General features: G+C 36.5%; 1 protein-coding gene and 1 long non-coding RNA gene across 6 annotated transcripts; both read right to left on the reverse strand.

The window, feature by feature from the left end:
* Window positions 1-10,699: 10,699 nt before the first annotated feature.
* Window positions 10,700-48,242, reverse strand: LOC149134382 (uncharacterized). Of its 5 annotated transcripts, XM_089356420.1 has the most exons (4): window positions 45,452-48,242; window positions 40,454-41,450; window positions 31,021-31,176; window positions 10,700-23,418 (listed from the first exon to the last, which is right to left on the reverse strand). In XM_089356420.1, exon 4 carries the CDS (start codon window positions 23,283-23,285, stop codon window positions 13,824-13,826), a length of 9,462 nt encoding a protein of 3,153 aa, XP_089212546.1. In that variant the 5' UTR covers window positions 23,286-23,418; window positions 31,021-31,176; window positions 40,454-41,450; window positions 45,452-48,242; the 3' UTR covers window positions 10,700-13,823. The 5 variants fall into 5 exon arrangements, with proteins under 5 accessions (XP_089212546.1, XP_089212547.1, XP_089212545.1 ...); XM_089356421.1 differs by lacking the exon at window positions 31,021-31,176 and having other exon boundaries at window positions 45,556-48,242; XM_089356419.1 differs by lacking the exon at window positions 31,021-31,176.
* Window positions 48,243-51,441: 3,199 nt separating this feature from the next.
* On the reverse strand, window positions 51,442-59,949 carry LOC128248569 (uncharacterized). Its single transcript, XR_016242864.1, has 3 exons — window positions 58,687-59,949; window positions 57,884-58,031; window positions 51,442-57,769 (listed from the first exon to the last, which is right to left on the reverse strand). It is a non-coding gene; the product is annotated as an uncharacterized LOC128248569 (long non-coding RNA).
* Window positions 59,950-65,000: the final 5,051 nt, after the last annotated feature.

Raw genomic sequence — 65,000 nt, forward strand, 5'->3', positions numbered from 1 at the left:
ATATATATATGTATATATATATACATATATATATATATATATATATATATATATATATATATATATGTATATATATATATATATATATATATACTATATATATATGTATATATATATACATATATATATATAACATCATATATATATATATATGATTATATATGTATATATATAACATATGTCATATATATATACAACTATATATATATATATATATATATATATATATATATACACATACATTTATCACATACATCATATAAATATACCGTATATATATACGTGTATGTGTGTGTGTATTTCATTTAACCAGAAGGAGAGTACGCAACATCATAAGATAAATTGGTAATGTTTTGAAGGAATTTCTCCTTCACTACTGTTGTTGTTGGTGGTGGTGCTTTCGTCGTTACGATGGTCGTAATGTCTTCTACTTTCAAATCCTTGACCGATATATTAAGCTGGACATGTCTTTAATCGATGACACCGCCCTTAGTAATCCTCTCCATTTCTGTGCCACCTTATCGATTGCTATTGAGTCATCGCCTTGTACCATCACTTTGATGCTCTCAGTCACTCTCTCACTCTTTCTTTCACTCCCCCTTTCTTTCTCTCTTTCCCACACATAAATACGTTCACACGAACACACACATACACAGAGTCACAAATATACATGCACTGAGGATGTAGTGGAGCGGCGGTGTTGGACAGTTTCCATCGATGTGACGTCAGGTGACAGTCATTTACGCACAAGATGCCCCCTTGTAAGAAGATATATCAACATATGACTTCATATAGCATTGATTTACTTACAAAAGACAAACGACACACAGACAGCCACACCATTGTGTATGTGTTTAAAGAGATGTTTACATGTCGCAGTGGTCTGATCAGCTAATTTATCCAGCTGTCTGTTTTTTTTTATTATTCAATAAGAAAGACAGTTTATCGATCTATTCAACAAACCTTATACATATCTATACACATATTTACATATTCATAAATGCATGCATGCATTCATCTTTCTACCCATCCAACTACGTATATCCTCATCATGCTCATATGTCCATCCACCATTCAATCTGTCCATCCACCTATTCATCAACCAGTTGTTCATCTATTCAGCCAGGCACCCGTCTCTGCCTCCCTTCCTCCCCTTCTCCCTCCCTAAATCCATTCTTCTAACCACCCCTTCTTTTGTCCATCTATCAATAATGTTATATCTGTCTCCCTATCTCAACCCTTCAATAATATAAGCTCTCTCATTCTAGCACCACAAGAAGATGTTTGTCGCTGTCATTGATTTCTTGGGTATATTCAGACGAAACACCAACATCCCTCACAAACACATCACCTGCACGCCTCCCCCGCACGCATGCGCGCGATTATCATGAATCATCATCATGAAATTCTAGATGTGATGTGAAGTGTCAGTTGTTATAATCAGTTGTTATAATACTTTTATGGTTTTGAGTACTCTGTTTTAACCACCTGGTCTGTCCTTACCTACTCACTATCGTTCTGTCTCAATCTGTATATACAGTATGTGTGTGTGTGTGTGTGTGTGTGTGTGTGTGTGTGTGTGTGTGTGTGTGTATTGCTGAAGAAGGACACCAGGTACATTTTCTTTGAGGAGAAGTCAACAAATTTTAAAAAGGTCCTATAGGCAACAAACCCACACTCTTTTTTCTCTGGATATCAGAAGCATGACTTCTCATATATTATGAGCTGTCATGTTGTTGTTGTTGTGGTTGTTGTTGGTACTCCGCCGCTTACGACGTCGAGGGTTCCAGTTGATCCGATCAACGGAACAGCTTACTCGTGAAATTAACGTGCAAGTGGCTGAGCACTCCACAGACATGTGTACCCTTAATGTAGTTTTTGGGGATATTCAGCGTGACAGTGTGAGAAGGCTGGCCCTTTGAATTACAGGCACAACAGAAACAGGAAGTAAGAATGAGAGAAAGTTGTGGTGGAAGAGTACATCAGGGTTCGCCACCATCCCCTGCCGGAGCCTCGTGGAGCTTTAGGTGTTTTCGCTCAATACACACTCACAACACCCGGTCTGGGAATCGAAACCGCGATCCTATGACCGCGAGTCCGCTGCCCTAACCACTGGGCCATTGCGCCTCCACATGAGCTGTTATATATGTGATATATCGTATATCACATCTTCGTTTTAACAACTATAGTATTTTCATGTACAGATATAATGTAATATAATCTATATATATAAAAATGAGAATGTGTGTCTGTCTGTCTGTCTGTCTGTCTGTCTGTCTGTCTGTCTGTCTGCCTGTCTGTCTGTGTGAATCCCTAAAACTCGAGAACTACGCAACCAATTTCATTCAAATTTTACACATGCCTTACTTAGGGTTCCAGTTGTGTTTTAGTCAAAAAAAATTATTAACTTCTTGCAGAGTTCGAGCACACGGCAACATAATATCTCCTCCACTATTTAAGTATTACGTGTCAAAAGTGAAACAAAAACACTCATGTCAAATACTTTCACTTTAAAAATGAAACTATTCCACTAACTGAAACAATCACATTTCGATACTGTAGTGACAGATACTTTCACAGAGAGAGAAAGAGAGAAAGAGAGAGACAGAAAGAGAGAGAGAGAGAGATGTATATGTATACATATACATGTACACCATTTCGATACTGTAATGACAGATACTTTCAGAGAGAGAGAGAGAGAGAAAGAGAGAAAGAGAGAGAGAGAAAGAGAGAGAGAGAAAGAGAGAGAGAGAGAGAGAGAGATGTATATGTATACATATAGATGTACACGTATATGTATATAAATATAGATCTATACATACATGTATATGTATACATATGTGTAGATGTATATATATATATAGATGTACATGTAATATGTACACATATATACATATATACATGCATACAGATATCTATACACATATACACCCATCACACACACATACACATGCACACAAACACACACATTAGTCATTTGTTTTCTTATCCAAAACCACGTCAAAAGTACTGAATGGATCTTTATGAAATTTGGAAATTATATTCTTTGCATAACGGCCATAACTCACATGAAAATTCATATATTTTTGATGTTGATGAAATTTTAACCCGAACATAACAGATGAGCATTATTTAGAAAATGATGTCACACGTTATCGAGGCTACCATTCTTTCTGGATGTGCAAAAGGGGATGACATTCCTTTTACATTCAGAAGACTACAATTCCCCCTTCGTGTGACTTTTGCCATGTCCATAAACAAATATCAGGGTCAAACACTGTCTGTAGCTGGTCTTCTCTTGGAAGAGCCCTGCTTCTCACATGGACAACTGTATGTTGGCTGCTCAAGAGTGGGCAGCAACAAAAAACCTATTTGTATATGCTCCACAAGGGAAAACAAGGAACATAGTTTACAATGAGGTGTTATAATCACAACAGCAAGAAAGTATGTACATGATCACCTTCTTTTACGAAACTTCATTGACTTTCATATATTTATATTGATATACATATATATACGTGTGTTTGGGTGCGTGTGTGTATATACATCTCTATATATAAAGATGATGCGTAGTCTAGACGGCGTTTTTAGATTTCATTATTCTCTTTAACCCGGGCAACGCCGGGTATTTCTGCTAGTATAATATAATATAATATAATATAATATAATATAATGTAATATAATGTAATATAATATATATATATATATATATATATATATATATATATATATTTATATATAAACATATATATATATATATGTATATATATATATATATATATATATATATATATATATATATATATATATATGCATATGTATGTATATGAGTGTGTGAATGTGACCGTGCGCATGTGCATGTGTGTGTAAGTATAGTTATCTATCTATACACACATCCACTCACACGCGCGCGCATATATATATATATATATATATATATATATATATATATATATATATATATATATATATATATATATATATATATATATATATATATATATATATATATATATATATATATATATGTTGGCGCGAGGCATCGTGTGTTGCATTCACGAATGCGAGATCGTGGTTTCAACTCCTAGACCGGCCGTGCGTTTTGTTCTTGAGCAAAACACTCCATTTTACGTTCCTCCAGTCCACTCAGCTGTAGAACAGTAACCCTACAACTAACTGACGTTCCGTTTCCGGAAGATGTTACCTGCCTTGCCAAGTCAGTGAGGTGGCATCATTTGAAAACTAAAACAATTCGAAGCGATATATAACAACATTCATTAATCTGGTTGATTATAAATGCTAACTGCGAACTCTACAGAAATAATGTTTGCCAATGTATCTGTGGTCTGATGAGTAGATAGTGGAGTACCCCTCGTTAAGTAATTACTGTTTCCGAGGTTCCGCTAGTTAAACAACATATGTAGCCTGGATTCTACCTGCTTTATTCCAATAATTTGGATTTTTATTCGCATACATAGCAACCCCAGTTGCTAACTGAGAACTATAAAATAACTATTTTTCAGCTTATTGTACTTGAATGAGGGAAAAAAATTACAATCTTCTACGTCAACGAAACACTATTGTTCCTAAAAGTTGCTTTTTTATACTTTCTACGGATTGCTCGAAGATTACTAGCTTGCTACACCTGGATCCTTGGATCTTACCCATCAGGATATTTTTTTTATTTCCAATTATAACTAATCAATTACATGACTAGTCAGAGGGATTTGTTAGTAGTCAAGGATGGGTGAGACAATCGATTATATTGACCAGATTACTCGACTGGTACTCATACTCTCACAAGAAGGTAGGAATTGAAGTCGGAACACTCCTTTGCAAATACGGACCACCACCACCACCACCACCACCGCCACCACCACCACAATAACAACAACAACAACAACAACAACAACAACAACAGCAGCAGCAGCAACAACAACAACAACAGCATCAGCAGCAGCATCAGCAGCAGCAACTACAACCACTATCTCTCGACCTTTTTTTGCGCAGTTTTTAGAAATTCTGGTCTTTGAGTACTCTTAAATAAAAAGTTCAGATGTTGGAGAATGCAGTGATTCATTTAGCTTCTATGTGTGTTGACTGTGTGTTGCTGATTTTGTCAGGCTCTGGGATCTCGAATTAGTGAATTCCTTTTTTGTGTTTCTTTCTTTGTACGGTTTTATTGACATATGTTTGCAGAGAGAGAAAAAATAATTGATAAGGGCGTTTTCTTGCTGTTGGATTGCGGATACATCATCTGAAGTAAAACGTGATGTGGTGTGGCCATTGCTGGAGTGCCTGATGCTGCTAATTACTTTGTATAATTTGTAGTGATTTTTACTTGATTTGTTTATGTTAGAAATAAATATTTACTACCCTTTCCGTTTTCCTTTGGTTTAATATTTCTTTTCGTTGTATTCTTGTTGCAGAGTTTTCTTTCAGCATCAAGAAACTAAACATATTAGATGTTGGTATAATGTGTTTGAAGTTATCTCTTAGTTTTTATCTCGATAGCTGTCTCAGTTGTGTAATTTGAGTTGCACTATGTATGTTGCTTTATGGGATATGTTTATTTTGCAAGCATTTATAATTATTTTGTTGAATGTATGTTCTGCAATGTTTATGTTGGCGACTGCGGTGTTTAGTTCTGTGAAATTTATTTTAGTTTCTTGATGGAATTGTCCCATATCTACATTTTTCTGTTTTTATTGTAGTTTATGAAAGTGTTTTGCTTCATTGGTTGATGCATCTCTTGTGATGATGATTGCTACGAGAGTAAGCGTAGAATTGGGAATTCCTTGTTACATGTTTGCGTAGAGCAGAAGGCAATGTCTCTGAAGGCTTTATGTAGTTAGCTTGGTGAATTGTGTGATTATCTTGGTGTAGTTTGTTCAATGGCATTCTATAATCACTTATGATATCAACTTTTCTCTTTGACTTGTTCGTGTGATTGGATTGCGGCCACGCTGGGGCATTGCTTTGAAGCGGGGTTTAGCCGAACCCACTTCGAGGACTTATTTCTAAGTCTAGTATTTATTTTATCGTATTTTTTTGTCGAACTGCTCAGTTAAGATGTAAACAAACTAACACCGGTTGTCAAACGATTGGGGGAAACACATACATATACACATTTACATGCACATACGACGGGCTTCACCACACTTTCCGCCTACCAAATTTAGTCACATGACATTGGTTAGTAGACAACACAGCCATGCTTACACCTATATTCGTATTGTTCTTTTTTATAGCAGAACGTGTTATATCCATTGACGACCCTCCAATTATATTTAAGAAGGAATTAATTTGTTGCGATTGGAATGTGTAACCTGGTGAGACAGTTGGTGAGGTTAACGGTTGTATATATATATATATATATATATATATATATATATATATATATATATATATATATATATATATATATGTGTGTGTGTGTGTGTGTGTGTGTGTGTGTGTGTGTGTGTGTGTGTGTGTGTGTGCGTGTGTACGTATGCATGTATATGCTTATTATGCTAACCCCTTTTGTGTTCCTAGCTTTTATTTTCGTCTGCTAAGATTTCTAACAAGCTGTGCACTATTATTCATTGAGAACCATTTATAGAACCTATTCCCTGGAAGCATTTTATATATATATATATATATATATATATATATATATATATATATATATATATATATATTATATATTGGTTTCGGCTGTTATGCCTATCCTGCTATATTGAGATATAATATAATTCAAGATTCGAAAAGGTTTGTGTTAAGCTTACAACTTCGTTTCTTGAACAATAGCGACGTGAATGCCATGCATATTCAGGAGTTATTCGTTTCATTTTGTGTTTTTATGACCGCTAATATTCCATTGTAGTAGGTTTTGTTATTTTTCTGATTTTGTTTACGCGGTTTTACTGTCATTTTAGTTTTTACTTTGTAATATGCATACATACATACATACGTACGTATGTGTGCACATCTAGTTATCTATCTATCTACACAGATGCACACACTCTCTCACACACACAAACACACACACACACAAACACACACACACACGGTGTGTTAAAAACATCGACAAATCGTTTAGTTGTTGGTTCTTATCTCTAACGAACTTATATAACAATAGTATTATGGAAAAAGATTTCCATTTCGTGTGACGATATAGACAAATCGCTTTGAGGAACACTGAAAAGAAGATACTTCTAAAATATTTCTTTCTCTAAGCTTTTATATTCATCTGTCAATGTATCGAATTTACCGAATATTAATAATAATAAAATTACGAATATAGAATTAAATTAAAAAAAACTTAAGAAATAAATCTGCGTATTCTATATTCCATAATATTTCTATTAGGCTGTAATTAATTATGGTACCTTTACAGCTAAACAGATCTTGAATCTGTACGTGAACTCTACTCAATGTCTAGTGGTATGTTATCTCTTTCAAAGCAAAGAAAAGAAAATACTACACCAGTGGTTTTCAATCATCTTTCCCTATGGTCAACTTTTGATTTTTATTTCATTCGAGTGGACCTCATAGTCATTCGATATTAGAAGAAATTCTATTGTATTATAATTAAACATTACTAGGGATTACAGGTAAGTTCACCGCCATCAATTCACTGCCATCAGTTCACCGTCATCAATTCATCGTGAAGAAAGTTCACCTTGAGGAAAGTTTACCGAGTGGTTAGGGCAGCGGACTCGCGGTCATAGGATCACGGTTTCGATTCCCAGACAGGGCGTTGTGAGTGCTTATTGAGCGAAAACACCTAAAGCTCCACGAGCCTCCAGCAGGGGATGGTGGCGAACCCTGCTGTACTCTTTCACCACAACTTTCTCTCACTCTTACTTCCTGTTTCTGTTGTGCCTGTAATTCAAAGGGTCAGCCTTGTCACACTGTGTCACGCTGAATATCCCCGAGAACTACGTTAAGAGTACACGTGTCTGTGGAGTGCTCAGCCACTTGCACGTTAATTTCACGAGCAGGCTGTTCCGTTGATCGGATCAACTGGAACCCTCGACGTCGTAAGCGACGGAGTGCCAACAGCAACACCATTAACAGTTAAAAACTATTTTATTGAACCCCCCCCCCGAAAAAACAAACAAACAAAAATCGCAGAATTAATGACGGTGAACCTACCGGAGATGATTACAAAGAATTGTATGAAAACAAAAAAATTAAAATCTTTTGTGTATTGTTGAAGTATAAAAAGCACTTTATTGCACATAAATTTTAGTGACTAAAGATCTAATATGTACCTCCAAGGGTCATATGGTGCATCAAAGGTAATATGGATCCCGGCTGAGAACCACTGCACTATACCGTTTCTGTTCACAACTAAGAGGCCCGTATCTCTGCACATTGTACCGAATTTTCAGTCAAACCGATTGATTCAATGTTGGTCATGGAACATCTAGTGTCTGCACAGTAGTGTAGCAAGAAGTAGAGGTAGAGGTGACGGCGACACCAGCGGGTAGGGAGGTGGTCTGTCTCAGCGAGTGTGCTTTTATGGGGGCAAACTCTTGGGCTGCCCCTGGAGGCATACACTCTCGCTACGCTACCCGTCTGAAGCACCAACCTTTGTTAGTCTGAAAAAAAATCGATATAGCCGTATGAGACGCTGTTATTATATCATTTGTAACATTACCAGAGAGCATCCGGGAACCTTATCTATTCTCGAATGATCATTGTACGTCCTCCCTTCATTTTCACCTTTTGATCTCGGAACTGTAGCTGTTCTTCTCTAAAAATCTCTCTTCAGCTAATGCTTTTGTCTGTCTCCCTCCCCACCTTTCAATTTGCGACCTTGAAACGTTCAAACTGAACATTAACCGCATTAACCCCATTTAAAAATCTCGTTTCCAGTCGACTCCTCCTCCACCACAAACCTATTCGCTTGGTTAAGAAGTTAGAAGACAAGGAACAAGCATCGCTTCTCCCTCCCCATGCTAACTAATAAAAAGCAAAACAATAAAAAAATAACTCACTGAACCAACGCCCACTTTGAGAAACCGTTTATAATTTTATGTAAATATGTAAACATATGCTAATATATACACTATATGCAAATTAATGAATAACTATTTCGTTTCGTGTTAATAACCGACCGAAATATTTAAATATCGTTGGTATTGTTAATGCTGTTGTTGATGTAGATGTTTTATTTTGATTACATCTAAATTTGCGTCTTATATAATACTGTTCGCTGTTAAGTGAAGGCACGTCGTTTGGTGGTTCAGATATTCAGCTCATGATCGCAAGGTCGTGAGTTCGATTCTCGTCGGCGCGTTGTGTCCTTGAGCCAGATGCTTTATTTCACGTTGCTCCAGTCTACTCAGCTGGCAAAAATAAGTTGTTATTTCAAAGGGTCAGACTTGTCACATCCTGTGTCACGCCGAATCTCCTTGAGAACCACGTGAAGGGTACGCGTGTCCGTGGACGGTAATTTCACGAGCTGGTGGCTCCGTTGATTGGATCAATTGGAATTCCTCAACGTCGTAACGGACGGAATGGCAGTTTGCTACTGTTTATTGCCTTCATCGTTATTATTGATTTTGTAGGTGATATTTTCTTGTTACAGTTATTATGTGTGTTGTTATTTAGGGTCAAATCAGTCCTGATTAAGCAAAGTTGTGGGTTAAAGGTATTCTAGCCGCGACCATCTGGTACTTTTGTATATCAGGGACTACATCAGCGAGTGTATCTTTTTTTCATTATTTAAGACATTTTGGTGTTATTTGAGGGAGATTTGGCAGATATTCCTAACAAATTGACTATGACAAGCTCAGTACTGCTTGTCCTAGTATTTTTTAACCCCAGGAAAGGTTAAAAAATGATGTTCAAACTACGACCATTTTATTTTTCTTTCAGACGCAATGCTTATAAAATCACACAATCCTTTGCGTTCTTAAGATAGTAGGGCATAAGTTAAACGAGATTATGCTGCTATTTCTAGTACCTCTCGATACCTTCTTGATTGTGTTGATGTTATGGTAAGTAGTCTTATAATTTTGTTGCTGTTGTTTCGTACTCGGTCAAGCTTGCTCCAGCAACACCATGATCAAAGACATTTTCTTTTTCGTTTCAGGCATAATGTATCTAGGACTACACTATCAAATGTATTCTTCCCATTGTTGTTTTGAAGACGGTTGGGTGTGATCTGAGGGAACTTTAGTTACTACTTTTAGAATACTGAGAGACAGCATTGAGGCTTCCTCAAAAGTTCTTGTTAACATTTTTTAACCCTGGGTCCCTCCTAATTGAACAAACTTATGATCAAAAATATTCTTGCAATGCCCACTCCAATTTCTATTTTCCAGATAACACGTACTTGATACTACATTATCCAAGACTACCTAAGATATGGTTTCTAAGACTAGAATATAATTTAAGAGAATTTGGTTGCTGTTTCTTGCAAGTCAAGCGACCATGTGGAGTTTCCCTACGTTATTGTTGTTGGTATTATTGCAGTCATTGTTTTATTAGTTTGTTTTTGGTATTATTGTTGTTGTTTAACTATGATAGGCAGAGCAATAATCAAAGGAGTTCAATCTCTAATCATATCCGTATCTATGACTATATTTTTCCACCGTGTCCTACATTTTTTAAAGGACAGCGAGTGATTGGCGGAAGATTTGGGTACTATTTCCAGGAAGTCAAGGAACCACGTAAAACCATCTTCACTTGGTCGTTACTGTCGCTGAGAACATTTAGTACGAAACAATCTACTTGGGTTATATAAATTAAAGCCAACGAGAGAGCCTCTTTGTGGCACACTTGACCTACCAGAAATAACAAAATCCAAGACGTTAAATTATGCAATCACTGGCATCCCTACAAACATGGCAGAGACAGGATAGTCACGGCTGGAGTGCTTTTAATCAGTCTTCAAAATCTTCAGTGCGGTTCCATTAATGCTGATCTGGTGCTAAGCAGCAAATTGATACTATTGGTTCTTATGAGTTATTTCCCTTAGATCACTTTTTGTAATTATGAAAATTACTTTGGTTAAAAATATTCGTACCTTTTTTCTACTTTAGTAGAATCTATATTCACTGATGTAAGTAGATCTAGGAGGACTGTTTCGCAGAGAAAGTCTGTAAGACAGAAGCTACCATCTTTCATTCTAACAAAGATCTTAGGTATAAAAAGTAACTTTTCTATAAAATTCTAAATTCGAAATCCATTTTCTTTGAGAGCAGCTGACAGGTGATTTAGGTCTTAGTTGCTCTTGATGTCCAATTCCATTTCATAAAAAATTATTTTGCGTACGTCGTTTGGTGCCTACCTGATAAATAATGTCTCCAATTTGGCCGCCACTCAACACGCTATTCATATTGAAAGTGCTGGTGCTGGTGCTGGCTGCGTGACCTGGAAGACTCCGCCCGGTGACCGAAATTGATAAACAACAATAATACACACAACAACACGTCAGTCACTTAATAGTCTTTAATTGCTCTTCAGAACCATTGAAAAACATTTTTATAGTGTGTGTGTGTGTGTGTGTGTGTCCCTAGAGAGTAATATATATGTCTGTAGATGTAGTAGATGTGTGTTTTTGTAGTTGTCTGTAAGCAGTGTATATGTATTTTGGGGTAAATATGTTTATATGCATATCTCATTGTCTGCTTGTTGATGTGTATGTAAAGATATCTTGTGTATGCAGGTGTACATATGTGTATGTGCATGCGTGTATATTCTTTGTGTGATTGTGTTGTATGGTTTGGTATTGTGCAGTGATGTGATTTGATGTGGTGTGGTTGTATATGTGTATGTTAGTGTTTGAAAAATTATAGGATTTTGTTATAAACTGAAAATTCAGAGATTAAAGTGTCTAGTGAAACCAGACAAAAGACATAATTGCCATTATTGATATAAATGTACAATTGTTGTATGAAAATGTCTATATAGATCTGACAAAGGAGACACTGTCTCTTTTAGTACAGATGTAAACTTTGGCATATTAAAGAGTAGACAAGAGGGGCAGTTCCTCTCTTGGTACACATATGCAAATTTGCCATATATTCAAGACGTGCTGCTGAAGGGAAAAAAACTGAACAGAACTGTTTTATACATAGTTAAAATGAAATAACAAAGCAAAGGAACTCAAGTAAAACAATGCGTGACATCTCAGATGCAACCGACACCAGAGATACACATGACAGAAAATGGCATACACTTTTTTTTCCATTTATATATCATACTCATAGTGAAATTTATTAAATGAAAAATGAAATAAAACAGATAGAATTATAAACAAATAAAACTTATATCAAAATAACATAATTGACTTTGTCTCTTTCGGAAAAGATTATAGGATATAATATTGATATGATGCATTTTGGGTAATTATTTTATCAAACCTGGTGAAATAGTGAGAAAAGCCGACCCCAACAGAATTATTATAGCAAAGCTTTTAGTTCGATACTTCTGTTGATTCCAGTACTTTACAACTCTAATAATTATAATAGCTTATTATAGACATCAAATCAGATATCTGCAGAAAGAGTTAGTCGATTATATGAACCCCAGAACTTGTACATTGTTTTATCGACTATGGTGGGAGATAAAAAGCAGTTTACTTGTGTGCAATTTGAGTTCAGGACGTACTGAGACATAACTAAATACTGCAGAGGTATTTTTTCTCGCTAATAATTATAATTATTTCTAACATGGATACTAGGCCTGAAATTTAGCGGGAGTGCTCAGTCGATTAAATCGACTCCAATACTTGACGGGCATTTTATTTTATCGATCACTGAAGAATGAAAAGCAAAGTTGACATTGGCATAATTTGAACTCATTACATAAAGAACTAAAACTAAATATTGCTCCAAACATTTTACCAATGCACATCCCTTAATTTATTTCTGAAGCTCAAAACAACACATCATAGGGAAATGATTGCAATCAATTAAATGGATCGCAATATATCACTGGAACTATTTTAACAAACCTAGCAGGATTTTACTCATTGCAATGAATAAGCGAGGCGTATTGATATGAAGCACTTCACAGATCCTACTACTCCACAGCCTTACTGAATAAAAATATATAAGAACTAAAAGTAATACATTAAAATGAAACAGTCAAAAGAAACAATTTGAAGTGTCTGGGGTAAGTGTCCAAGACTGTGTATTCATAAAAAAAAAAACTTTAAGGATAACAAAGCCAGTCTGTTTTTTTCCTCTCAATAACAAATAAAAAAAAAGTGGTACTTCATTTTATTGATTTCTGAAGGATGAAGAATAAAATCGACTGCAGTGGTATTTGAACTCATACAGTACATAACTAAATACTGCAAAACATTCCCACACACTTCGACTCTACAAATAAACCGCACTTGATAGTTTGGTAAAATCAAAAAGCTCATACTTTGAACTATAAATCCTATTTTGCTCAGAAACATATTAGAAATGCATTTAAATCAGAGGTTGCGAAGTAACCACTCCAATAGCTGATGATTCAATAAGTAGTGGTTAGAAAAACAAACAAGCAAAAACAAGAAGTTTATTCATTAACATTAATACAGTTAGTTTTAATCCTGTAACGTAACTTTTTTTACTGTATATATATATATATATATATATATATACATACATACACACTGAATTTTTACCGACTTAGCAGAAAGCCTTATATTCTTTTTTAAAGGATAAAAATAGTTAGAGGAATTACGTTAACTCGCATCTATATTATTTAGTATTTTTCTTTTTTATCTATCTTGCAAAAATGAGCAGTAAATTTGACTTCGATGGAAGTTGACGTCAAAACTTAGTGACAAGAGACTCAGTATTACAAAGCAAATAGTCCAGCGCTCCTTAATGTTTTCTCTCATGTTTAACAAGGCTTTCATGAGTTCGAAACGTTACCGAACACTTCTGACATTTGAAGCTTTTGATGCCCGAGTGTATATTTTCATGCGTCATCAAACTATAACGTTGAGAAAAACCTCGCCCACATGTATCACAAATATGTGACTTTACCGACGAATGTGTACGAGAGTGTCGCAACAGATGAGAATTGGATACAAACGCTTTGTCACACACATCACATTTAAATGGTCGTTCGCCTGTGTGACTACGGGTGTGATATAATAACTGAGAAGGTTTCGTAAACTGTTTAGAACAGTATTCACATATAAGTGGGGGTCGCTTTTTCTGTCTACGTGAGGTTCTTTCCGTATTACTGTGATTAACTTTACTAGTTGATTTATTATCATTACTACTTGCATCTGATACGACATCTACGTGCATTATACCTTCATGAAAGTCAAGATTTTTAGAAGTTGAAGTCCGTGTAGAAGAGTCCGACTTCTTAATTCGAGAATCTTTGTGTGTGAACTCTTCGTTAATGTTAAAAAGTTTCTTTGAAATTCTTCCAGATTTTGTGGTCTTCACAGCAGAAATTGTTTTAGAATCTCTGTATTTATAATTTGATTCATTTACACGAATTTTCAGTTTACGGCTTTTTCTTGAACTTGCTTCCTCCTCGTCATTGTCTAGTGAGAAGCAAACTTTTTTATTTATACGCCGATCTTTCGGAGAGACATAATTATCTTTCAGTTTTCCTTTGCAGGCGAAGTTTGGTTTCATTTTCGTGTCAGAGTTGGTAATGCTACCTGTACATTCGGAAGACTGTAACGAGTAAGAATTGCTTAAATTATTCTCCAGTCTACAGCAGTTCACTACTAAAGTTTTCCGATCATTACCAGCGTTTAATCTAGCAGTTTTCAAACGATTTGGTAGTACTGGAAGTTTGGAAGATTTAGAGTCCCATACCTTTAATAAATTAACATCAGATTTCGAATATTGACCATTTCTGCAGTTACTGCTAGAACTTTCTAAACTGTCCATGGATTCAATTTGATTTGTTAAAGAAGTCTCATTGCCAGCTGTTGCAGCCGTCTGATACAACATATCAAATATGTTTTTCGTTTCATGAATTGTTTTAAAGCCTTCTTCTTCCTTTAAAAGTGTTGCAGTCTTAATAAGAAGAGGCTCTTTTTCAAAATTAATTGATTGAATTTTCAAAACTTCTCCTTTTCTCAAATTCGTTTTTTTGCTTTCTGGTGTCAATTTAGATGACAAACGACTATATTTTGCTCCGTTATCATTGGTCGATTGGCTTTGGCAAACAATGTTTGTTTTATCATATTTTATCTTATCATCAACTGTATTTTCAATAACTGATGCCACATTTTCAATAACTGATGCCACATTTTCCATCTCGGAAATATTCAGTACTCCTGTTGAGTTAGTTACTTTTGTGACGCTAACGTCTTTAATATTTTCTCTCTGAAGTGTCCGGTTGTAATTCCTTTTGGCATGTGGCCCAGATTTGGAAGATTTCTGGACAAATTTTAGATTCATTGAGTTTTTTCTTTCATTGGATTTATTCGACGATTCCCCGAAATTACTGATGCAATTCTTCGAATGTTCACTGCTTTCTGCAGTAACCTTCAGGTCTGGAACTGAGAGGTCGATGTTTCTTGACCCTTCAATATTTGTTCGCTTATTTCTCTCGTACTTTGCTCTTGGTGTGTTTTCATCAGCATCCGTAGAAATTTCTTTTGAATCTGATCTCAAAACTTCTTCCACCATCCATTCATCATCATCACTTGTTAGGTTGTTTCCTACTTTTGGAATATAATCTTTAAATGACATATTTCTTTTCTGAGCATTTTGTTTTTGGAAATAGCTTCCGAAGGAGTTATCTGATACCAATGAGCGAGTGCTTAAAGAATTAAAATATTTTATAGAGATTATAGAATTATCTATCTGAGAGTGTTTTCGTTTTAGCTTTCTGTTTTCTTTCTTTACTTTCCAGCTTTTAACGGAATTAATATTAAATGTATCGAACATTTCAGTATCACTATCGACATACGTGAGATTTATATCTTCATCCGCGCAAGATTCTATTGGATTGACATTTTTCAATGCCTTAAGTTCATTCTTAGTATCTCTGATAATTGTAGGTTTCGTATTGTTTTCACATATGTTTGTATTATCTTTCATGCGATGGCTGTCTTTTACTGGCTTATCATCTATTTTCGTTGCATTTCTTTGCAACTTTGATTGCTTAACTTTCTGTGAATGCATAACGAGTTTTCTCTGACGAATTTCTTTCGGAATAACGGCTGTTTTGGGTTTTATAATCTTCGATTGGTTGCGTATTTTAAAAGAAACATGTTCTTTAGCAGAGGGATCCGTCTGGATGTCAGTTTTACTACTCTTCCCGTCTACAGAAGACAAATCATAACACACTTTCCTTCTATTTCTGTTTGTCAATGACTGTCGGCTAGAAACTCTGGTATTTAACTTCCTAGGTGAAAGTTTCGAATTACTACATCCAATCTCATCTGTTCCGTCTGTTAATGCATGTTCTAGTGAGTCAGGGATTATTCCCTTTAATTCATGTTGTTTGCAAATTTCAGTAGTAGAGGTCACAACATTTGAAAAGTTTTCCGTAACAGAATTTTCTTTTAAATCACTTTTCTCTTCTTCCACAGGACCTTTTGAGTCGTTCTCTGAAAAGTATGTTTGAAATTTTACAGAATTGAATAAAATATCGTCATCACTTTCTGTCCCCAAACCTAAGATATAATCCCCTGTGCTTTCTTCTACGAAACCACCATCACTAGAAGAGGATAATTCCACCACATACTCGTCTTTCTCAGAGTATTTCTCTTCCTCTTTCTTACTACATTGTTTGTTTAAAACACCAGGACTTTCGCTGGTGGTATTTTTCCTTGGTCTACCAACTCTATTTTTCTTCAGTTTACCTGCTGATAAAGTATACTTCCTGTCACAGACCTTCGTATCAAATACATGATCAGCATAGGCTTTTTCTTCCAAATCAGATTTTCTCCGATTCGAAGCAATGTCTCGGCGATCTGTCTGTCCTTCGATCTCGTCGGAATTCAAACTCGCTAGAAATTTTGATGTTTTCTCTTTTTGACTACCCAGGGATTTCTTGATAGACCTTTTCCTTCTTTTTCTTCCTGCACCACGGGATTTGGTCAGTTTATTTCTAAATTTTTCTTCCATCATTACCATCTTACCCACATTTTCAAAATATGCTGCTAGCTTTGCTTTCTTTGCTTCTAGTTCCGCTTGGTTTGTGTTTTTGTTCACTATTTGTTTCATATCAGTACCACCGCAAATATTACGACTGATCACAAGTTTTATGTTCCTGTATTCATCAGCACGACTAGTGAGAATGATTTTGACCAATTCAGTATAATCGTCAGTGAATTCATTCCTGTCTAGGGGCTTATCGTTAACGGACGAATCTCCTTGTGTGCTTAGCGCATCTATATCCGACAAAACCTTATTTTTACTTCTTTCACGAGTCATACCTTTTGTTTCTCCCCCATTTTCTGAAATTTCTGCTGTTACTAATGACTGCTCAGCTCCTTTATTTTCAGACGATGTGTTATCGCCAATTGTTACTTTCATTTCAGATGTCTTCAGTAAAATTTCTTTAATACTACGATATCTTCCTGCCCCACAATGCTGCAAACCTTGAACAATGTTTGCGTAACTGATGAGAAAACTGTCAAAATCTGATTCAGCTTTTGATAATTGATGTTTAATGGCTTCATAACAAAGTCTCGCGTTTTCGACTATTGTTGGGTTGACATTTCGAGGTGTAACTTTTTTCTCTCGAAGCGGTGGTGGAGGAGGGAGTTTGAACAAAGGTGGAGGTGGAGGAGGATAAATAGGTAAAGGGATGCATGGGTGGATCATAGCAATCGGAGACGAACTTTTATTTTTGCAATTATGACTTAAATTTCGACTCCTATTTTGTTTCTCAGACAATGGTGGTTTTTGTCTAACAGAAGACCGGGAGCTTAGCTGGCGCTTCTTCGCCAAATCACTTAAGGTTTTAGATATTTTCTGTTGTTTTGTCTGTTCTGAAGCACTTATTCCATGCAATTCGATAGAGGACAATTCATTTCTGTTAGAAGTACTCATTATTTCGTTAGAGTTAAGATTGTTACTCGTTGGAGACATTTTGTCTTCAGCTGGCAGAGCCAGTTTCAAAGGTTCTTGCATTTCAGCTGTGCTACAAGAACTATTAAGGCCGTGCATGCTGTCTTCGTTTGTATCGATTGGTTCTTTCGAATTAGTGGAATTTCTCTCGGAATACCACCCCTTCGTTGATCCATAGTAATTTAACACAGACTTTCTCTTGGAAAACTTTCGCCGAGATTCCTCATTTTTCGTTTTAGACTGGAGATATGGACATTTCCATGGTGCTTTATTTGTCTTTTGTCGCTTGTCTAACTTCTTTTTCAATTCAAGATAAGATTTCATCTGCCGTTCCTCCTGGCTTAGATTTGAACCTTCATCAAACCATCCGTCTTCTTCCAATTCCATTTTGCTTACTTTCTCCCCATTTTCTTTTAAATGTTTTTCATTCGTCAATTGCAACGGTGTCTCCGAAAGATCTATATTTAAATTTGGTGTCAGTAGTGCCGCTTCACTTTCATTATTTTTCTCTTTTGCTTGTTCGTTAAATACTGAACTACCCGGATTTTCGATGTTTTCAGAATGTCCACTATCGTGTGTAACAATTATGGTGTCAGAATGTACTTGCGAAGCTTTATTATTGGCTGCCTCATTTCTGTGCTGCTGGGAATCCTTTGAAAGATTCAAATCAGTTTCTGAACTGCGATTTTTATTTGTCGGGTTACAAATTTGCTGAACTGTTTGCTCCTTTCCATTCATTTTTGCGCTATTTTTAATTCTAGTTCTTGGTGCAAATTTTGTTTGCAATGCTCTTTTCATTGCCCGTTCTCTTTTAACTTCCTCGCTTAATCGCGGTCTTCCGCGTGGTCTTCGAGGAACTTCTTTTACATTTTTGGTCTTATATTGTACTTTTTCAACGTTTGATGTTACAGATTTAGAAGGTATACCAGTATTCGAGGATTGTATTTCCGTAGAACGCTCATTAACATAATCGGTGTATCTGTTGCTAAATCCGCCATTATCAACTGATAAAGACATCGACGACGTGTCATCAATCTTGGTTTCTGAGCCATTGTCATTTTTAAAACTGTTTTCTTTGGAGATTCGAGATTTCTTTACACATCTGCCTCTGTTGATTTCACATTCACTGATCGACTCAGCAAGTTGATAAGCTGTTTTCGAGGCGCATCGATCCGAGAACCTTTTTGTAACTTCTGGGTCATATGAAACATTTTTCTTTTCCTCCAAAACCACGGCTGACGAGCCCCTTACAGACCCAGTAGATCGGTTCCTTCTTTTTGAAGCATGCGGGTCGATATCGATTCGTGGAACCATATCTGCAGCGTATATAGTTTGTCCTGGAGTGCACTGGTAAGTTGCTGTTTTGCTTGGATATCGTTGTCTAATAATTCCACCTTGAGTTGTTGCACACTGACTAGTGTAAACTGGTTTTCTTGTAAACGAACCCAAGCTGTTATTGGGATACGTAGAATATTTCATTTGGTTATCATAGTGAAAATTTGATTTCTGATCATCGTTTGTAGATGACGACGTAACAGATATAGACGTATCGGAGGCTGCTTGAATATTGGACAAATTAATATGCTGGTTATTGTCGGAATTTTGAAGAACCATAATGTTATCGGGATTACGTGTGTCACTTTCAAAGCTGGAAACAATATTTTCTATAAAATCATTCTCAGTTTGAACTGAATTCGTCATAGTTACAGAAGCAGCATCTTCGAACCCTTCGTCAAAAGCAGAGTTGTAATCATTGAAGGAGTCAAAATCATTGGTCAGTAAATTAGCCAGGAAGACTGGGTCGTAATCCGAGAACAAAAAGGATTCATCACTCATCATGTCAGAAGACTGACCGTTCTTAGATCCATCATATTTTCCATTAAATGCTGAAAGTGATTTACCTTCGTCATTTGGACTCTCTTTTAGATAGCCGTTATCTAAAAAGCAAAAATTGGATTCAGTTAGTTCTTGTAAAACATTTTCTGCTCTACACTGCTTCGAGTCTTGTATCGGCTGAGCATTTGAAGGCTCATTTACATTTACGGCTTGAAAATTATTATCAGCTAGTCCATTAAGGCCAGATGAATATTCTGACCCAAAGTAATTAATTCGAGATCCTGAAGAATCGACTGGAGTTCGGATACTCGTATGAAAACACTGAGTAATCTCATTTTGCATTGTCTCTGTAGACGTTTCTGTAGCATTACGCTCACTTGATACTGATGGCTGGGTATACCTTACAGGATGTTGCAGCTTAAATATTGAAGAGCTAACACCAGAGGCAAGATTTTGGTAGTGCCCCATGTTTTGGCTGAGCAGAGGCTGACTGATGTTGTACATTTGATTTTGCAAATACTGACCATTTTCAGAAATGTAGTCATTCTTTTTTATTTCAGACATCGATAAATTAGAACACTTTTGTGGTTGGACTTGGTAAGGTATTTTTGCTGTGTTTCCCATTTCTTTATTGATAACTTTAGTTGGATCACAAGGGACATTTCTGGGAGGTTTTGGAATCCATGCCATTATGTCTCTAAAATTGTCCGGATGAATAACTTCCGAGTTATAATGGCGCTGATGGAATTGTGGGAGCGAGTTGCCTGCGTTAATGCCGGTATTGAAAGGGTTTCTAAACGTGTTGTTTGCCGTAGAGTGAAATTGTATGTAATTGTTTGGTTTCAGATACCCGCTATTGTTTCTGTTGATTTCACTGTCTTTTAAAGGATTTACAGAGCATCCAGTCGTTTTATTATATATGTCGATTCCAGCATGGCTTTTAACCTCATTTTGTATATTGGAATCAAACCTTTCATTAATACTACTGTGTTGTGATAAGGGTTCCATTCTTGGTTGTAAGTTGTCCTGAGTCAAATATTGTTTTGGTGATGTCACATTGTCTGTTCTTACATTTGAAATAGGATGTGACATGTTTTGTGCACTGCTATCAGCAGTCGGACACTGAATAGATCGAGCATTAGTCGGTGGCTTAGATTGAAAAAAGTCTGGATTATGAAGATTACTAGGATATTTCACAGTGGAATTATCAATTTGAGAATAAACCTCTTGGGAAGACATAAATTGATTAAAGTTCTTAATGCAATTATTAGAATTGTGAGCCAATCTATTTGTCTTATAAACCAAATAATCTGACTGGTTGCCTTTATTATACATATTTGGATATAATTGTTGCTGCCTTTGTTGAGGTGATGGTAAAACTGCATTCTGTAAGACTGTGTACTGATCCTGATTACTCATTTCTGGTACATTTACATAAGAGTTTTGTAGAGACTGGCAATTTTCTATAAATCCGCGAATACCGTTTATGTTAGTTTTTTCCTCACTAACAGATGTTACCGATGGAGTGTTCTGCAAACAAACCATATAGGGAGAACTAAAAGGTTTGAAGTTGGTCCTTTGATGGTTACTGAAAATGTTAGATGACGTGGCCAAGCCATCGTTGCTTTTGCCGATGTAATTGCTTACAGAGTTATACTGGAATCGGGGAGAATAACAAAGCGTAGAAGACTGTGAGTTTACTGAATTAGGGTAAAAAATGTACTGTATATCAGAAGATTTGTTCATGGACATATTTGCAAAATATAATGGCTGACATTCTTGATAACATTGTTCTGGAATTTGACGACGATCATCATTGCTGGAACATGGTCTAGGATTCATGAACGAACTCTTGAACAGACTGCTATTATAAGCCGAAGGGTAATTTGACATATTTCTTGTTCTGTAAATATCAGCTTCCTCACCGGCTGGGTTTGATAAATTTAATGGAGAATTCATTACTGTGTTCATTGTGGAAAACTTATTCAAATGCTTTGCAGGATTTTCCTCTTTATCTCTAAAGTTTGGTCCTGTTTTAACAAATTTGTCATTAGCTTGTTCTGGATGTTTTATCATCACTTCATCCGAACCAAGTAAAGCATTCTGATCTGGTGCCTTATTTCCGTCAGTACTGTTCACAGATGAAGAAAGAGTACAGCAGTCTTCTTTCAAACTCTTATCTTGTATCTGGCTTGATTTTATTGTTGCCTCCTGAGTTTCTTCCACGATACTGAATGTTGAAGGTTTAGAGTCAGAACTGGAGTTCCTTACAGAATCGCTCTCAACGTTTAATGTTTTACCTAAATATTGAGTGTTGGTATTCTTATAATTTAAAACAGTCTGTGGATTATCATTCAGATTTAAGTTGGAACTGATGTGCTTATTTTCTGGTGTGACTGAATATTTTGACTGAATAAGAGGCTGAGGTGAGTCGTATTGTTTGCTTTTATCACTCCCATTGACTGATGAATCATTTATTCCAGTTGAATGTGAAGGTGTGTCAGAGGTAGCCTGTGGACATACTTTTCCAATTCCTGGAAAAAGATGGCCAGACACTCCGGAAAGAATTTCATTTGAATTTTCAGAGTGACATGTTTGTTCAGTAGGTATTTTATCACTGTCAACTTCTGTGACAACTTTTTCCTGTGATTGTTTCTTTAACGTTTTACTAACACCAAAATCTTGTACAAAAATACTAGCAATCGATTCTTCGTCATTTTGATTCGTGAGAACCGATTTTGATTTAGAGATCATTTGACTTTCATCGTCAGGTGATTTTAGAGGATCTAGTGTTTTGCCTTCAACATTCGAAACATCTATACTTTCTTCAGCCACATCTTCTCCACCACCAACACCACCATCATCCCCACTTTTACCACTGCCAGTAGCAGCAGCAGAAGCAGCAGTAGAAGAAGCAGCAGCAGCAAATTGGAGATTCTCAGATATTTCATCAGCACTGTCTTGCGGTAGATCACCATTCGCAGAAAAGGTTCTAGAACTAAACTTATCTTTCTCCTTTGGGCATGCAGAAGTATTTGCATTTTGTACATCATATGATTCTAAGCCTAATTTAGTATTAGCAGTAATCTGCCGAGAATCAGTGTTCATTACTGAAAAGTGTTTCAATTCACAAATATTGCTGTCATTAGCCAAAGCGCAATTAATTTTCTCATCACACATCCTCGTATCGGACGTAGATGACGATGATGAAGTACTCATATTTTCGCAGCTTTTCACAATTGCTGGCGGAGAATCTAGACACGGATTTTTCCATGCAGGGTTAGACTTGCACTGCTTTAATTTGTTATCCATGGAATACTCCCCATGGCTTGATGAATTACCAAGATCTATTGATAATGATGGAGGATCTGATTGGGACTTACTCCCTTGGTAATCCTCGAGCCATTTTAAGATATTCAATAGACGCTTCTTGGAATCTTCATTGCTCATTATTTCTGCTTGTTGCAATGTAGATATATCAAAATGTTCATATGTAGAGCACCAGCCAATCACAATATCGAGTGGATTATTGAATAAATCAGAGTATTTACTGTCATCTCGGTCGAAGATATCACTTCATAGACTGTAAATGATAAAGAGAAAAAAACAGAATAAAATAGTATAACTTAATTTAACAGAAGTTTATATAATATATATATTTTTATATATATATATATATATATATATATATATATATATATATATATATATATATATATATATATATATATATATATGTGTGTGTGTGTGTGTGTGTGTGTGTATGTGTGTGTGTATGTGTGTGTGTGTGTGTGTCACCGTATTTAAAAAATATAAAACATTGAAATTGTGTCTTAATTATGACACACGGTATGCACGTATAACACAAAATTCCTATGTCCAGTACTGTTCGTCTGTGAGCAACCATTTCGTAGGTTAGCCATTCATACGATATATATATATATATATATATATATATATATATATATATATATATATATATATATATATGTGTGTGTGTGTGTGTGTGTGTGTTTGTGTGTATATTTAAAAAGTAATGGTGACTTATTTGCAGTTTACAACCGAAAGACAGAAATATCGACGTCACTAAAGTAAAAGCGACACAAAGCACTTATCTTTATAATTACTAAGTGGTTTCTGTGGATTTGAGTTGTTTTGACACTCATTTCTAGCAATACTGGTGCTGACTAGTATCCTTAGTGACTTTAGTGACGTCTATATGTATTCGTACGTGTGCATATATAATTGCAAACAACAGGAATGGAGTGAGCAAGTCTTTTTATCTCATGTAAATTGCTACATCATACAATAATATTCATTCCTGAAGTATCACTCCAATGAGAGACACCGAATCAGACTAATGCAAATTAAGTATAAAAATCATTTGCAAATGACTTTTACACATAATTCCGATTATCATTGGCGGAAGAAATCCAGAGAAGTATCCAACCTCTACTACCATCCCAAGGCGGAAAAACACCCTTCCTACTGCCATTTAGTAGCAACAACAATAACAATAGGCATGATGTGCGGATCCTGAAGAAACGCAATGAAGCTGTTGCCTTAACAACAAGATTCTTTCTTAATGCCCAGGGTATCAACCCAGCTATCAAGGCTCAAAAATGGAAAATACCCTGCATTGAAGGGTGGATTGCAGCACACTCACATCAAATCCCTTTCTTTGTCCTATGCTTTCTTCAGCCACATCTTCTCCACCACCAGCACCACCATCATCCCCATCACCACTTTTACCACTGCCAGTAGCAGCAGCAGCAGCAGCAGCAGCAGAAGCAGCAGCAGCAGTAGAAGAAGCAGCAGCAGAAAATTATTGTTCTACTTACGATCTGACGAGTAGCTATATTTTTGAATAGAGTTTATTTTCGATAATTTCAATTGATTTTAATCGATTAAAATTTCTTTTCTATTTGAAAATTAGTTATGAAACACGTGTAACCTTTTTATTATATTTATCTTATGATATTTACTTTACTTTATATTATACTCATTTATTGTGCTTTTAATTATTAATTTTTCTATATGTGATAGTGGATTTTCATCGATGAGTTCTTGAAACTTGGTTATTTCCCCTAAAACTATATATTATATATATATATATATATATATATATATATATATATATATATCCCCTTCACTTCATTTCCAAACATTGAAATTATTCTAAGGACGAGGAAAATATCTGAAATACACGGAACATACCATTGTAAGGGACATAGATGTTTTGACACCGTTTTTCAATTGAATATATTTTGTTTACTTAAAAATTGGAATTCTGGAAAATAAGTTTTTTTTCTACAACCGCTATTTCTGTTTTTGTTTACGTGAAATTATAAAAAGAAATGTAAGATTTGGCTGTAAGATTTAGCATGTGGAGAGACCTTCTAGGCTTAACTTTGTGCTGGTTTAGAATCACCTAAAAAGATTCTGAATCAATACATTCGACTAAAAATTCTTCAAGGTGATGCCCCAGCATGGCTGCAGTCCAGTGACTGAAACAAGTAAAAAAAATTTTATAAAATAAAAAATAACGAAGAATTTATCTTCTTTAGTAATTTCCATAAAAATTTAACATTGGAGTCCATGAAAATATCTATAAAACGGTACATGGTGGGGGCAAGATAGTTTAGAGACTATGGATAATATAGGGTAAAGACTGCCCTTCGGTCATGAATGACTATGGGATTGAAACTAGAAAGTTCCCCTCCGAGGCACAAATCTGGGTGAGGTTGTTTATGAAAGACCAGCAGTCGTTCATGCATACCAGCCTCCCCTCTCCACACCACCGATGTTATCCAAGAGAAAGACAAAGGCCGATACAGCTTGGCACCAGTGACGTCACAACTCATTTTTACAACCGAGTGAACTGGAGCAACGTGAAATAAAGTGTCTTGCTTAAGAACACAACATACAGCCCGATCCAGTAATCGAACTCACTACCCCATGATTAGAGTGCAACTCTCTAACCACTGAGCAATGCTAACTTTACATAATTAACTTCCTTTTTCTTTTGCAAAACGTTTAAACAGAACGTTTGTAAAACGCCGTTCGCTGAATGGGGGCGCTAACCTTAAACTGGCTGAGAAGCCCTGTTCTCTAGAGTAACCTTTCGTCTTAGCAAGCCCGTTCACATTTCTCATGAAATATATTCATGCCTTGGAAATGATGACAGAGCCTGTTTAAGTCACACCAAATGACATGTTATTTTAAACCATCTTATGATTTAAAAAAATGTAGGTAGTCATCTTAAAGGCAGGGTGGTCTATTTTAATTGCGTCAATATTTTGTCCGATAGTGTGTTGGGTGGTAGTGATAAAGGTAAAAACATCCCATTTCCCCCGGTTGCTAACGCAAATATGAAATAACTTGCTATTAACTTACTATTGATTACACTTTCTCCTAAGAAAACGAAATCCTATTGTGAAATTCAGTCCAATGTTATTTAGTATAATGATTGATAAAAATCTGGGAAAGTTTGAGAAAATGACAAATTCTTATTATTATTGTGTAAATTCCGTCACTGTCAAATATAAGCATCCGCTCACACACGTTATCTTAATCTCTCTCTCTCTCTCTCTCTCTGTCTTTCACACACATATACTCGCTCTGTCTGTCTCTCTCTCACACACACACGCTCACACATATACATACATCATTGGGTACATTGATTCAATAGAAATACACCTATTACCCAATTGCGTATTATTCACACAAACAATGTGTGCGCGCGTGTGTGTGTGTGTTTGCTTGTGTAATTAGACGCATAAACACACTTGTTCATGTATATTAATGAAAAACAATGGGGCTTTGTTATTGACAAAGTGTTTTGAATTCTTTGTTATGAAAAACAGGACGTGTGTGGTGTTTTATTGGTGCGCTAACACACACAGTGTATCATGTTTGTGTGTATGTAACGGCGCGTGTATGTGTGTTGTATATGTTTAGTGTATGAATTGGCGGTGGGGTGCTGTTCATAGTTAACTTCGTACCGTGGTATCTGTCATCACCATTTTCTTTTCTGAATCCAGCTGCAAGATTAGAACACGTTCCCTACATTCCCACCTGCACCCTGTCCTTTATTTCTTAAGTCTACATGACGTCAGATAGAAATGAATGCGCTAAGAAATGTGTGGGTTTCGAAATTCTATCATCGGCCTGTATTAACCCTTAAACAATGGGAAAGGGTTACATGAATGTGTGTACCAACCGGGCTAAAATAAAACATATATATCTTTTTCTTAAGAGTAATTTTTATACTTTCTTTCATTTTATATCGGTACAAAATCTATAATAATTGTTAGTTTCTCGTACAATAAAATTTGCTATCACATTGTCGAAAAGTGCCGTAAAATATTCACTTTTATTTGACGAAGACAGTAGTAGTCTTGTAAAACTTTTGAAACACCAACAGACGATGTCCGCCGTTTAATGGTTAATTAATCTAACACAGTTTTCTAAACGTGAACAGTAGGTTACAATGGCGGGTCGTGTATAGGAACTATGGAACTGCAGTACTCCTATTTCCACTCGATATTATCGATAACATTCAATATAATGAGTCCTTTTTCCTTAATTTTTTTCTTTCTACTTGTACATTATATAATCCTTAAGCTTAATGTTATTAGCCATCCCCTAGTTTATGAAAAAAAAAACCAAAATCCTTGTATAGAACTGTGCGCTTCAGAGTTCCAGCGACGCGGTGTTTGGCTGTTGTGCGCATGCACACATGTCCGAGATAGGAAGCTTCACTTAGGGAGAGAGAGCACTGCGTGAAAGTGTAGAGAGCACTGTGTGATAAAGTGTAGAATTAGATTATTATCCTGCTTCCAGCTTCAGTATTGCTACCAGGATTTGGAAAAAGGGCACCCCCTCCATTTTGTGTTTTAGGGGGTATTTTTGAAAAACAAGAGGGAAATCGCGGCGGTGTTCAGTGAACAAATTAAACACACTACCTGGCAGTGGCTAAAACGTAAACCGATCAAGTTTATGTATAAATTTTCTTTTTATATGTTTGTTTCCTTTTACACAAAATTAAAGCATCGGCTAAAAATTTTCTGAAGCAGCACCCCTACTAATTTTATCTAGAAACCGCCACTGGTAGGTTGACTTGATAATATTTTCTTTTTCTACTATAGACACAAGGCTTGGAACTTTGGGGAAGTGTGTAAGTCAATTACATCGACTCCGGTGCTCAACTGGTACTTTCTTTTATCGACCTCGAAATGATGAAAAGCAAAGTCGACCTAGGCGGAATTTGAACTCAGAACGCAAAGACTGACGAAATGTCACTAAGCATATTGTTAATTCCGGCGAGGTTGACTGTTCCTTTCGGGAGTCGATAAAATAAGTACTAGTTGAGCACTGGGGTCGATCTAATAGACTTAATCCACAACACCGAAATTGCTAGCCTTGAGTCAAAATTTAAAACTGATATTACTTTTGTTGTCAAGGTGGTCAGCAAAATGCTTAGCGGCATTTCGACTGTCTTTACTTCTGAGTTCAAATTCCGCCAAAGTCAGCTTTGCCTTTTATTCTTTCAGGGTCGATAAAATAAGTACCAGCTGAGCACTGAGATCGATTTAATCGACTTACTCCTTCACCTAAATTTGCTGTCAAATTTCTGTTAAAATTTGAAACCGGTATTAATATTGCTGTTTATTCCCGGGTTAAAACGTGATTAAAAAAGACCTATGACTGAAACCGTTCCAAACATAACAATACCATTATTTTTATAGACAGTGCACCTAAGATCACAGTATGTAACATGAACTTTATATAAAACGGCAAGATAAAATTTGAGAAAAAGTCTGCATGGTCGCTCGATCTGCTAGAAATAGCAAGTCGAGCACGCAGAATTTTTCTCATTAATTTATATGAATAGTTTTGCTACTGCTACCGTTGCTGTTGTAGATAACGCTCTTCTTGATTGTGACGTTGTGGTAGTGGTGGTGGTGGTGGTGGTGTAACTAAAGCTAAAAGCACTTAAATTCGCCTTTAACGCGGATGTCGCTTATCTACACGGATATAACGTTTCAAACGCTTGCAATCTAGCCACAGGTCTCGATAGCAACACCGGATATTTCAGGCATTTGTCCGTTCTTTGACAACTCTTAGCTAGATGGCAATGAGAAAGAGCATGTGGAATGTTGCGTGGTATTAAAGATACAAGAACCTTGTTGATGTAGTGTAAGGTGGTGCAAGGAAGACTATTTAGTGAGTTGTAGTATAGTAATGGAGACAGTGTAGTGGTGGTGTTGGTTTTGAGTGTCAGTGCGTGGTAATGGAGACGCGTATTTTGAAGGTGGTGGTATAGTAGAGCGGTAGCGCAGACAGTGTGGTGGTGAATTAGTGCGATAGTGTAGGCATAGTTTGGTAGTGCAGGTATAGTGTAGTAGTAGAAACTGCTGTAGTGACGAGATGAAGTATTAACAGAGACATAGTGTGGTGGTGGTGGTGGCATTGATGTAGTAGTATAGTTGTGGATTAGTCTAGTAATGGCGTCTGCGTGGTTGTTTAATGGCGTAGCCAGCTTCCATGAACATTTTATCGAGCTTCCGAGATGATGAGAGAGAGTAGAAAAGAAACTAGGCTTTGGTCCTTATGCTTGCAACAATTTATACTTTGCTGAAGGCACCTAGGAGTTATGTGGTGGTAAACCAAGAGACAAGGCTAAATGAAGTTATGATGTCAATGTTTTTGCCTTAACTGAATTTGTTGTATTGAAGCTGGGGGATAAAATGCAGCGGCGATCGCGTCAGGATTTGAAATCTGACTCGTAAAAGTATGGGAGTTGAACAAGACCAAATGAAAGCATATTGCGCGCGCGCGCGCCATGGAGTATTTGTCCAATGCTCTTGTGTGACTGGGTTACGCTCATTGGATGTAATGTGTGAGTGAGGGTTATTTGTGTGGAGTATAATGTGGAATTTATGGCATGTTGTATGAGTCACAGTATGGCTGTCAGTACTTAAGTGTTGTGTGGATGTAAGGAAATGTGTCAACTGCTGCGTGACTGCAAAGGAATGTTCCGTGCCATGTAGCGTGGATTTGAAAATCTCGTGTAAGGTGTAAGGAAGATAGCCAGGGCTTATCTCATACAATTTAGTGAGGCATTCGGAGTATGTTACATGCGGTGAAGTAAATTTGTCATGACGTACCTCACCTGCTTTGCTATCAAGTCTACCTAATTGTAAATAGATACCAGAGGCTTGCATAACTGGCCGCTACACGTAGAAGCAACGTCGCCACCTTCATGTTCATGTGTGGATTTAAACCATTGTCATTATGTTAGCAGTGTAAACTAATAAACTATTCTAAACGGACACAACCACTAGAACTGACAAATCAATCTTAACTCAACCGTTATGGATCCACTGCTGGATGCAGTTTCATTACGTATTCTGATTGTAGGCTCACTTGTCTATCTTGATGGGTTATTTATGCTATTGTAGGGCTACCAGTTAATGTTACTGGTTTATCAATGCTGGCTTACCTATACTCAATTTCCGGAATACATCTCTGTCTTATTGGCTTATTTAAGCTGATTATTAGCCTACGTGTTCATAGTGCTGGCTTATCTACACTGATTGTAGGTCTACCTAGCCATGCTGTCGAATTATCTATGTTAGTTGTAGACCTAGCTTTCTATGTTGCTAACACGCCGATTGTAGGCCTACTTGTCCATGTTGCTGGTTCATCTATGCTGGATTATATTAATTTGATTTAAGCCTACCTGTTTATGCTGGCAAGTTGTTGGTTACAAGTGGGCTCCTGAGATTGGGTGATTAGCTCTGGCTATCGGCATCTAGATGGCATTTGGATTCAGAACTGAAAGTGTCGGAACGCATATTGCAAAACGTCTTGCATTTCATTAGTTCTGCGAAGCCACTGCCCCGGACTGGCAAAAGCGTCTTCGGTAGAATTTGAACTCAAAATTCAGACAGCCGGAACGAATAACGAACAACGTTCTATTCGATGCTCTTAGAATTGCCAAATCACCGCTTACTCATTAATTAATCACAACCATCACGACTGTTTTCCATGAGCACTATAAACCCCACATCTATGTCAGGCCTATCAAGGGAGGCTCTACTAGAAATAGGGATAAAAATTACTTGTAAATCAAACCACATCTGAAAGAAGGAAAAATGATTAATGTAGCACTTGATACCTTTTCTGAAGGAAAAATGGAATGGTCACGGCTGGAACACATTTGATCATTGGTTTCCATGATGAGGTCAGGTTTAGACTTGAACCACATCTCTGTCTCAAACAGCACCACGAACAACAAGCAGACTACGTGGCCATACTGTGATTGTCCGACCGGCTAAAATGAAAATAAATGTAGTGATGACAGTTGGAACACATTTGATCATAGTCCTTATAATGGCTAACCTGGGGCTAAACTACCACTAACACAACTACACTTACAATCAAGGGGAAAAGGAAAATAAGATTACCGGTCTGTGTGTGATTTGAATTATTGATATATATTGCGGGAAATGTTCTGTTTATGAGAGACGCTACTGTGGATTGGATGCAGATGAATGGTGACAGTAGATCTAATGATGAAAACATTTCAGCCATCACCATCATTGTTCAAATTGTTTTCTGCCTTGTTTAGGACAGTTGGGAGCGGTTTCAGAGAAAATTTAACTTCTTTTCTCTTAGCAGTCTAAGCGAACACGCTGGGGCTCAAACATGCGCTCGTCAGAGTCGTGCATGTGCTGGGGGTAAAATCACAATATGGCTTGTGTTTTCCAAAGTTATTGTAGTGCTGTGAGTCGTTTAAGGTAAATCTTAATATAGTGTGTTGTCAGCAATATTGTAGTGGTGGTTGAGGATCGTTGAGAGTAAATAACATCGTGATGTGCATGTTTTCTTTAATCTGTTTTGTTTGTTTCAGTTATTAGACCACCGCGATGCAGGGGCACTGTCTTGAAAAATTTTAGTCGAACGAATCGACTCTCATACTTATTTACGGGGACATAAACACACCAATATTGGTTGTCAAGCAGTGGTAGGACACACGCATATAAACGATGGGCTTCAGTTTCCGTCTACCGAATTCCCCGACAAGGCTTTGTTTGGCCCATGGTTAGTGTAAAAGATACTTGCCCAAGGTGCCAAACAGTGGGACTGAACTCAGAACCATGTGGTTAAGAAGCAAACTTCTTATCATATAGCCACGCCTACGCCTGTATTGTTAGAAATAGTTTATTAGTGGTATTGGTAACGTTGGAACGGAGATATAATATATCTTTTGGGATGGGTTGTATGGTTTTGCAAAGTTTTACATTTCAAACACATTCAATATAAGAGGGATGACAAAGGAATAAAAGATTATGAACTTCATTAACTTACGGTCGTTTCTGCTATAAGATGCAGTGGACTCAAAGTTGAGTGCCTGAATAACACTTTAAAGCTTCATCGGAGACTCGAATATGAAGTACTATTTATTTGGTAAAGAATTACATTTGTGCTTACATAGGGAACGGTATCAACAACATTATTCTCTACATAGGCACAAATGTAATTCTTTCCCAAATAAATTACACTCCGTATTTGAAGCTCCGATGAAGCTATAAGGTGTTATTCAGGCACTCAACTATGAGTCCATTGCATCTTATAGCAGAAACAGTTGTAAGCTAATGAAGTTCATAAGATAATCTTTTTATTCTCTTATCTCTCTCTTATTACTGTTCTGTACTCAATCAACACTTCGTTCTGAAACACGTATATGGAGTTCTACATCGGGTTATCGGTCTCTCAATGCCTAAGCGAAAATTTGCACACACACTATCTCTCTCTCTCTCTCTCTCTCTCTCTCTCATATATAAGGATGGCTGTATGGTCAAAAATGACAGTGGAGTGGTGTACGATCAACATTGGCTGAATGAGATTACCAGCAACTGTTAAGTGAAGAATTATACGCTTAGTGGAGGCGCAATGGCCCAGTGATTAGGGCAGCGGATTCGCGGTCATAGGATCGCGGTTTTGATTCCCAGACCGAGCGTTGTGAGTGTTTTTTGAGCGAAATCATCAAAAGCTCCACGAAGCTCCAGCAGGGAATGGTGGCGAACCCTGCTGTACTCTTCCACCACAACTTTCTCTCACTCTTACTTCCTGTTTCTGTTGTGCCTGTAATTCAAAGGGTCAGCCTTGTCACACTGTGTCACGCTGATTATCCCCGAGAACTACGTTAAGGGTACACGTGTCTGTGGAGTGCTCAGCCACTTGCACGTTAATTTCACGAGCAGGCTGTTCCGTTGATCGGATCAACTGGAACCCTCGACGTCGTAAGCGACGGAGTGCCAACAACAACAAAATACGCTTAGTAATTATTGAGTTACATATTTTTATGAATCTAGGTTCAAATCATAACGAAGTCGACTTTGAAATTTATGTCTCTGTGTTGATAATTAAATACCGAGATCAATATAATCAACCATTCTCCTGTATAAAATGTGTAGCACTATGCTTCTGTTAGAAATTCTTGTGTGGTTGTTGCTGTCATTTAGCTGTTGTAAGACCTAATCGAGCAGACTCGCAATCAAAGCCATCCCTGCCGTGACCTACCAAGTCTATTACTTGTGCGCAGTGGACCCAGAACATTATCCAATGTGATCTTTTTTAATGCAGCTGATATGAGGATTAACTAGACTATAATTTCTAGAAAAGACTATCATTGGCACGATCAATGAAAATAAGGCAATTCTACAAGAGTATTTTCATGTTGCGGATTATCCATAATTCTTCGCAGTTTGGTGGGGCACTATTGTAATGTACCCTATACATACTGATGATAGGTGTTCAGATTCGTTCTTTATCTATTAGCAATTTAGCTATTTCAGTTGTGTACTTGGAATTATAATTGTTTAGTGTAGCACTAAATATTGTTTCGTGCATATTGATGGATGCTGTTCGCTATTAACCATTATCCTTTATTAACGTCGCTATATCAGCTGGGACTGTTTATGTTGGCAGTTTTTCTTCATTACGTATCTCAGATATCTATCTTGTTATATGTCAACACTTGATGAATGTGTGTTTGTATATGTGTACGAATTCGTGTGTGTGTGTGTGTGTGTGTGTATATAGATATGCGCGTCTTTGCTGGTATGAATATACGTGCGTATATGTGGGTGAATGTGTATTTTGTGAATTTCGGAGGCGTTAAAATCAATAGTAACAATTACCTTCGACTTTAGAAAACCACCGTCGATTATTTTCGTTTACACTACCGCTGCTACTTCCAATACTACAGCATCGGAGTTTCGGCACGGTCACGTTAATCGACCCAAGTTTATTTCTGTTGCGGATTTTAATCACTATTGAAGTGATAAACTGAATCCTGTGAGATTTGAAATTATGACTTGCCAGAGAGATTAGGGCAATTACCCCTTGACCTTTTATTTTTTAAGGGCTACGGGGATGGTGAGAAAAAGAAAAGAGATTATCTTCAAATAAAAAAAAAATAAATAAAATAATTGGCTGGCACTCCATCGGTTACGACGATAAAGATTCTGTTGGATCCGATCAACAGAATAGACTGCTTGTGAAATTAACGAGCAAGTGGTTGAACATTCCACAGATACGCGTACCCATAACATACTTCTCAGAGAGATTTAGCGTAACACAGAAAGTGACAAGGCTGGCCCTTTGAAATACAGGTACTACTTATTTTTGAGTGGACTGGAGCAACGTGAAAGACATACACTTGCTCAAGGATACACTGCGCTACTGGGAATCGAACTCCCGATCTTACGGTCGTGAGCCGAATATCCCTAACCACTAAGCCATGTGCCTTGAGTGAATTAAGTCTACCTCCTAAGAATCGAAAACGCGATGTACCAGATCAAATACCGCAAATTAATTCGTCAGACCTACTGACAGTTCCGAACTATCGTCCCAGACTTGCTATTGTATTATATCGACTTCAAAACGATGAATGGTAAAACAGACCTCATCAGGATTTGAAATTAGAACGCAGAGATATGGAACAAATACTGCAAGGCATAAAAATTATATAACGATGAAGAATTAAAATATGTCTATAAAAATAGCAGCTCAAATAAAGCCCTGCAGTCTAACTATCAAATACCCGACGCTAAATATCTGAAGTATAATATAGTGGGGTAAAATTCATTTCCAACTAGACAGAAGTGGCATTAACTGATGTGTGTTCCGTTAGATTGCAGAACTGGTTAAAGATATCTCTGTATTCAAGATAAAAATGGGCTCTAATATGAAGGGCTTCCGGATTTTTTTTTTTGTGGTTTAGTCAAACAGGACGACAACGTCTATGACCTTTTTCAGGGCGGGAAAAATGCTTGAAATAAATTGTTAAACCAAGCAAAATGTTAAGACTACTACTACCTAAGATCAAGAACAATCCACGAGACACACTTTCGGGCCGTTTGCATCTGCTAAATTTTACCCACGGGCTTTAGTCAATCCGATGTTATAAAGCAGAGCAGTCGGGTCGAACCCGAAATCACGAAGTTGCAAAACCAACTTCTTAATTACACACCCATGACTTAGACTGTTGGGTTAGTACACTTGATTAGATGCCTTGTAGTTTTTAGTCTCTATGGTCTCAGCTAAAAATTTACTGGGTCAACTCTCGTTTCATTTCCACGAAGCTGATTAAACTATTGTGGTTTAGTTCCAAGCCAGATCTGATGTAGCAAATCTATTGTCAAAAGCGTTCCAACCATGAATATCTCACATTTCTCCAGAATATTCTTTTCTACTTTTGGTACAAGGCCCGAAATGTTTTGGGAGGAGGCCAGTCGATTAGATCTACCCCAGTACGCAACTGGTACTTAAATTATCGACTCCGAGAGGATGAAAGGCAAAGTCGACCTTGGCGGAATTTGAACTCAGAACGTAGAGAGACGAAATACCGCTTAGCATTTCACCCGACGTGCTAACGTTTCTGCCAGCTCGCCATCACCTTTCTCCAGAATATTATTCAATGAATCCTTTTCTAAGACAGCAAGGTGTTTTCTTTTCGGTTGGGGGAAGAGAGATTTGGTTGCTATTTCTAGCATTTCCACCCGAAGATATACACATGCAGATGTCAAAGATAGAATCTCCCTACCACAGCGTATTACCAACGCTTTGCCCACCTTTGACCATAGATTTGCTGAATGTGGGTTGAGCTACGACTAGAATGTTATCAATGTGCATAGAGATCTTTTAATTCCTCACTGAAATACAATCGTATAATTGATGTAGCGATTATTATTATTACTATTTTTTTAGGTGGAGTTGTCGCCTGACAGTATTTAGTTTCGTTCTAGTTTATGCTCTCAGTTGAAACCCCGCTGGACTCGACTTCTTATCACTCGGGAGTCGATAGATAGATTGTGCAACAAATCGACTACACTGTTCTGTCAGAAATATATGCATTAATACCAACGTGAGAAATCTTTATCACGGGATGGAATAGATCGGTTGGATAATGACCAAATGCATCATCCTATTTAGTCACGTCCCCTATCTGCTTTGAATTGAATTCCCGGCGAATTTGACTTTAATATTTCATCTTCCCAAGGCCTGTAAAACATGTAAAAAAAACAAACAAAAGATGGTGTCAATCAACAATACCCTCTCTAACAGTTTGCATACTTGCAACAATGTTATAAATTATAATAAATAACATTGAGAGCAGTGGAAGGCAGCGACCTTCGGGGTTCGATTAAATAAGTACCAGCTGAGCACTGAGATCGATGTAATCAACTTATGCTCCACCCTCTCCCGACATTGTTGGTCTTGTGCTAAAATTTGAAACCAATATTATTAAGAGCAGTGAAAGTGGTAAGCTGGAGGAATCGTTTGCCCGACAGGAGAAATGCTTAGCAGCATTTCGTCCTTTTTTATGTTCCGAGTTCAAATTCTGCCGAGGTCGACTTTGGCTTTCGTCCTTTCGGAGTCGATAGAATAAGTATCAGTCGAGTACTAGGGTCGATGTAATCGGTTACACCCTTCCCCACAAATTTCAGTCCTTGTGTCTATAACAGAAAGAATTATTATTTCTGAGGAATGGATTACGTTTTTGTTTTGGCTTTGATGAAGCAAAGCTATAGAGAAAAGTTTTCCAACTCTACACTCGCGCCATCATTTTAATATCAGTGTATCCAAGACTGCTTTATCCATGCTCTTTTAACATGTCAGGTGACCACATAAACATAATGGTTGATTACATTAACATCAGTCGTATATTGGGATCAATTCACCTGATTGTACCTAACCCTGCGAATGTGAGATCTTGTAGCAATTTATTATATATATTAATTATAATTAATAATAAAAACTGCATATCATTATAAATATAAGTAGTCAATTGATAGACAAACTATTATAAAATATATTCCGGCGATGAACATCCCATCTTTTTCTCCTATAGAGCAACGAATAAAATGACTTGTGATATTTGTTCCGGTTCCCTATGCGCTAAGATCAAATCCCGTCGAAGTTACTTTTGGTCTATATCTTTACGGAGTTGATAAAGCAGCCGCTTCACTCTCCTACTAGATGGGCAAATTGCTAGAGCGTTGGGTTACTGTTCCCGTGATTGGCGTTCGGGCAGCAACACCGGTGACGATTCTGTTAAAAAACTGTATCAGCGCTTTCCTTCCCATTGGACGTCATTAGTGACATGAAGACACGTATGCTTGTCTCCATTACATAAAATATAGTTGCACACGACTGTGCCTCGAAGAACAAACGGAGATATCGGGTTCCAAGCGCCAGCAAAATAGCCTCTATGAGTTCACTCAACCTGCTAGAAATAACAGCCAAATGACGTTGAAATCACAATTTTTAATTTTAAAAGAAAAGGTAAAGCATATTGGATTATATAATCTTGGATATACACTGGAAGGAAAATACGAGATTGTCATAGTTGGTATCTCCTTTGATTGTTAGCTAAATCTACTCCACCGGGTTTGATCTAAAAACTTAACAAGTGTAATATGATACAACTTCTGCTCCGAAAATTAATTTCTCAGTTATAAACGTAAGAAATTAGAAACTTGATAACTGAAGGATCTTAATTTCAATCGACAGTCGTGTTTGATAGTTATTTTCCTTTGTTATTTATTGCTAAAATCTACTTTTATAGATTATAGATGGGATAGTTAAGGTAGGAACATCTTTGATCGTGTAAGTCTTCTCGGTCTAACCTAAAGAAATTCCAGTCACAAGGCAATGGTAAACTCCAGGTTACAGAAGACATATTTTTGTGAGTTTCTATTATTCTTTGATGTGTACAACTATTAGCGATATTAACTCCAACAGTTTTCAATAGATTGAAAATGAAAATAAACGAAAACCCAATGGATCCATGTTCCTGGGTACAAACGACGCAACTTGGTGTAACCTTTCCACATCAGAGAGAGAACCAAACTACATTGAAAAAGGCCGTTGTAAACGGTTGAGAGTCCTGATATACAAGGCGATCTTTCTCCTCCTCCTCACCACCATCACTACCACCAATCTTGCGCCAGCGTTAAGTTATTGCTATTCCTTTTCTCTCAAAACTGGTGCAGTATTTGATTAAATGGAAATGCGGTGAAGTTGGAAGAGTGTAATTTAATTGAATCTTTTCATTTACTTTTGGACATCAAATCCTGCTGGGGGGTTGACTTTGTCTCTAATTCCTTTAGGGACGATAAAACAAAAGCTGGTACTAAACAAGGACTTATTAAGTACGAAATATCGGCCTTTTCCGTAAAAAGTGTTGGAAGAAAAGAAGGAAACGACGTCGTAAAAGCGAAAGAGATACAGAGAGCGCGATTTCTTTTGAAGGGGTTACGGTTAGGGTTTTAGGGTTAGGGAATTCCGAGATCTTTCTGATATTGACGGGTACCACTTTTCATTTATGTTTTATGTAGTGTTTTTGGTACCGAAACACTTTCAAACTTCGTATACTTGTATATTTTGTGTTATAGAACAGATAAAAAATTCTGTATTCCAAGTTATTTCATGTAAAAAATTGTCGTATTTCGGTAATTTCAACCAATCACTGACGTCTATTGAGGTGAAAACAATTACTGCAGTGAATTGTGAACACAACACGTTGTGCGGTGTAATGGAATCTTTTCCCTTGAATAAAATTAGTGCCGTTGTTTGTCAACAACAACAACAACTATCAGCGGTACTGTTATTTATAACATCGTTCGTGCGTTTGTACTGGTTTTAGTTTTAGGGTTATGATTATTTTTGCCATAACCTAACTCATAACCCTCACCCCTTACTAGGGAATAACGATCTTGACACCGGCAAAAATGATTGCTTACAAAAACAGCAGTAACTGTATTCAGCTGAATAGACGTCAGTGATTGGTTGAAATTACAGAAATACGACAACTTTAACATGAAATAACCTGCAATATTGAAATTGTTAAGAAGGCTAAGAGAAAAAGATGTTTTATATGACACATTCTACCAGTATCCTAAGTTTGAAAGTGTTTCGTTAAGAAAACAAGTGGTGCCCGTCAATTCAGAAAGATCCGGCAAGTTTGCTGATTGAAAGCCCTTGCGGTATATTTCCGTTGCACCATGTTTTGACATCAAATATCAACGCCAACGATAAAATACCAGTAATATACTGTGAAGTTTATGTCGATTAGGTTGACTACACACTCGCTCAGAATAAACTGTAGCAGCTTAAATTCAAACTCCTCTAACAAGGGATAAGAAATAATCTAAATTCAGCGAACAAAAGTTCAGACATTAAAAGTTTGTACTCCTGCTTTAGCTGTGATGGATATAACTAGAAAATACTACCACACATGTATGTATGACTTAAGAAAAAATATTTAAATTGTTATTAAAGTTTACTAGTTAAATGAAACAAACTTCAACGTGTAAAACAGGACTTAATAGCCAGTGGAAGTTCCAACAGGTTGAAGAACTTGTGGACTCAAGATTTAAATGAAAAGCTCGTAATTGTATTAACACACTTTGTATAACCGCCCTGAGGCAAGTGTTTACAATATTAAATTGTAAACTATAATTTTTAGTACGAGGAATATCCAGAGCAATATTAACCTGGGCCATCAGGTTATGTATGCTTGTGAACACCGTTGTTTATCCAGTGTATTAAGTCCGTTGTAGATTAAAAAAAGAAATATTGTTCCTATAAAAATATTAATATCAAGATTGTGCACTAAGTCTCCCTTGTATGAAGACTTATTTCCATTCGTTTGTTCTGTTCGAACTTAACTTGCCAAAAGTACAGTGATACACTTCTATAAAGTTTGGTATTGTTCTTAAAACGAAGAAAAAAATATTTATTGAAATTGCTACGGAGAAAAAAAAATCTTTGACAGAATATCAACATTAAATGTTAAAAATAATTCATAAACAAAAGTAAATTTCAACACACTTTGAAGGTATTATTGAAGAATATTACTTCGCTAATTTTTGAGGCAACGTGCGTCAGCAAAAGCAAAAACAACAAAAAAAAAAAAACCAGAACAATTCAGTTTATATTTCAAACTCTTCTAACGTTGTTTACTAGAGACTGTGTAATAAAATACTTAAAAATCACTGCGAAGAAGAAACGTAAAAACAAAATATTTTAAAACTCACTGGAGCGAAGATTCGAACTTCATTTATGCAATCTCCCGTCAGAAGATTTCAGCATGTCTTTGGAAACAAGAAAAATGTCAACAAGATGGCGTCAGCTTTATTTTAAAAGAGACGAGTTAATTTGAATAGAGACCACTTAGCCACACTGAGTCATCAGACGTTCTAACTGATTTAATGAATTTAAGAAAGGGCGAAGTGTTATTTTACAAATTAGTTAAGCAGTTTAACCAAGATATTATTTTAAAAAATAAACAACATATATATTGAATGTATTAAATTTTTTTATCACATTAAACATGCAATAATTTATTTTACAAAATTACATTTCCGTAGTGTTCAAATGAAATTCATTACTAAAATAACTGCTTATATTGCAACCACGTTTTATTAATATTACTTTCAAATTTTTTGGCGCAAGGCCAGCTATTTCGGGGGAGGGGTTATGTCTATTACTTCGATCCCAGTGTTCAACTGGTATTTGTTTTGTCGACCTCGAAAGGCTGAAAGGCAAAGTCGACCTTGGTAGAATTTGAACTCAGAATGTAAAGACGATTCTGCCAGTTCACCGCCTTATGATTTATTGATATTAGATAGAAATTCGAGGTCCACTTTGCTTTTCCTCATTTCGAGGTCGATAAAATAAGTACCATTGAACACTGGGGTCGATGAAATCGACTTACCCTTGTGCCAAAATTTGAAACCAATATAGGAAATGCAAAATTAGAAAAAATATAAATTAACATAATTTGTTTTTTAAGAAATTTGATGGTAAAAGTATTTGTTTTAGAATAAAAAAAAATAGCTGGTATCTTTATTTTGACTTGAGTTGCTGAAACTCATTCTATATCAACTGATTTATAATTATCAGTGCCGTAGCCTCATCCAAAACTGATTCCTTGGATATTACATTGAAGTCAAATATAGTCTGCTTATTTTATCCAAGATTTTCTCATTGTATCACAAAAAAAAAATTAAAAAATTTAGTGATGATCTGCATCTGTAAATAAAAAAGAAAAATGAAATTCATAGATTAAGTTCATGTGATATGACAAGCAATGAATTTTTGCGTTTTAGGTTTACATCATTCTTTGAGAATATGAGAAAAGCTTCCATTTCTTTTCAAACAGAAAGTGAGAGCTGTCAGCCTTTTCCATCAAAGAATACCTGACTTACAAAAAATGAATGTTTGAGACAAGATACAAGGCAATATTAGAAGTGAGTTTAAAGCGGTGATCTGGCAGAATCGTTAGCACGCCAGTGAAAATTTCCTTCGGTATTTCGTCTGTCTTTACATTCTGAGTTCAAATTTCACCGAGGTCGACTTTGCCTTTCATCCTTTCGGAATCGATAACATAAATACCAGTTGAACACTGGAGTCGATTTAATCGACTTACACCTTCCCCCGACCTTACTGGCCTTATGCCAAAATTTGAAAATATTCGAACTAAGCTTAATAAGTCCTTGTTTAGTACCAGCTTTTGTTTTATCGTCCCCAAAGGAATTAGAGACAAAGTCAACCCCAGCAGGATTTGATGTCCAAAAGTAAATTAAAAGATTCAATTAAATTATACTCTTCCAACTTCACCGCATTTCCGTTTAATCAAATACTGCACCAGTTTTGAGAGAAAAGGAATAGCAATGACTTAACACTGGCGCAAGATTGGTGTTAGTGATGGTGGTGAGGAGGAGGAGGAGGAAGTTGAAAAATTTAATCACTGTATTTGATTAGTATTATTTTATTGACCCCCCACCCCGTCACAGATGAATGAAGAGCAGAGCAGACTTCAAGGGGATTTGAATTGCAAATGTTAAGGGACATGGCGAATGACTGCAAGGCATTCTGTCCCTCGCTTTACCAATTCCAAACTCCATTGACTTTGTCTTTTAGTTCCTTTTTTTCCTTTCATAAAAAGAGTACCAGTTATATCTGCAAATTTTCCCTCGTCTAAAACCTTTCCCATTGAACCTATGTCAGAAATCATCATCATCACTAGCATCATTGTTATTATTAAAGTAACAATCTGGCTGTGCCGGAAAACTGCTTAGTGATATGTCTTGAGACTCTTTACGTTATGAGTTTGAATCCTGACATAAGTTCAAAAGGTCAACTTTGCTTTTCATGTTTCGATAAAATAAAGTACCAGTCAATACTGGAATCGATGAAATCAAGTTGTCTCTCCTCTCGAAGTCGCTGGCTTTGTACCAAAATTAGAAAGAATCATCATTATTGTAGGCCGGAGGCAAGAATGGTTATTTACTTGAAGTTTTACAGAAGACCATAATTGAAATTGACACCAAGTAATGGTAACCCCTTTAAATGTATGATCTTGAGCGAAGACTAACAACTCCTTAAATATTTCTAACATATGAACTGGCTGGTCCCTTAGTCTCTGTAAAAGCATTATAAGTAGCAATTTGAGACAAAGCAGCATGTTCAATGAAAGAACACCACATTAAAACAAAAAGAATGGCAGATATTCTGTAGTAATATCAGCAATACGGTCACGTGGGAATGTCATGTGGTCTAGTCTCCTCTGTAGTCCTGTTTGTTTCTCAACTTACTGACTATAATGCCTATTCTAATTTACATCAAAATCTTATGAAAATTCGAGTTTGTTTTTGAAAGCACAAAATCTATTGAATCGTATCTCTGTTACATTATATTTTAGTTATGCATGATTGAGTAAATGTTTAAAGCGGTTTAGTACTTCTGACTTCCAATACCTTCGAACTGTCAAGGTAACGGTTGCTCTCTGGCAGGATTATGATCGAGCTTGTGGCTGTAGAAACCTCCGGCTTTATCGGTCCCCGGACCATATCGCTGCTCACCGAGCCCCATGAGTCAGAGTGGCTGTTCCAACGCATCTCCGTCGCATCCTCTGGGGAAACGCCTTTCCTATTTTGTCTGCTGGGACCACAAGGCAGTCTGAATTACAGAAAAATGTACGTTCCACTCCTTAATGTATAATTACTACATTTTAAAAAGGAACAGGTTAAATACGTAGGTGAATGAAAGAAATTGCTCTTCAGGAGACCATGAAAAAGAAGAGACAACTAAATGGATAAATAAAAACCCAAAAGCAAAGCTAGAAAGTACCTTAGCTATATCTTTTACATGATGCCTATTCTGAGGATAACCTTTAATGAAATAAGCTGCACTTGTTTTGGATTCTTCAATGTTATATTAAATCTTAGTCCTTTTTCAAGGCAGTTGATGTGATTTGAAAGAAATCTTGTCATCCCATCCTACATATTTGTGTGTGTTTGTATGCGTTTGCATATATATATATATATATATACATTTATATATATATGTGTGTGTGTGTGTGTGTGTGTGTGTGTGTGTGTGTGTGTGTGTGTGTGTGTGTGTGTGTGTGTGTGTGGGCACGTGGCTTAGTGGTTAGGACATTCGGCTCACGATCGTAAGGTCGTGAGTTCAATTCCTGGCGACGCGTTGTGTTTTTGAGCAAGACACTTTATTTTACGTTGCTCCAGTCCACCCAAAAACGAGTAGTACCTGTATTTCAAAGGCCCAACCTTGTCACACTCTGTGTCATGCTGATTTTCCATGAGAACTACGTGACAGGTACACGTATCTGTGGAGTGCTCAGCCACTTGCACGTTAATTTCACAAGCAAGCAGTTCCGTTGATCGGATCAGTTGGGACCCTCGTCGTCGTAACCGACAGAGTGCTCCTAATATATATATATACCGGTGTAAGCACATGAAATGTACAACAAGGTGGAAAAAAGAGTACTCAAATACCAGAGGTAGAGTAATATGCTTTATTTAAAAGCAGCAGAAATATAACAAAAGACTGTTACTCTGAGTTTCACGTTCCCGTTCATCGGACAGTTTTATTAGAAATGGAGCCTCCATTTCTAACAAAACTGTCCGATGAACGGGAACGTGAAACTCAGAGTAACAGTCTTTTGTTATATTTCTGCTGCTTTTAAACAAAGTATATATATATATATATATATATATATATAATGCATACATATGTGTATACATATGTGATATGTGTGCATACATGTGTACATATATTTTAGAGCAAACACATGTGCTAAGGATGCTGCTAAACTCAGTCTCTTAATGTAGGTGTCGAAGTCACACTATGCAGTGAAGCAGCTGCGTGCATGTGTGCGTGTAATGTACGGTATATCTAGTATGCAAAATCCATATAATAATCTGCTTGTTCGTTCACCTGTTATACATTAGTTAGTTGCGGAGGTAGAGAGAGAGAGGGGGGAGGAAGGATTGAAGAAAGAAGAGAGGAAGAAGCAGAGGAAAATGATTAATATTAATACACTTAAGCCAAATGGTCACATCGTCAGCTGAAGGTAGAGGCGAACAACGAGAGAAAAGAGAGATAAGTGTTAACGACGTACGGTGGGGGAGGGAATACTTATTACGTGGTTAAAAAGTTAGCTAAAGGGCAAGTTAGATAGAGAGAGATGGACAAGAGACGTTGTTATATTGAGAGAGAGAGAGAGAGAGTGTGTGTGTGTGTGTGTGTGTGTGTGGTGTGTTGATAATGAAAAGTATTTTTTTTATTGAACTGATTTTTTTACAGCAACCATCGCATACGCATAAGTGCAATTATATATCGTCTGCTCGCTTACAAAGTTGATATTTGTTTGTAAGGGTTAATTTAGCCTAAACTCTGGGTTCACAAGAAACACGGTTGCAAGCTCCCCGAGAAAGGGTGCGCAGATATAGAGCACAGATCAGAGAGGAACAGCAAGAAGATATAATAAAAAGAGTCAAAAGACAACAGCAACGGTGACGTGAGGAAATAAATGTAGACGAACGTCAAGGATATTTTAAAAAAAGCTAAAGTATGAATGCTTTCTCTCTTAAGTCGTCTTAATTTTCTCCACTCAGTGGAATTTCCACGGGTCCTACTAGTATAACTTGTATACTGCACACTGTTGTGTAATATTATTCATCAACATACGTCATAGATGAGTTTAAAGAAATATTTTGTATACTTACATAGATCTACTGAAATCTTCTCGACCTGAAACTATATATCACATAATACAGACAATTTACTGTATAAATGTTATATATGTTTAAACATGAGCAGATGTACTCACATGTTTGAGTATGTTTGCGTGTAAGTGCGTGTGCACTAACGCGAGTTTGAAAAGTTTGTTTTCTAATCACATGAGTATATCTTCTATCCTATAGTGCGGCAACTTGGGCAAGTGACGTCTAATTTAATGCCAGGTAGAAAATCACATTTTCACTGAAAACAGTTGTGAAAGTTTGTCTTCTGTAATGAATGCATGTTGCATCAGATGACAGATTTAGAGCATTGAATACACGAAACCCTGGGAGTTGCTACTTTCGAACCTGAAAATAAAATAAATTTACGCTCTTGGTTGATGTAAAGTAACCTCAGGATGAACAGCAGGTAAAACACGTAATCCGGATGCATCGCGTCTCGTTGTAAGTTTCGCAGCAGCATAAATGTTACCTTATAAATGTTAAGGGATTGCGACAGAAATCTTGATGGATTGAAGAGAGTTTCGAATTATTTGGGTGGACGCAGAGTTTCTTTGAACATTTTATCAGTGTCCATGAAATTTCTCTCCTGATCCGGAAGCCATCGCTTCATGTACTTGTTGACGAGCTGCATGGTTCGTTTGTGGAGCTGATGATGATCCGATCAGCTAACTATACAGAGCTCGAAAATGTACTCGCACATGCCTAACATGTTCTCTTTTTTTCAGTTGCAGATCAGAAGCGAATAGTTTGAGTTTGAACTCCTTGATATCTTCCTTATAAAGTTTGCACTCAGTGCACGGAAGCTGCATTCTCAGCACTGTTAAGCCACAATAATCTACATTTTAGTGTTAAACTCCAGTGTCTCCATCCGATTTAAAATTTCATATCAATGTCGCCTGTACAAGCTGTGCTCTGGCTCTGTGTTCAATCCTCGGTGAAGTCTGTTTGCAGTCACTAGCCAAACAGTATGTTGATTACATATGCCTTATCGATAATACTACTAGTATTTAAACAGAATGTTTTACCCTGCAACGTATTTAAAGAATTGATCACATAAGTCCAACCACAGTTAAGGATTCGATGTTAGCATTCGCGTTGGCTTCCTTATATTCCCTCTCGGCAGCACCACATCATGTTCTGTCTCCTTCAGTTCGCTGATTAGCTGTGTCAATGCAACGATGTTTGTATTGGGTCTTGGTAACCCAAAGTTGGAATGAAGGTCCAATCTATGAAGCTCCAGACTTTCCTGAATGTTAAACAGTACCATATACACTGAGTTCTGACAATACCATCTCTTTTTTCTGTTACATGATGTCTTCGGATGTTCCAGAATTCCAGACAGATTAAAGCAGGATAGGGCAGAAAGTGTCTAGAAATTGATCTAAATCGGATGTAACTTAATGATCTAGATATTTTCGTGAACGAGGCTCAGTTTGAAGCCCTGTCTTATGATGAAGAAGCATTCGCGGGTAATAGAGCTCAGCCTAAATTCGACTGGATGAGATTGTAGGAATGCATTCAAGTGAGCAGTCGTTTGCACCTCTTATATATTTTATCCTATCAGAAAAAGTTCTTAGGAATGTCGGTGTGGAGATTGTATTGTGGTTTAGGGTTTCTCGCTTTCAACTGGAAATAATCAATTACACTGCAAGTTTTTGTGCCAAAACGTCTGTCACTTCATCATGGCTGTTCGATTCTGTCTTTTGGTAGGTATTCTGTTTGGCCAAATTGTATGGGCCTTCTTTGTTTGAAGATCTTCGACAGTAATTCCAGAAATGAATTATTTCCATCAACCGGTCAGACCATGACTATCTATGCAGGAGTTTTTTGTGTGGCTGAGATCACTTGGTCCATGCATATTGTTTGTTAGGATGGCGGAATGGAGTTTCAAATTATTTTAATTGACGAGTATTTCACAGCACACCTCTTTTTCGATCGGTTGAAGTGTCTTTGGATTGCTGTCGTATTCCATGATAGGGATAATGTAAGATTGGTACAACCACTGTATCTGCCCCTCGAATATAGTAAAATGGGCAAACATTTTGTTTAACACCTCTTTCTTTTGAAATCATCTAACAAACTGTCGGGTTTGATCATGAAAACTCGTACGCACTGATCATATCTCTTCTTGGCTTCCTCTCCAGAACTAAGACCAATTGTGATTTCAAGCTTCATGAGATTAGTGGTCATAGTGATGAGCTTTCCATTATCGTAGTTTTGAAAGAAGAATGTGGGCTTAGAATTATTACAGTCTCGTGTATTTTCTAGGAAACTTTATTCCGACTGCATGTTAAAATGTTTGATAATGGCTGGCAGTGGGCAGGCAATGAATGTAGCTTGACTTTTCCATCACAGATTAAACTGGTGTGAGCCCATCCTTCCAGTGATATGAGTTGCATTGGCTGCAAACAGTTAAGAAGTAGTCTCCAACGTTGTGTTACAGCAAAACTGTTAAGGCTTTAATGTCGTAAAACACAGAAATCTCACTGGTTTTGTCAATTCTGCAGTTCAATAGTTTCTTGTTTGGAAAAAGAATCTTTTGTATTGAACCAGGTGAAAATTTCCGTCAAGAAAGATACGCCATAGCTTGTCTATTTTATTGAGTATAAAAGCGTTATTAGTCATCACTGTCATTGCCTCTCGGATTCTGATTCTTGATCTTGCTACTCACGTCGGGTGAGTTGGGAAAGCCGTCTTTCCTTCTGCTTTTGTCTGTTTCGTTTGTATGTTATGTTCTTTTTAACTCACTGATCTCCCTCTTTCTGTATATATATATATATATATATATATATATATATATATATATAAGTCGTGTTAGTCGTTGTTCCTCAGTTTTGGTAATTTGTTTCTCCCGGTTATACTGATTTTTCAGTTTTCCTGTCCTCTTCGTCGACGTATTTCTTTGACCATCCTACTATTATAGAAAAAATATCTTCCGTTCTATAATCATCTGTTAAAAAAATAACTGACAATCTCGTTTAAAAAACTGTCATTAAACAAACATTCTCATGAAAAAAAAGTTGTATGTAAATTCAATATCACTGAAATAGTTACACTACATCTGTCTGGCAAAAATAACAGACTAAACAGTCACATTGTTAGCATCTGTACGTTTATTCATATAGGACAATGCCATATGATCACTTTTAGCAGTTCTTGGACAAATTCTCAAGAAACAACTCAATTTCTGTAAACATTATCAGACATTCTTGCCCAAATAATTCAATATTAGCACAGGAATCGTCAAGAGCCTGCTCCTACCCAGTTATCCGGGTCTCAAACTCAGAATGACGTAAATATTAGGAAATATTCTTAGTGGTTATTAACATATACAAAGAAATTCGGTTAACCTACTAAATTTCCCTTTCAGGAAGAATTAAATGTTCAGCTATATGGTAAGAAGTTTGCTTCCCAACCCCCACGGTGCCTTCTTCAGTCCCCTTGGGCAAGTGTCTTCTACTATAGCTCCGAGCCAACCAAAAACTTGTGAATGGATTTGATAGACGGAAACTGAAGGAAGCTCGTCGTATATGTTTGTTACCCAGCTGTCGCTTTAAAACGGGTGTTGAAGTGTTTACGTCCCTGTAAACCAGCAGTTCGGCAAAAGAAACCGATAGAAAAAGTACCAGGGTTTATAAAGATTTAAGTACTGGGTTCGATTCGTTCGAATAATTCTTCAAGGCTGTGCCACAGCATGTCCGCTATCTTATGATTGAAACAAGAAAAAACTTTGTTCACACACACAAAATCAATATCTTGGGTGAAAATGAAAGAAAAATTGCTCATTTGAGGTGAATTAGTCATTTGAGACGAATTGGATCCATGGAATAACCAGCTGTTTTGTGAATGGTGATATCCAATTGACATACAAGAGCTTCGGATAAATAGTTGTAATCTCAACTGTTTTTGGAAGATAATAAATTCAAATTAATTATGCAATAAAACATGAATTAATTTTTCTCCCGAACTTAATGTTTAAATTTCAGTTTTATGGTTTAATATTTATAAAAATAAGATCCATTAATTCTGTAGGTTTTGCTATGTTAAAACTACTACAGGAATTTAAATTGTAAATTTATATTCAAATATCACATATAAGATTTTCACTTTCCACTTAAACAATTTCACATTTAAAAAAATTTTCGGTTCAGCCCGCCAATCACGTACGACCAGATAGCGTGCCATTAACGAACACATAGCAGAGAAAGTTCTCTTAACGAATGATATACATGTAGTTGCCACCAGTTTATTTAGTCAAGCATTTCCAATCAAGATGAAAACGCAAAGAAACTAACTGAAAAATTGAAATAATAGACATAACTTAGATCAAGTCACTAGGTCACTCAGATTTTCCTAAACATTTGCAAGAAAGATTTACACTAATTAATGGACTAGCTTAATAATATTTATAATATACATCGAAATGAATTATTTAATAGTGAATGAAATAACGTTATGAATGGGAAACGAAAAAACTTAACGGAATAATATTCTTTTCTACTCTAGATACAAGGCCAGAAATCTTTTGGGAGGAGGGGGCCAGTCGATTAGATCGACCTCAACACGCAACTGGTACTTAATTTATCGACCCCGAAAGGATGAAAGGCAAAGTCGACATCAGCGGAATTTGAACTAAGAACGTAAAGACAGACGAAATAGTGCTAAGCATTTCGTCCGGCGTGCTAACGTTTCTGCCAGCTCGCCGCCTTCTTAATGGAATAATATTGAAATATCGATAAAGTGGTGAGCTGGTAAGACGTTAGCACGCCTGGCGAAATGCTAAGAGGTATTTCGTCTGTCTTTACGTACTGAGTTCAAATTCCGCCGAGATCGACTTTGCCTTTCATCCTTTCTGGGCCGATAAATTAAATATCACTTGCGTACTGGGGTCGATCTAATCGACTGGCTCCCTCCCCCAAAATTTCGGGCCTTATGCCTAGAGTAGAAAAGAGTATTGAAATATCGAAAATTGTGATATGTGAAAGTGCTTTCATTTCTTCTCCAAAATTATATTTATTATAATGCAAAGAGAAAATTAACAACTTACAGGCGCAGGCGTGGCTGTGTGGTGAGAATCCCAACCACATGCTTCCAAATTCAGTCCCTCAGTGTGGCACCTTGGGTAAGTGTCTTCTACTATAGCCTCGGGCCGACTAAAGCCTTTTGAGTGGATCAGGTAGGTGTGTGTCTGTGTTTGTCTCCTCACTATCGCTTGACAACCGATGTTGGTGTGTTTACCTCCCCGTAACTTAGCAGCCCGGCAAAAGCAACCGATGGAATAAGTACTAGGCTTACAAAGAGTAAGTCCTGGAGTCGCTTTCTTCGACTGAAGGCGGTGCTCCAGCATGGCTGCAGTCAAATGACTGAAATAAATAATAAAATTTCTGTAAACTGCAAACATATCAAAGAACTGCCAGAAAAGAGAAAAATGTAAATCGAAGCCTGAAGACAAAGGTAGAAAGATAACGTAATCGACGCTAATAAGAGTCAAAGAAAGTGTGATGTAGGTTTCGCGCACAACTGCCGTTTGTATTTTCTTTAATTAAAATGTATTAAAACAATGTTCATCTATAGTTATTTATCTCCATGTTGGCTCCAATTGAGAAAACCTATGATCAAGGATATTTCAACTATCCGTTTTTATTCAGACATAGTGCATCCCGGATTACAATATCCAAGGTATAGTGTTCTAGTAGGTTGAGGGATAAACAAGCCTTCACGTTAGCTTGTCATAGATTGATATATTGTAATAATGTTTCCTATGCAACAAACGATTGTTGTTTACCTCCGCGTCATCACTGATCGATCAGACCTATGATCAAAGGCTTTCCTACCGTGCCCAACTTGTTTTTATCTTTTCAGGCATAAAGCATTTAGTGCTGCAATATTCACTGTCTTTACGTTCTGAGTTCAAATTCCATCGAGGTCAACTTTGCCTTTCATCCTTTCGGCGTCGATAAATTAAGTACCAGTCGCGTACTGGGATCGATCTAATCGACTGGCCCTCTTCTCCAAAATTTCGTGCCTTGTACCTAGAGTAGAAAAGAATATTCACTGTCCTTTTTTAAGACGGTAGTGATATGAGGAAGATCTAGCTGCTATTTTTAGCAAATTTATCGACCACGTAAGTTCCTCCTCCATGGTTCCGCATGTTGCTGACAGTGGTAGTCGTATTGTTACTGTTGAATAGTTCCAAATCAGCTCTGATCTAGATTAAGATCATCTCTACAGATTTTCTATAGAAATTATAGCCAGCACTGATTTTGTTAAGACGTTTCGTATCCGAGACATCAGACGTAAACAAACAATGAGATCGAAGATGAAAAAATGGGTAATGGGCGTATATGCCGTATTTCAGGAGTGGAATTTTTTGCTCCTTCATCAGACACTTCAGCCGTAACCATCTTGTCGTCTTTCCGTTATATGTATATGGGATTACATAATTCAATGTAGTCTGCCCATTTTAAGAAAAGTTGGTATTTAAAAGATATTTAGTTGTTATTTCCAGCATTTAACTCTTAACAGCTAACAACAGAGATTCTACGTCAGTCTTGGGATACCATTATAGTAACAGGGGTTATTTTCAAGTATATAAGAGCTTGTTAGGATGAATATGTGCCGAGGAAGATAATAAATCTTTAATTTTCAAATTCATAGCCGTGAGTGCCATCACATTAATTCTTATAATTAAGAAAACAGTTAAAAAGGTTTAATTACCAAAATATCAAAGACATCACAGTGTATAATGTTTGGAAATAAGGAAATTTCTTGCTTCGCATTTTTTAAAGAAGGTTGGTTCTGTTTCGGATTGCAATTTCACAGATGTTAGATGGAAACGAAAATCCAGCAATTTTTCGTATTTAAGATCCATAAGTCTCACACGCAGGTGTTACGATCCATTACGTTTCAAGTTCAAATCCTGCTGGTATCAACTTTGCCTTTCATCCTTACAAAACGGTTCGAATAGGCACCAAGTACGTAATAACGTTGATTAAATCGATTATATTTCCTGTAAACTGAGTGACCTCTTAACAGTATTAGGTATCTCTATACACTATGATATAAGTTATCATCTGTTGTTAATGTAGTTAACAACAGACAATACATACGTATGCATATATATATATATATATATATATATATATATATATATCTTCAAGGCGGTGCCCCAGCATGGCTACTGTCTGATGACTGAAACAAGTAAAAGATATGTCTTACGTAAAAGGATGACCGTTTATCTTCATCTGTGTTTGAAAGCTTTGAACGCCCATGCGTGCACGTCTCCCGTCTCCACACATCAATATTGTTAAAAGGTAACGCAGTCATTTTAGAACCGATATAGCTGGGCACCACAGTTGTCGCAAGCGTTGTTGTCAGAACGCACGGAGCCGGGACATACCACCACAAGGTATCACGCCCGACATTGACACTTCTGCCACTTCTCCACCTGGATTGGTACTTTTTTTTCTTATTAGTCGACTCTGAGAGGTTGAGAGGCAAATTTGATCTTGACGGGTTTTGAACTCAATTCAGTAATAGGCGATATATATATATATATATATATGTAAATTCCACAATGTAATGATGTTATATGAGAATACGGAAGCGCAATGGCCCAGTGGTTAGGGCAGTGGACTCGTGGTCATAGGATCGCGGTTTCGATTCCCAGACCGGGCGTTGTGAGTGTTTATTGATTGAAAACACCTAAAGCTCCACGAAGTTCCGGCAGGGGATGGTGGCGAACCCTGCCGTACCTTTCCACCACAACTTTCTCTCACTCTTACTTCCTGTTTCTGTTGTGCCTGTAATTCAAAGAGTCAGCCTTGTCACACTGAATATCCCCGAGAACTACGTTAAAGGTACACGTGTCTGTGGAGTGCTCAGCCACTTGCACGTTAATTTCACGAGCAGGCTGTTCCGTTGATCGGATCAACTGGAACCCTCGACATCGTAAGCGACGGAGTGCCAACAACAACAACAACAACATGAGAATACATATGTTAATTCGTGAGGACGTGTGGCTTCGCGGTTAGGGTATTCGACACATGATCGTAAGATTGTGAGTTCGATTCCCGGCCGCGCGTTCTGTCTTCGAGCATGACAGTTTATTTCACGTTGCTGCTGGCAAAAGTTAATTGTGCATATAATTCAAAGGGCCAGCCTTATCACATTCAGTGTCACGCTGATTCTCCCTGGGAACTGCGTAAAGGTTACGACGTGTCTGTGGAGTACTCAGCCACTTGCACGTTATTTAACGAGCAGGCTGTTCCGTTGATCAGATCAATTGAAACGCTCGCCGTCGTTACCGATGGAGTGCCAGTGTAGCGTCTGTATATGATGATCCAATAACAAACCAAAATACGAAACGTTGTATTGGTGGAATTGATAAAGTAGTGATTAAATGTAGTCTAGAATACAGTTATGCTCATTTACATTCTCATTTCGATTACAGCCAAGGTCAGCTTTTTTTTTTGTATTATCGGGTTCTATTCGATAATCCAACAAGGCCTGAAATGTCGGAAGAGGGAGTTAGTCGATTACATTAACCCGAGTGCTCAACTGATACTTGTTTTATCAACCCTGTAAGCATGGCAGTCAAAGTCCACCTTGGAGGAATTGGAACTTAGAACGTAAAGACGGACGAAACGCCGCTAAGCATTTCGCCCTGCGTGATAAGAATTCTGCCAGCTCACCACATTGGTTCTATTCAATAATATCAATGAAATAATGGTGGTCGATATAATTGACTACAACTTCTCTCAGATGTGAGATAATGTACTTATGACAGAAGCCAATAATATACAACAGATTTAGACTCAATAATACAAGGACCCTTTCATCTTTTGCACCTAGTAATCATTTTATAAGTTTACATTATTCATACAAGTTCAATAATCATTTGTTTTTTTCTCAATTTGTGTTCATAATTACATTCATAATTATTTTTTCTCTCTCTTCTAACGGCCAAGGATCAATTCAGCTGTTGTATACTATCAAATTAACATATATTGTATACTAATTAATTCAACTCACACACATACATACATACATATTTCATATACTGATTTCAAATTTTGGCACAAGGCCAGAAATTTCAGGGGAGGGGATAAGTCGGTTTCATTCACTCCAGTGTCCAACTGGTACTTATTTTAATCGATCCGAAAGGATAAAAGGCAAAGTAGACCCCCGGCAGCATTTGAACTTAGAACGTTAAGTCAGTATTAATGCTGTTAAGCATTTTCCCGGCGCGGAAACGACTCTGCCAGCTCATTGCCGTACACACATTTCATATATTATTATATTGATATGAGCCGTTATTACGATATTAATTCCGATTCTCTACGCCCTGAGTTCAAATACGACTGAGGCCATTTTTGCATTTCATTTTTTTTTCCGAGGCGAATAAATAAAGTACCAGTCTAGAGATAAGTTTTTTTTACCTCTCTCCCTTTGTATCTGTCACGCTAAATCAGCTTAAGAATTGCGTCGAACAAATATCGCAAACATTTATTCTGACTAGCGGGACCCGTGAATATTTCATGGAATTAATGGTAAACTTATTGGGTTATTTCTGCAAAATTTATCCAAAAAAACCTGAAAGCGTAGCTTGTGTTGTGTCTGTATCAAAAGATAGACGCTCATCTGCTTTTCATTGGAAAGTGAAGGAAATTGGGATATGGTGATTACTTAATGCTTTTTATATATACACTTTTCATACTTTATGCACAATTTTTTAGACTTAATACACAACACTCTCCCTCTTTCTCTCTCACTCTTCGCCTTACCCTCTTTTTCGCTCTCCTTTTTCTTTCGCTCTTCACCTTTCCCTTCAACTAATTACGTGAAGTAACGGGGTAAACACTTGGTTAAAAAAAATTACACATTTCACTCACCACCAGCTCTCCTTCCCCCTTCAACTAATCATGTGGAAGCCTGACGGACGGGCTAAGTAACGGAGTGACAAGCAGAATTATAATAAGATGTTTCAAAGATTCAGCCAGCTCGTCACTTTTCACTGGGTCAAATATAATTCTTTGTACAATAGGCACAACGCCTGAAATTTTGAGGGAGAGGGATAGTCGATTTCATCGATCCTTGACTGGTACTTATTTTATCAACTCCAGAGGGATGAAAGGCAAAGTCTAACTCGGTAGAATTTGAACTCACAACATAAAGCTGGAAGAAATGCCGCTAAACATTTTGTCTGGCATGCTAACGATTCTGCCAACTCGCCGCCTCAATATAATGATATTCAATATATATGTTTATATAAATAAATACACAATATATATGTTAATTCCATGTTATTCAGAATTAAGTGCAGCATAGTAGAATTGGCCTCTGATCGTGAGTGTAGTAAGAGAAACCACTCTGGAAACTAAATTATGAATGCAGCTGTGAACATTACAGGAATCCAGCAAAGCAAGTGATTACGCAGATAATGTAAACATATAAAAATGGCTGTTGGAAGGTGCAAAAGATAGGTGTTTCGTTTCTTTCATTATAGCGTGTCCATGGCAGAAGGTTTACAAGGAGGGTGAATAATGAATTTGGAAGCCTGTTTCTTTGAACGTCTGTATTATATATTCATGGAACAAGCTGAAAATGAAAGAAGTAATGTTAGTATGCTTGAATAATTTTCGAGCTTAAACTTGATTATAATCTTGAACGACATAGATTTTCTTCACATCTCTTCTACTTCCATTCTAAGTGTCCGTCCAAAGTAAATTAAGTCTGACAAGATGGACGACAGAACCGTTGACAAAATTAACATACCAGGTCGTAACTAAACCCTGAATACAGCACTTCATTTTGTGTCATGAAATAATTGCCTTCAATAGATTTTGACTGGAGTTAGTAGTCCTCACACTACGTCAGGAGACAACTTGTTTAGAGACGAATAAAAACTGATTAAAAAAAATTGAAACTAATAAAATGAGTTGATTGTCAATCACCATTTATATGTCGTTTTCATGTAGAAGAGCATAGTAGTTGAGTAGTTGCTTATCTTTCGTTTTTGATGGTGACTAAAACTCCACCTCTCATACTCCGTAACAATGAAAGATGCACCTGAAAATTCGTGGCTGCTTCTGCATTGAACTACTGCAGGGGTTGTATTTCATTGTTGCAGATATTCGTCCTATGTCGATTGCTGAACCGAAAGGCCTGCCATCTGTCTCTGGTTTGAAGAATTTCGAGTCCTGACATATGCTGAACTTGGGTTATAGTGAGGAAGGGCTGGGCATGATGGCTAGCCTCACCCTCTCAGTGCTGAATTCTTGTACCAGTGGCAAGGTGACCCAAACGACTGGAGTATATCAGGGATGCAGCATGGTTTATGTATCCCAATATGGTCTGAAGTGTGCACTCACAGCAGCGTCAAAGGATATCGCCTTTCTGCTCGTTGAAAGTAGTCTGATAGTTGATTTTCCTCTGCGCAAACTGCCGAAAATATAATCTCATGCATCTTTAAACATGAACAAATGCATAAAATTTAATGGTTATTGACACTCTTGAGTTCATCATTCTTTTGAAAGGTTTTTATTTTTCATCCCACGTGGTGTCCAAAAATTACCCTCCTCATCAAGCAGGGTTGACGGGGTCGAGGTTTATTTACTGATAACCGACCATGCAGTATATTGCACTGGGTTACAGCTTATTAGTGCTTACTATCGACTTGCTAGACAAACGTAAGAAGCCAGTGGTAAATGGACAGTGTTATTTAAAAAGGACTATGTTAGATTTGATGTGCTTAAGATTGAGGAAGTCTCTCTCTCTCTCTCTCTCTATGTAGATATATATATATATATATATATAAATCAATAAATGAAGTGCAAGTCAATATCTTTGATTATTTTTCCTTTAGTCAGCAATCACTATAACTTTGCAATATTCCTTCACATAAAACCTCATGTGGTATGTCTTTTGTATGTTTTCGATTGTAATTTACATTTTACTCGCAAATTTGTAAGTTTCTAAGTTCGTAGCCTTCGTACAAATCAAGTGTGTATTTTCAGGTTATATAAGAGTCTGCTGAGCTACACAACTTAGAGAACACGATTCGTTACTGATTCACCACTTCGGCTGAATATTTGAGCCTGACCTTGTCTGAGTATGCCTATGACCGTCAGAGCACGGAAATAAGTTCTGAGTGAATTCCTCCATTTAATGAAAACAGTTTTTATATTTCTGTTACCAGCTCTGACTCCCTCAAAACCGATGAGAAACAGTCAATAGTATTTTTGTAGTAAAGCATAGTTCAAAGTACTTTCAAAGCAGAAATACTCCATCACATTTGATCTGAGGAAATAGCCAAAAAATAAAAGCATCTAATTTCAGTCTATATTTGTGTAACAAGTAAAGGAATTGGCAAGTTTGAAAGATGTTTGTAATTAGAAATTGGAAGTTCTTTACCTTTTGATGTATTCAGCTGGAATAGGAAAAAGGAGCTAGTGTATAAGTAATCAAGCATTTGGATGCAGCACACGTCATTTTATCCAAGTCTCTGCACGCACAAATCACTTGTAGGCCATTTAGTCAGCATCAAGGGACGATGAAAGATCTGAAAATATATGATAATAATGTTAAAACAGAGCAGTCACAAATATACTAATTAATGGTTCGTAATGAAGGTTTCATTAAACCAGAGCACGTCCTGTTCTACCAAAATACATTCTGGTGATGAGAATACATTCTTGTCACCGTTGCTGAGGAAAATGAAAGAAAGCCTACTTTGAATGCTAATCTGAACTTGATGTCAGTATCTAATAAAAATGATATAAATAACGCAGAGTTTCAGAAAAGCATTCAACGAATTAAGAAGGATTTCTTTCAAAACTTTCCTTTCAATTCTAATGAAAAGATCTGAGCGAAATAGGTAGTGCATTGTCAACTCTATTTCATTATACAGGGTGTCCACAAGGTCTGGGTACATGGAGTAAATAAAATCATAACATAAACAAGTAAATATAAGAAATAATAATTTCTTAAAATATGTGTTAATCTCCATGTGGGTACATGGAGTAAATAAAATCATAACATAAACAATTAAATATAAGAAATAATAATTTCTTAATGTATGTGTTAATCCCCATGTACCCAGACTTTGTGGACACCCTGTATTTCAGATTGTTTTATGGTATACAATAATTTGTTTTCTAATGAAAAGAATATATATATTCGGTGGTATATACAATCAAGGATGAAAATAAACTAACGAAAGAAAGTGGGAGAAATTAGTTAATTAAATTGATTTTGTTGTTGTTGTTTCTTGGCTCTCAGTCAGTCTCAGGCAGATGTAGAATCAATCACATTCCAGCCTTGATATTTCCGTATTTTTCAGATATCCAATTCTTTTTAAGACGGTAGGGATGAGAAGTCTTTGGCACCTACTTTTACAAGATTGATTTGAATTACTACTTCATTGCTTCGCAGTTAGGATGTTTTTAATCTTATCTTTCTAAAATAACTTCCTGGTGTAAAGGAATTTAAAAAAAAAGAACATATGGAAAATGAAATTAAAATATAAATAGGAAAATATAAGAAAATGAAAAAATAAAAATATTATGTTGGTCATGCAAATAATGTGGTCTGATAAGAAAAAAAAAAGGAAATAAATGTAGTTGTTAAAGGTGTAACGTGGTTTCCTACATTCTTTCAGCATTCATACATGGTTTGATTTAATAAACGCTTATCGCATTTTAGAGCGTTACCTAAAGATAGTAGATGATATCGTTTTACTACTTCTGAAAAAGGTTTTGGCTTCTGTTGGGTTCCTCCAAATTTTACTATATCTATTGTCATATAGATCTAACATACAATGCATAAGTTCTAAATATTCTTTTTAATTGCGCTTTTATAATATATTTTCACAATTAGTCAACATCAGATGTTACAATACATTTTCCATTAATTCCATTTAATATTTTGTGAAATTTCTCTTTTGTAAGTTTCTTTGTGAAGGAGACAAGTTGAAATCTTAAAAAATATCAGGTCAACCCATGAACATTGTCCTAAATATCATATATGTAATTTCTATCAAATTTTACAGATTTCTAAAATGTCAGATGGTATTGACTGATACTCATATGGATTTGGAAACCTTTAACTTAATGCAATTTCTTTCTACAGAATAATCTAAATTAATAACTAATATTCATCCCTCAAAGATGGTCATATCGAAGGAGCATTTAAAGCACATAATAACTTAGGAGTTCAAAAGGGAAACAGTGCAGCAGAAGCAACCCGAAATAACCATTCAGTTTATAGGGAAGGGTGCTTGAACGAAAGAAGAAGATTGTTTACAAAGTTTTAAAATGCCCTGTTGAATTCGATAATGAGCTTAAGAATTGGTAAGCAAGCTCAATTCGAACCATTCAACTGTTCACCACCATCTTCAGCAACTTGGAAAGGTGCCCAAACTCGGAAAATGGGTTCCCCATGATTTGACAGAAGTCAACCGAAAATCTCGAGTGAATATATCTTACCATTTTTAGACAGGTGAACGACTGATGAAAAAATGGATTTTTTAATGAAAATGTTAAGCAAGCAATGGCTTAGTTGTGGAGGACAGGTTAAACCCCAAACCCCAAAAGACTTCCGTGAAAAAAGGTTCTTCTTTCTGTTTGGTGAAATTGTATTAGAGTCATCCATTTTGAACTGTTACCAACTAATGCAACAATTACTGCTCATACCTATTGGCAACAATTAGAGCGTTTAGATGCTGCTTTGAAGAAAAAAAAAAGACCTGCTTTGACGAATCATAAGAGAGTGGTGCTTCGTGATAATGCAAAGTCTCACACTGCAAAAATTACATCTGAAAAAAATAGAAGAACTTGGTTGGGAAAAATCCCTCATCCGCCTTATATCTCGGACCTCGCTCCTTCTGATTACCATTTGTTTCGAAGCTAACAAAATCATTAAAATGATTTGTACTCAAAAGCTCAAAGAAACTGACCTCTCTTCCTTCTTCTCATCAAAACCAAAAGACTTTTTCACTAAAAGAATTAAAAGGCTAATGAGCAGATGGGAGGAATTCATCAATAATGATGGGAATTATATACAGTATTAAATTTTAATAAAATGCAAACTTAGGCCACTTTTTCCTTACCCAAACTAGGACATTACTTATGAGATGAACTGATAATTATTCTAGAAGTGATGGATTGGCAAGATCCAGAGTCACGTTGAACAAATGTTTTACAATATTTAGTTACATTCTTTTACTTTCTGAGTTTTAATTCAACCTTTCGTGTTTTCCAGGATCCTTGTAATACAATACCAGTTAAGTTTTCGGGTCGTTCTCCTCCTTTATACATCTCCCCAAATTTATGGAATGGCATCCATAATAGAAATTACTAATGTTATTACATCCCTCGAGGGAGGTGGATTAGCAGAACCATTAGAGCGTCAGATAAAATGCTTTTGAAGTATTTAAGTTACGATGCTTTATCTTAGAAGTTCAAATCCCGCCGAGGTCAACTCTGCTTTTCATCTATTCGGAAGCTAGCATAATAAACACCGGTCAGTTGCTGAAGTCGAAAATCAACTGGTCACCTCCTTTCAAAATTGCTGGCCTTGTGTCTAAAATAGAGTTTTTTTTACACAATTTTATATTTTAATTTCAAATCTCGCTAGGGTTGATGTTTCTCTTTGTCCTTTAAGAATTGATAAAATACAGTACCAGTTAAATACTAGGGTCAATATAATCGACTATGTCCCACCTGAAATTTCTGGCCGTATGCATTTATGTATAAAATCGCTATCATTTTATCTCTCTACGTTCTGAGTTCAATTCCCGTTTAGGTTGATTTTTGACATTCTTCCTTCCAGGCTGATAAACTAGAGTACTAGGGAAATACTAATTAGATCTTCTCCTCATTTATACGGCTTTGGCATACATATTTGTAACATCGATTAATACAGGAAGCAGAATTAAATACATTTGCTTCTTTGCAAGCAAGTGGACATTAGTGGACTTAAAGTAAAAAAATTGCTCAAGGGAAGAAAAATATACGAAGTCGCAAACATAGTTGTACGGTTAAGAAGTTCGCTTAGCAACCTCGTAACTTCAAGTTCAATCTCACTACACTGCATCTTGCGCAGAGGTTTCCTATTGTGGCCTAGGAGTGACAAATGCCTTCTAAGTGAAATTTGATAGCCAGAAACAGTTGTAAAGCCGAGTATATTTTATCGACCCCATTGAGGGTGAAAATGAGATTCGATTCAGGCCCAACTTGAAATCAGGATTTATCTTTTGAAGTGTTTTCTGAACTAAATTGTGGATTTGAAGAAACTAAGTTGAATATACTTTATCCCAGTATACTGTATTGCATTTTCTCCCTCAAAACCCTACGTTTTCTCCTACAAAACAACTTTAAGATATTTTTCGTAATATGTAAGATGAAACACATTTTCTTCCCACAGAACATACTTGTAAAATAGCGTCCTATACGAGAGCGCAACATGATAAATGCCACGATATATGGAAATATATAATAATATTCTAATAGGCCATTCACTTCTTCCGCTGTCACGATTTGAAGGCATGATCGACCTAGTATATGACATAACATTGAATGAATTGTGTTACATTGTATGAGGAATAGAACAAATGTAATGTCAATTTGCAGAAATGCAGAAACAATTGTAATGTCAATTTCACTTCTACTTCCCTCATTTGAAATATATATATGTATATATATATATAAAAAATTAAGGTACTCAGAAACCTGAATGTTTGTACATTTACAGATTTTTATTAATGTCACATATTAAATGAAGCGCTTTTCACCTAGTCGTGTAGGTTTTTCAAATTGTTTTTCAAAAACAATTTGAAAAACCTACACGACTAGGTGAAAAGCGCTTCATTTAATATGTGACATTAATAAAAACCTGTAAATGTACAAACATCCAGGTTTCTGAGTACCTTAATTTTATATATATATATATATATATATATATATATATATATATATATATATATATATATATATATATATATATATATATATATACATATATATATATATATATATATATATATATATATATAATTATTTGAACCTTGTGTTATATGATTAGTGGTATGCCGATTAGAGCACTTTCACTGTTTAGGCTACCTGATGTCATCCACAGTTACGATACTATTGTCACTGGATCTACCTCAAGAATTGCGCAGAGTTCGTTGAGTTTTTAATGAACGAGGGAAATAGAAAATGGAGTTCACAAGAATCTTTATTCAGCACAAGATCTTTCGACCCATCCAACTCGAATTCAACCAGTTTACCTTAGCCTTTTGTGTTTTCGGTCGTTTCGAAACATCCATCAGGATGGGTCGAAACAATCGTTGTTTTGAATAAAGAATCTTGCGAACTCCATTTTCTGTTTCCCTCACTCATTACGCGCACACACACACACACACACACACACACACACACACACACACACACACACACACATTAAAAAATGGACAGTAGGCCAACAAGGGAACATAGGAAAAAAATCCACGCACGAGACGTGGACATAATAATCTCTGATCAGTCATCGGGCCAAAAATCATCACAATTTCGCGCCATTATGGATAACATTGTTCATTTTGGTGGCGTCAGAACACCTATACTGAACTATTGAGAAATCTGTAGTTACTCTATCCATTCATCTCTAAAGTAAATAGATTCCCCTCATTATACCGTTTATCTATGTGGATACTACTCATTAATACGATGCCCAAACAAGTTAAGTCATTAAAAACTGTACAAGGCCTCTCTACTAAATACGATTAAGTATTTAAATGCATTAAATGATATTAATTCGTAACTAGACATAAACCTTTCAAATATGATGGTGTCTAATTACATTTGAAATGCCTGTGTATATGCATGTATGTTTATGCGTGTGTGTATATGTATATATATGTGTGTGTCCATATACATGTTTGTCCATATGTGTGCGTGTGTGTGTGTGTGTGTGTGTGTACACACGCACACAAACATATGCATATACACATACACGTGCTGATACATATATATATTTTTCTTATTGTCAACTATGATGCCCCCGATACTTTTAATTTCCTTGAAATAATAAAAAATGACAAAAACTTGCAGATGTCATTTAGAAACTAAAAATATAGGAAATTTAGTCGGTAGAAAGAATTTCAGTCTCGATTTTAACCGAAAATTGAGGGAAAATCTAGAATAGATAAAATTCTTTTGGCATTTGTAAATTATTTAGATAAAGCATTTAGCAATCCGATACACAATATGTTCGCGTCTGGTAGAGATATATTACTTATCTTATGACATGCGAACCGACCGAGTTCACTGTGCATGATATAGTAAGTAATCTTAGTTGCTGATTGGTTGTAAAAGTTTGTATCCGGAACCCACCTATTCCAAGAAACTGTATAGTTTTCTCATCTTTTCTAATTGAAAATTAATCCTGATATATGTCTCTAATTTTGGAATGGCATTCAAGTACGCAACACAAATAATTCAAACAATACACTAACACACATCAAACAAGCATGCACATATAACCATATGTATGTCATTATTCTGTTTTTTCAAGATTTCTTGCCAATAGGGAAAGAACCGATTTCTAACCTATATCCAAGGCTCTTTCATTAGAATTTCAACATCAACAACAGAGTATGTATGTATGTATGTATGTATGTATGTATGTATGTATGTATGTATGTATGTATGTGCAGATTTGTATGTTTTATGTATGTATTCTCATGCATATAGTTCATATCTAGACATGCTCATATATATTTAAATGATTGACTTCTGGAAAGTTTTACAGATTTTTACAATTCCAGTGATGGATTGGATCTGTAGTCTTCGAGTTAGCTTTCTCCTTTCTGGTTTTGAGAAGCCTAATTTCTCAAGATTGGTATTTAAGCAGTTTGTTACATATCCTAAGGCCGCAATAATTACAGGTATAAACCTGAACTTGTAATCTGGATAGAGTAACTGCAGATTCCTCAATAGTTCAGCATAGGTGTTCTCTTTTCCACTGATCTTCAGCTTTATGTTAACACCTGCTGGGTAGCTAATTTCTACGGCTGTGCACAGTTTCTCTTCTCTATTCCAAATCACAATATCAGGTCTGTTGTGCTTACATTTTATTGAGGTCTTCACAGGTACATTCCACCAATATTCCTTTTTATTATGAGTGACTATGGCTTCTACCATATTATGGGTTCTTATTTCTTTGGCCTCGGGATTATCCTTCCAACGGATTTCATTATAGAGTGCCCTATGTATGTATGTATGTATGTATGTATGTAGGTATGCATGCATGCATGTATGTATGTATGTATGTATGTATGTATATGCATGTTTCTATATATGTATGTGTGTGTGTATATATACATGTATGTATAGATAGTGTATGTGTGTGTATGCGCGCGCGTGTGTATATATAGAGAGAGAAAGAAAGGGAGAGAGAGAACACAATGCACAAATAATCCTGCTTACATATATTACACGCACACAAACACACTCATACACGCACACACATACAT

This window comes from Octopus bimaculoides, chromosome 8 (assembly GCF_046866305.1).
Source record: "Octopus bimaculoides isolate indiv1 chromosome 8, ASM4686630v1, whole genome shotgun sequence".
NCBI classification, from domain to species: Eukaryota; Metazoa; Mollusca; class Cephalopoda; order Octopoda; family Octopodidae; genus Octopus; species Octopus bimaculoides.

Bases quoted from the DNA above. Each gene is read 5' to 3' on its own strand.
- LOC149134382 (XM_089356421.1), bottom strand. From the start codon at position 23,285: ATGAGCAATGAAGATTCCAAGAAGCGTCTATTGAATATCTTAAAATGG.